The sequence below is a fragment of the Haemaphysalis longicornis genome, unplaced genomic scaffold (assembly GCF_048455015.1).
Source record: "Haemaphysalis longicornis isolate Haplotype H1 unplaced genomic scaffold, Haemaphysalis longicornis Haplotype H1 scaffold_4, whole genome shotgun sequence".
Classification (NCBI taxonomy): domain Eukaryota; kingdom Metazoa; phylum Arthropoda; class Arachnida; order Ixodida; family Ixodidae; genus Haemaphysalis; species Haemaphysalis longicornis.
The window spans coordinates 138,132,886-138,204,974 of record NW_027526361.1 but is presented as its reverse complement, the minus strand read 5'-3'; the positions used below and the strand labels follow the sequence as shown (position 1 = coordinate 138,204,974).

Below are 72,089 nucleotides of genomic sequence, written 5' to 3'. Positions count from 1 at the left end.
AATGCTTGAACAAAAGTTACATATTACGAACTACTGAAACTGCTTGCGGGTCTCTGTACATGACAATACCATTCAGGGAAAAAAACCCGCACGAATATATCGGTCAAAATTTACATAGGTAACCGAACGGGCCAGATCTTTTCTGTTGAGACTACGGACAAACATTTTATTTCAAGAACCAATAGGTAACCGAACGGGCCAGATCTTTTCTGTTGAGACTACGGACAAACATTTTATTTCAAGAACCAATAAAACATTGAAGATTGTTTTCTTGTGCTCATATTCATCAGTGTTAGCCGTAATTTTAGACCACCAAAACTGTTGGTTCTACAATAGGATGAATAAAGAACAGGACCAAACTTCAGTTCAACCATGTCTTGATTACGAAAGCGGAAGTTACAATCCAATATGCGCGCCTCTAATGCAACTTTAAAGCTCGAAATTGTTTTGTGGACAAATACCTTCATGGGGATGAGAAACGGTGATTCCACATTCTACTGAGACAAAACAACGCTTGAAATTTGCTAAACCATGCGCAATGCATTTCGCGTTAAAACAGAGTTTTAGCACAGCGGCTGGCGTTCGCTAACGCTACGGTGTCGCGTACCGTGACCCGATTCGGAAGGGGCGCGTTGGTTCCGTGAGGGCGGGGCCATGCCTTGTTGAGCCCACGGATACGTCCCGGTGAAGGGCCATCTGCTCACCGTCTCCGCGCGCTCATGCGGTGTAGATTCCAGTCAACCCGCGCAAGTTGCGGGAATGTAAGCTAGGCGCTATTGTAAAACTCTCTGCTACAAGAGAGATTTAGCATAGGGGCTAGCTTTTGATATGCTCCAGTCGGGCTAATAATGAAAAGATGCAGCCTCCTTTTTGAAATGTTAGCAAGCATTTTGCAATCAACCTTACACACACACAGATTGGAAGGTACCCGTGCCTCCATAAACCGGCAACAAGTTATGTGTGCAAGCTTAAAAGTCGGCAGCACCGCAAAAAATTGCCGCTCCCAACGTCGTTCAGTGGCTCACGTCGAATAATATGAAATAATGGCTCACGTCGAAGTAGTTGATTATCGGGGAGAGATTCCCAGCTACTCACGACGTGGAACTTAGGGCGGCCACGGCGGCGGCAGCGGTTTTTTGTTGTTTTCGCACCCATTTGCGCTTCCGCTCGGTCAGTTGCTTCTTCGATTCCCGCTTTTGTTCCTAGAAGCAAACGACACGCGTCTGTCACATAGAAAGCTATACTTGGGAGGGCTCGAGCTTTATTCTAGTGGATAAACATGTGGCTGTCAATTTCCCTGCCATGTTGTAGGCATCTCGCAGTCTGTATAACACACCAACCTAAACCCCAACCGCTTGACCATTAACGACAACGAACAGGTTACATTAAGCCGCAAGATTTCAACGTTTAAGTTTCCCGCATGCACAACACGCATGATATCGGTGGCGGCCTTGCTTTGCATGCAAGCCCCCTTTCTTCCACCCCCAACCAGTGCCCGCATAAACCATAAAGTTTCTTACGGTATACGTATACTTACTAAGAAACTCTGTGCATAAATCGTCAACCGGTGAGGGGTGCGTACTTAGGCGTTAAATGCACGGGCGATAATTATGCGCGAAAATACTTTCGATGAAGAATAATGGCATGTCTTCGTTGAAAGCCAACAAGTTGCTCTGATAACGCTTGATAAGGAAGCTACAGCCATCATCAGCTGGTTGCGATACTTCTGAAACAGGCATTGTTGGCGGAGGGACATAAACAGCAGTTGTTAAGGTAAGGCCGGCGGTGGTAGTGTTGTTGGTTCTTGCGATGAATAAAATGAACCCTGCAACACTTTCTTAATCTTTCTTTAGATGCGAAGCATCCCATGGTCGCGGCTATATCCCTCCCTTGTTGTTGGTGGTGCGCCGTCCACACCCCCACTGCGCATGCTCGGCTTGCTGAAGGCCCGATGGTATCTTACCCTTTAAAGGCTCCTAGAGCGACAGTGTTGCCGGTGTCTTCCTGGGCCGGCACGAGACGAGCACGCTTCACGCGCCTTCAACGTTTCATCATCTTCGGCAGCGGCGTGCGTCGGCGAGTCTCTGCGGGCCGTGATTACAAGTAGCCCACAACCATCCGGGGAACGTGCATCGACCTCATCTTCAGCAAGTTTAGGGTTCATCCACTACAATAGCCCTTGACTTTACATTTCACAGACCATAAGGCGGTCATAATCAAAGCGAAACGCCAACCACAGCTCGACGTCACCTACGTTGAATATGATGATGATAATTCCCAAATAAAGACAACCTCATACAACGTACAACGTCTCTCTCTCTCTCTCTATCTCTCTTTATGCCTCTCCACTCTAACACCCCCCCCCCTCAAATAAAATTACGCCATCTTCCCGTAGGGGAACCCTGAGTAGCATGCGAAGCAGCAATGGGGTCAACGCAGTTTCTCATTTCTTAGTTCCGGGAAGTGCAAAGTGTGGTAGTTACCATAGAAACCAAACGGTAAATATAACGGTAGCTACGTATCTCAACCTAACGGAAACGACAAACTGAAAACTAGTGGGCACTTGAATTGACCCCATGGCTGCTTAGCATACTACTTAGGGTTCCCCTACGGGAAGATGGTGTAATTTTTGAAATCTTAAATGCTTGCATAACGTCGTCACCCAACACACCCGGTACTTAAATGAGGGGGTTGCAAAGATCCTCAGCCAAAAATGGCTGCTCTATGGCCATCAGATAACTTAGAAACTCGCTCAAAAGATTTATTTCTCTTTCTTGGTCTTGACGTTATTGAACTGCTCGAACTACGTCACTAAGGCCATGTAGCGGCTGGTGTCCGGTTTTCCTCCAGTTACAGCAATAAACGCTTTTATGGCAACAAAAAGAAAGCCACAAAAAAGCCGAAATGGAAGGCATATTTATTGCGACGAGCAAATCACGCAGTGCCGCACAATGCTGGATAACTTTAGCTTTGGCAGTGGTTCCAGACGCGAAGGAAAGGGTAAAAGCGCTTATCGAAAGTGTTGAAGGTTCTTTTGAAGCGGTCATGGGCTTCTATTTGTGTGGCGCCAGTTCCAGCTAGCCTGTTCCCTGCGATGTCTTTCCGATCAAGCTGCCATGCCCCCACTGCGGGATCAAGACGTCCAGTATGCGATTAAGCAAGACTCGTGTGCAGTATAACGGTTATGAGTGTATTAGCTGGTGTCATTAAACGATAGCTATAAATGAAGCATTCGTTTCGTTACTTTCGTGAGCTACGTAGAGATATTGCCGAGCGACAAAGTCATTACACTGCCGCTGGGATTCTCCGTCGCTTTCGTTCGCGACTGGGGCTTCTGACGAGGCATAAGTCAGTGACAGTAAAAGGAACACCATAACTAGTTTAATAACCAATGAATTATGTTCGTAGCGTTGCTCTAAATTGTGGATTTATATGGTTGTGCATTTAAATTACAACGAATTGAAAGGTCACAGGGCTCGTCCTCCAGCTTTAGGCTGGCAAAGGTGTCTGCCGAAAAAAACATGAAAGTTCGTTCATTACTAAACCAATGTGTATAGGGAGGTTGCAGTACTTTTCCTAATAACGTTGTCTGTAGTGCACGCTAGGGCATCGCTAAAGGACTGGCGATTCCTCCACCCAATGTCACCCACTGCCTGAAGCATGCCATGCCAACGATCTATCGGGCTGACACTGAGACACGGTGTAATGAAAGACGGCCATGATGAATGCATCGGTTCCTACTTGCCATTTCTATTATGTGCGATCTTACTGGTCGGCTAAAGTATCAGCAGCTAACGTATTTTCGTCTGCACCACTTAAACTGTTCGTTCTTCTGGGCCTTGTTATCATGAAATTACCTTAAATGCCTTCTTTGAATGGGTGCCCGTGCGTGTCTCGGGGTAATGTCGGCTGTTGTTGTCTAGGACAGCGCGCCGACACTTACGTAATATGAATGCAACGAACCGAGCCTGTAATAGACGTGGCATCTTTCCTACAAGAAATGACCCCCAGAACCACCAGGATATAGAAAACGGCTCTGCGGCTTGCGAGGCAAACATCAGCGCATAGCCAATTAATTTTTGTTGTGTGACTACAGTAGGCATAACTAAATTACACGGAATCGTTGGTACGATGCTTTGTCTGTTGTACTTTTTTAATTAGCCTTTGTGACTTTCATGCTGTGAAGCACAGTTTCGGTGATATTCCGGGATATTTTCTCAAGAACGAGCGAAGTAGCTGCAATCGTATAGCCCCCTTACATTGTTGTTGTTGTTGAAAACGTTTATTAAGAAACGAGGGGAAAGGAGTTGGGTTAAAAAGTGGAGCACTGAGTGGCCATCCTATTCCGGTTGGCCGCGGGGTGTGGCTGCAGTCTTCGCCCGGAGAATCAGGGCTTCCTGTTCTTCCAGCTGGCTGCAGCGCAGTGGGCGCTCCCAATCCTCAGGAGAGGGGGAGAGGGGAGTAAGGAGGGAGGGATTGGACGGACATGTCCAAACTAGGTGGCTGGTGATGTTGGGAGAGTTGCGATATGCCGTTGAATGGGTAGAGGGGGGGGGAGACATAGTGAAGGCGAGTGTGATTGTGGTATGTCTGTGTTTGTAAGGGGCGCCATATGCGGGCGCCGGTGATTGTGAGGGAGGGGGGAGGGCGTGTGCGGGGGGATAGAGTCGTCGGGAGTTCCAGTAGTGGGCTAAGATGTCGGAGTACGTTGGGGGCAGGGGGTGGAGGGTTATGTCTTCGTGGGACGGTACGTCATTGGTCTCTACTGGGAATGCTCGCTAACTGAGTTAGCGGGCGGTGGCGTGTGCCACCTCGTTCCCAGGAAGACATGTGTGGCCAGGAATCCACATTATACGGGTCGTTGGGAGCGATGGTCGGCGTGCTAGGATGTTGGAGCTGATGCGAGTGATGCGTCCCTTGGCGTAGCGGCGGCAAGCTATAGCCGCCTTATTGAAAAATAAATAGCAGGAAGTGCAGAACGTTTCACGTTTGAGAGCGAGTGTTAAGAAGCTAATATTTTAGCATGAATATTTTCACAGGTGCTTGCGTTAGGGAGGGTGCTATGTACTGTATTTAGTAATCAGCGTGCATTTACAGTTGTAGTGAACGATGTTTGTACGTATTGCACGCGCTACAACGTAAATTTGTTTCCAGTGGACAAGTGGCAGATGCAGCAGAGAGAACAAGTGTCCCAAGCTCTACTATTCTACTAAATTCCTGTTGAACTACATAGTCTTATCTTCGCAGATCGACGAATTATCGAAGAAAAGAGTCTTGTTTCCATTTACCTGAACAGGTTTGTTTTGTAGGCATTTCAAGCAGCTAAACGAAGCAAGAATCATTTCGCCCTTCATGGAATTTCCATTTTTTGTCTACAGTTGTGTTTGTTATTTGCTTTAGACTTTAAGTATGGAACAATCTTATTTCGTATTCTTGCCACTGTTACGTCAGGTTTCTCGTTTTAAATATGACGTGGATAATTACAAAGTAAGCAAAACAAATCTGCTGTGTTATCGTGCTCATTTGTTTTTGAGAAGTCATGTAATAGCTTCGCAAAGTTGATCAAGTCACTTATTGTGCCTTATTTCTTTTTTATACATGTCATTGTACAGAAAACTATTTAATGCGAGCTCATTAAATTTTTTTTCTATAATGGCATGTGTAACACAAAAATAGATCCGCAAGGACGGGCCAGAAAGACACAAACGTGTATGAAAATTGCCTTGAAATATGCTTTAAAATAGCATGAAATGCGCTTTGTCAAGCATTGTCCAATTTCCCAAACATCAGACAATCGTGGCGGCCTAGGATAGGCCAAGCTTGGACACATTGGCCACTGGTGATTGGCCATGTTTAAACGTGGCACTTTCTGCTGCTTGGGATATTGATGGTGCCGTCAATATCCCAAGCAGCAGAATCTGGGCTATATTGCCCAATATAACCCAGATCAAACCTACTCAAAACCAACGTAACCCCTCTCTTTAGGATGGTTACAAGTAGTTATACACATTACGCACATCTTAGCTATCTAAATAAATTTTCAGCCTTACTGTACTGATGAATACGGTTATCTCTATACAGTGTATGTATACGTAAAGCATTTGATGAACTTCATCGTCAACTAACGGTTATTCCGTATTTCAAAAATGGAATGCTTAAAAATTCTATTGAGACCCCCTGATTCATTTCTCACAGAAATGATGGGAGGCCACACCAAAGAAGGGGCTCCGGAACAAAGACTGGTGTGAAATAAACACGGGCGCGTGCAAGGGAGGAGCCACAGAAGAAGAAGACGAAGGCCAGCTCTATTCCAGCCTGACGCCTGTCCTGCCAGAAAAACTCTATCAGTGCAGCGAAAAAAGCAGACTGAGCCCCAGCAGAAGCATGTCCATGTTGCTGAGAGACGCAGGAATGTTGCGGGCGCCGGCGTTATGGCTCCATGGTCTTGCTGCCTGGTGCAACCTGGCTATGGTACTGTCACCCTCCGTGGCAGTCTCGTCAGCGCAGGCCTCTCGTTGCATCTGCTTCATCAAGCTCTCCAGGTAATGAATGTTTTCTTGTCACCTTGTGGATAGAATTACGCCTGAGTTTTCTTTTTGTATTTTTCAGCGTAACTGCTGCATTACATGCTAGAGCATAGTAACGTTCTAGTGTTCAAAAAAATATTGTTTGTGCGTCTTCATATCTCGCCGGGAGCGCGATTAAATGTTCATGCAACTGGAGCTCGTCGACAGATAAGGTGCACCAGGTCAGAGAACACCGCGATACAAATTAGGAACCGGGTTCACGGTAGAATACGGATGCTATTATTGTCTCAGCAATAATTCGAAAACGGAAAACAATCCTCGCTGAAATCCAGATGCTTAAAGCAACCTATACTCTATTATCTCCTACACACTTGGTACCATATAGAAAAAAAGACATGCCCATCGCAAATCTGCGCCGGCACTGTAGGACTTCTGTATGCTGTATTCTTTTATGAACCCTTGTGGGAATTTGTACATAATGTGCGAGATTTATGTTGCAAATTGAGGGCGGTGGGAGAAAGCGTGGGCGGCTGCAGCACGACTGGTAAGCTTTCGTGCTGCTCGGTTGGCCGCTTCGTTGCCTGTCAGGCTTGTGTGAGCCGGGGTTACAATGATGTCGGATAGTTGGTAACGGGGATTTTAGATGTGAATTATGATTACCGTTGCCCAAATGCTACGGTGATTGGAGTTGTGCACAGCCGTCTTCGCATCAGTAAATATATTTAGGTTTGTAAGTATATGGGCTTTGTACCTGCCGCGGTGGCTCAGTGGCTAAGGCGTTGCGCTACTGAGCACGAGGTCGCGGGTTCGATTACCGGTCGCGGCGGCCGCTTTTCTGATGGAGGCGAAAAGCAAAAACGCCAGTGTATACGAAATTTCGGTGCACGGTAAACATCCTCAGGTAGTCAGAATTAATCTGGAGCCCTCTATTACGGCGCGCATCATCGCCTGCGTTGCGTCGACGCGTGAAACTCATGAATCAATCAATTCGGGCTGTATATTTTCCTGTATCTAAGGGTAAAAACGGGGACTTTTTTTAGAACTTATAATAGCGAAGAAGTCGGGTTTTCTTGCAAGCCATTCCGAAATTTGGGTTTTAGGGCTAAATCTACAGGTGTTTTAATTATTACAGACAGTATATTTTAGTTGGTATCGCGATCTTCATAACTCTAACGCGTTAAAATTGGTGTTATTTCATGCTGGTAATCAGAGGTACATCAAGGTTTTCTAAAAAAAGGCTCTCAGAAATTTGGAACTTGTTTAGAATCGAAACAGTAAGGATGACAATAAATAAAAATCTTAACTTCTTCAAATGAAACATTTTATCCGAAAAAGCTGCTCATGCATGATTCTTCAGTCACCCTTGTTAACAAGCTTTATCATGTACTTCCGCAACATGTCGGCCTTCATTTGAGACCAGTCTGACCGCTGAACCTATCTCAACCACGAGGAAGTTCCCTAGACAACACAGCTTCCATTAGCTAGGAACAGCAATGTCAGCGCAGTATTTGCCAGCTTGAGGTAGCGAGCGGTAAAGTCATGCTGAAACACAATGACGTCGGAAGCTGTATATTTTGGGGTTTGCTTCCAGCAAGTACTGGTGGAGAGCGGCGGACCATCAGCGGCGGGTGCAGAAATCGATGATATGAGAGTGTGCATTCGGGGAGATATAGATTTCAACTTGAACTTCCAGGAACAATTTCGGGGAGTAAGAATGGGGTAAAATCGGGTGTTACTCGAAAACCAACAACTCGAAGTATAATGTGTAGTTGTCGCCTGATGATAAGGCCTGGGCTATTGCCGCTGCCTCTGCCGTTGGGTAAGATGTACGTAAAGTGAGGGACATTACTGGAGGAGCGAGTGGGTGAGTAAGTACGGCAATAGCGAAGTCAACTTCATGTCGATACGGCGCGGCGTCTACGTACAAGGTGAAGAAGAGTTTTGAGCCATTTCTCTAAGGGTACGCACGAGGTGACACCTACGCTCCACGTGGTGTACTGGCGCAAGCTTCGCGGAAGGGGACCTTTCTGGAGGCAGTCTCGGGTATCCCAAGGCAAGGATCCTTCGCTTTTTTACCTTTGCTGATGCCGAATAGAAAGCGGCGAACAATGTAACCAGATATGTAAGTGATAAGGAGGTGGTGGCGCTGAATAATACAATGGCCCTCTATTGAATTAGCTCGTGCCCTGTGTTATATACTGCCAGGTGAGGTGGGTCTTACAGTTTACGTGTGGACGGTGATTTTTCATGCAGCCTTGTAGGCCTCTGGTTGCGCAATCAAATTTTTCAATGTCGTAGAAGGTAAGCTTAAGGTAGGGGAACAGTACTCTTTTCCACTAATAAAGTAGCCCTCGACCAGACGGATTCTTTTTAACCTGGTATTCTGAGTCCTTCCCCTACTCAACCCTCCAACGGAGCAGATCATTGAAATCGATTGGCCTATGCTTTAGCATTGCGGAATCCTTCCTTCAGCATAGTGGAACGAGCAAATGGAGCAGTGGAGGGAATCAGAATACGGCCCTTTCTCTCCTTAAGACCCTGGTGCCAGTTACTGATTCGAAAAATTTGGCCAATTGTATTTGACTTGTGAGCTAAGTAGGGAGAATCGACCTTTATTTAGAAGGCGTAGTATAACGAGCTCTAAGTCGTTTAGTCTTCGCAACTCTGGGATGATCCGCTTTTCGAGTGGAACATGGACGTTCCGTGAATTGCGGCAAGACCGGGCAGAGACAACGAGTGCGGCTGATATTTTCGGAGAAATAATAGCAAGCTGACCTGGACTTTAGCATGGAAATGTTCAAGGCAGCGCAAGTTTATGTATCGCCTTATAGACTATTCATAGACTCTATTAAATAGCTCCGCGTTTTCCGAATTCTCGCCGCCGTGCTAATGTAACAAGAAGGAGTAGTTCCCCAATTTTTGACCACATAAAACTGATTGGACTTCGACACTTTATCATACAAGAGATTTCACCGCATGCTTTAGAAATGTCCGCCTGTGAAAACGGCCGTCGATATCTAAAGATAGCATCGGCTAAACTCTTTTAATGCATTTTAAAACATTTATTTTATTCCCTAATTAAAGCTTCCGAAATCAAAGCGGTTCCTGCCTTATTCTGTCGCAGTGCGCACAGCAACGTGTCAAGGCTTTACCCGCAGCTGGGACTCAACTGCAACGCTGTCGAACCCGACCTTCTCCGATGTCAGGCACGGAGAGATCCCTGCACCCAAGGCTGGTCGAGATATAGTCGCTACAAGCCCCAATGCTTTGGAAGAGGCACGTGGAGAGATAGCATCCCAATATAGGCGCAGGGAGAAAACAGCTGTCGCCAATCCGTAGAGAAAGATAGGTTTTAAAGCAGTGTGTTATAATACTTTTTACATAAACTATTCCTTCAGCCATGAAGTTACGTCCAAACAGGGGCTAAGTGTTCCTCATAAAATGATGCAGCAAGCTCTCTAATGAACCATGATAAGAGCTAGTAATAACGAAAACGCAACAACGCCTTCTCTGTGAACCGGTGAGCGTCTAAAACCACATGAGAGTGGGTAAGTCTAGTCTTTTACCAAAGGCAGTGAAAGAGGACGTAGGTGTGTGATAGACCAGGAAAATCACGTGACCGAGTCAAATTTGAGGAGTGATGTTTCGATAGCTTTAAAGGTTGTCTGATTGTCCTTTCGCGACGACATTGCGGGAGGACCTCGGCATGAGTAAAGCTGGAAAGGTATATGCCAGGGGTGGGTACGGTCGTCGAAATTGCGACATCCTGCAGGATTTGTTGAGCCAGTAAACGTCGCAGTTTACGAAGATTGCCAGTTCGTTCTCTTTTTACCTATTCTTGGACTCGCACCACTTTTTTGTGCAGCCATCACGGGAGTGTTGTCGTAGCACCGGGACAGACATTCCTGTAGGTCCATTTTGCCCGCTTCTAGCTTCCGTATCTTCACCTCAACAAACAATATATCTTCCTTACCTAGATAAAATTGAGGAAGTACTCGTCAAGAATAACTGATTTTTTATCGTCTTATCGAAATCATCTTCCACGTATTGCACAACCTTTTGTCATTTGTTCACGGTGTGCCTGGTAGGGAATCGTGTCGAGCATGATGCCATAATAATTGATTGTTTGCAGCAACGACTTTCGAACGGCGGCTGCCTTCATGTGGGTGAATTCATTTTCGACATGACATGATAGGTACGATGTTGACTCGGGATGACATTCAACGTATGCGAAGTGACGCTTCATAACGGGGTTAAAAACACTAACTTACTTCAAAAGACCAAGAAAATTACTGGCGTTACTCCGCGGCTGTTTGAAGACTATCGCTACCCTCGCAATGCAAAGTGGTGTGTAGCAAAAAATTCTATCCAGTGGAGGACGCTTGTCAAAATTTTGTCACTGGTGTTTTTCGTTCTCCGTCTGTGATTGAAGGTCACCGCAAGTTATTTCTGCCGTCCATTTGTTATATTCCCCTTCTTTCTCCAAAGATGATAGTTTATCTTAGTGGGGGAAAACGAGGAAACAAATGCAAAATGCTGCCTGTTTGGAAGAAGATAAGCAAGCCACGAGCGGGTCAGTTCTTCACCACGCGTCCATCGCCTACCTTCGTAAATTGGTCGTTGGTCATTGAAGGGTTGTTTGTTTGGTGTGTCAGTGTTTCACCTCCAACAGAAAAAAAAACCGCTGCGGCTAGAAATTCAATGCAAGTGCAAGCACAGGAGAACAAACATGTCCACTGAGCATTCGCGGATGGTAGTTTTTGATGGAACATGAGCCTGATGCTTTGGTGTGAAGACAAAATAGTATTCCTACAATCCACTGCACGTGGTTCACTTCATCTTGTAAGAATAGCTGGAAAGGGTTAATAGAAATGTAGGGGCAAATTTTAAGAGTGCCCCCACCCCTCCGCCCCCTTCTGGAATACAAACGAAAAAGGATAAAAGCACATGCATGGATGCAGCACGCACGCACACAAGATATTGTTTGGGGTTGCCTCCAGGACCCCGTACCCACGTATTCACACACCGGTGGCGCCTCTTCGCGACACGGAGAGCAGAATAACGGCTTGAACAGCGACATTGTAACAAAGGAAGGGCGCCGAAGAAGCCAAGGACGAAGAGATGGGGACGTACACGGGGCGCTATGCCGGAAGATGCGCGAGGCGCTGGCGCCTCGTGCATGCCCCCTGGCATTGCGCCCCATGTGTGACCTACTCTCGTCGTTCCTGTCTTCCTTAGCGCTCTTCCTTTATTACAATGTCCTGCCAACAAGAAAAACGAGTGCTCTCTTCTACAGCGACGGTTGCGACTATGCCGCTCCACTACGGTGACAACGTAACCCGCTGCCACTCGCTTTTTTTCCTCGGGCACATGTGGGGAGGACTCGGCTCGGCGCCCCCTTCCAAGTGGCACCCGGGGCATTTGTACCCCCCTGCTTCCCTGCTTACGCCACTGCGTGCGCCGCATCATAGGTCGAATTCGGCAGGGACGTTAGGCAACACACAACTACTGACGCAGGGAAAACATACGTACTGCGCGGATGATCATTCTCATGCCAAAAGATAATGTACTGTGATCAAAGGGAGGGTCGTTGAGATGCCTAATGAAGTGGTTATGCAGCGCGTGATGAGGCCAACTGCTTTTGGGGTCTCTACTGTTTGAAAAAGGACGTTTCACTCTCATTACGCGACGACTATTCGGAGTTGGATGATCGCACCATGGCATATAGTCTATTTTCCTCGCATTGACTATGCTTTGAAGCCACGTGAAACTTAGTTTTTGGACATGGGCCTGTGAGTTTTATTTTACCATGAAAGTTTAATTTACCACGAAGTTTAATTTTACCACGAAAGTGTTTTTATGCCCGGGTACAGCAAGATCTCACCGCCGTCATATCCGTCATGCAAATGAGATTGCCAGAAAAAGTAACTCGGCTGCGCCCGGATTCAAGCCACGGACTCTTTCGGCACACATCGCTGTGCCCACTGCGCTCTGAATTCCAGCAGAAGTACGTCTGCGAACGCGCCTTATACCTTTCCCACAACCTTTTAAATGCAGAGCATTTCTTTAACTCACGATGTCACCCGGCGTTGTCGGCGTGCCTCGGCGTCCGCAACACCCGTTCCAGGTGCGCCCTCTCCACCACTCCTTCTTTCCCGCATCACGCTACCCTCCTCGCTCTCAACAACAGGTCCGCAGCCCACCCCCTACACTATATAAAAATTAATACTTACCGGCGCCTGATTTCGATCCCACGACCCTGCGGGCGGAACGCAAGGAACATGGTGCTCTACCCACTCCGCCACAAAGCCGACACAGAATGGAAGGCAACGAACGCGTCTTAATCCTTGACTCATTCAAACTACGTCAAGAAGCTGCTGATACAACGCATTCACTACCCGTGGGCGGAACGCGAGGTACATGGTGCTCTTCCCACTGCACCACAAAACAGACACAGAATGAAAGGCTACGAACGCGCATTATATCCTTGACTCATTCAAACTACGTCAAGAAGCTGCTGATATAACGCATTCACTACTACCAACTCCCCAAACACTAAACGTTAACGCAATACACCCACCCCCTATGCGTCGCATTTACTCGAGTCCGCCTCGCGGGGAGATGGGCCCTTTTATTTATTCGGACGGTGCTGCCGTGTGGGAGAGGTGAAGCGAAGTAGTTCATCATGGCGCTAACGAGCGCCGACAGTTGGCGCCCCGATGCCAGCGGTGGTCAAATGAAGGCACCCTGAGCGTCTTCGTTTATGCGGGACGCGGGTGAATTGAGGCACCCTCCGCCACCTACTGCTTTCGGTTTCGGATTCGGTTCTGTTTCGTTCGCGTGGTTTCAAGCGTATGTGGTTTCAGTCAGATTTACGCCATGTTCCGGCGCGTGCAATCCAGTCTCTCACATTGATGCGTCTAACGGTGGCCATACCAACGTAACATAAACAGCGACGTGCAGTTTCATAAGAACGCACAATAAACATTTGCATGCTCTTGTGAAGGCACATTTCACATAGTGTTTTACCGATTCCTGTGAAAGAGGCATCAAACACATTTTTTTTCCAAAAAGGCCCAGGCCCATTTTGAGTTTCGGCGACCGCTATTCTGTTTGTAACCCAGCTAAATTACAGGTAATCAAAATCATAGATAGCGGTGATAGGGTCGTCCGTTCTATTTCGGAACGGCCAAAAATAATTCTGTAAGGAGAGGTTATACCGGCCGTGGTCGCTCACGGGATAATGCGTATTACTGCTGAGCCCAATGACGCTTGTTCAACCGGGTCGCGCTGGCTGCCCTACTGATGGAGGTGAAAAGAGCAAATGGCCGTGTTTGAAATGTCTGCACACATTAAAAATCCCAGGCTGTCGAGCTCAATTCCGAGCCCTCCCCTACAGCACTCTTAATAGGCCAGGTATAGCTCGGGTGCGTTAAACCCAGCAAATAATGAGCGAACAATTCCAGCTACTTGGTCTATTTTGAGGACACTGCAACTGATATTCTTCAGACCGCTTTTTAAAGCAAAAGATTCAGAAATTTGAAGCAGGCTGCATACCTTCGTTTAAATACGTTTTCTAATACTGTTTCGTCACTTGAGCTTGATTTGATTCCTTGCTAACGTGCCTTATTGTCTTCAAGGTCGCAAACAACGAGCGGAACCGTCCCACCTCGACGAACCGTTGGAGCGTTACCTTGCCTGCGTATTCGGCCCGTGCGGGCCGGCATGCGCTTTCTGCACCCGGGCTCAAAACAGCTCCGTTGAAGGTACGTGGCTAAGCAACCAGTGACCGGAAAGTGCATTTCACATAAAATTGTACAAAAACTTCAGTATACCACGGCAGTCGACACACAGGGAGTATTTACGCTTGAGATTGTGCACTGACCCCATCAGGAGTTTGTTTTGGCGTACATTTTCCCTTTGTTGGAAACGTAGCGTGGAAGGGTCGTCATTGTGTAATTCATGTCGAACGTCAAGTTGAAAATTTACGACGGCGCCGAACTGACCCTCATGCACCAGGCGATTTTACTTCATGAGTTGTTCCAATTGTCGCTTCTTCGCCTAGTTTTCACAATGCTCCTTCTATTCTATGGCCACCACGCGCTTTATTCCTCCCTTAAGTAGTCTAGCCAGCCTTAGCTCGTGGTTTTAATAGTAAAGATGCACCACCAGCTCCAGAATTGGAGACCGTGATACACGTAATAACTGTCGCTTTTGCGCCGCGGGCGCGTAGAATCGCACCGTGGTACAATACGTGTAGGGCAGCGTTTACGGGTGTACCTTCCAAGAAAACCCTGCCACCACCCACACCACGGCCCCGCGGGTGCGTAACAGGAGAGGATTGTATGGTGCAAGATACCAGAAGCGTGCGTAGAGAGGGTGCAATAAGTGCAGCCCAGGAAAACCGGGAGGAGGGGCGAAAGAAGTTTCTCTCCACTAACCCTAATATGTCACAGCCGGAACGTCACACCATAATTGTTTAAACTGGTGGGCAAGATTTTTGTTGGCTGGAAATGCAAAATTCTTCGAAGATTTTGATTGTCCCAAACTAGTGTTCTTTATCTGCTTTGCAGGAGGGGGAAAATTCCAACGTTTCAAGGCACAACTCGTTTCTTCTTAGGAGCGGGTTGTCTTTCATGCAAATAATGCCTGTGGTGATAATAAAATACAGGTAAATTATTTAAACAAGCGTAAGAGAATTTAGAAATGTCGTTGCAAAATATCTCTTGACATTTCGACACAAGTTCATGCGCCGCTTCGGGATCCAGCCCCGCGCTTTCCATCTAGCCTCGCCCGCTTACTGTATTCGCGCCGAGATCGACACAGTCGGCAACTGGCGGTGGCCGGACGAACCGCTCCTAGTGTGGATAACGCTCTCGCGTCGTGTGCTCCTTCACGTAGCGCGTGGCGCAAGGCTCGTGCTGTACACATTCAATCAAGCAATAGGTGTTCTTGTCTTGCAGTAAGCAATGACACAGTTTCCTCCGCTTGCGCATTTCCTCTAGAGACGCAATACTCAGCGGCCGTTGCGGGTTAATGCGCTGGTTTAATTCCACGAAACATCTTCGCCTTGGTGAAACTTGTTGTTCGTGTGAAGCGTTTGTACTTTTCTTATTGAAGAGAGCAGTCGTCTGCCGTTTCCGGAACGTCAAAGGGTACATCTTGAAGGTGGCGTGGTGGTTATTTTAAAGATAAACGTTTAATACACTAAACGAGTAAGAAGCGACAAGACTTGTGCGTATCCGTGCATTCTCCCCAGACTTGTGATATTATAGAACGAAGAAGCAAACAGAAACAATTACACTGCACACGACCCGTGCGTTATCGCTCATACATTAGCGGGGACGTATTTTACGCCCCTAATCGTCTGTGTTATCGAATTCTTCCTTTATCTTTTCGAAAATAAATACCATTTATGAAAATTCGTTATTTACACCATGTTGCTTATTTTACGCATTTTAAAATTCGTTTCTCTGGATGCGGAAGAGTACTTCGGGGGCATTTCTCGGTAAGATTAAGCAGTTGTGATTTGCGCCTGTCCTGTGGCATTTCATGTGTCATTTTCTTATAACCCATTTTTCAATCCCGCCATCAATCTCCTTGTCCACAAATGTGTTTCCCCCAGCGTAACAAAATGGCTAATATGGTCACGTGCTAGCCTCGTAAGGTGGCCCCAAGTTTACACTTCGAGGAAAAATTCGAGCACTTCGAGCACGTTGTCGCCCACATATGTGGAGTGTGTGTCCCATGACTCGCTGGACTTCTTTTTTATTTTTCGCACAATGCTCAGTTTTGAAAATACTGGCGTCTATCGTTTAACTAGCTGCTTTTTCACCGCTATAGAACACGATGCCTAGAGTACTTTCAATAGCAAATAATACTGATAACCAATGGTTGGCTTTTCGCATTGCATGCGTTCTCTTCTCGCCGCGCTAGGAACGTTGGCAGAACCCCTCCTCCCCCGAAGAAAAACAGAATGCGCAGAAAACTTTTATCCGTGCCTTTTAGCCAATCCCGAAGAAATAAATGCCAAGTCAGAAGCGAGGTTTAGTTTACAGCAAAAAGTAGTTACCGGTAAGCCGTTGCGCTGTTTCGTAACGAGAAATAAAAAGGGAACGTTTTACTACATCTCCAACAGGTCAACTTCATTGCCATCTTTATGGTTCGTAAGCGTCATTACACAAAAATGCAAGCACATCTCGCTGTCCTATCCACCTGTTAGATTTTGAAAGGAACGCAAATTGTCAACAGTGTACCTGTAACAGAATATCTGTGCTCACTGTGAGGTCCCAGAAGCTCGGTTTACACACTATAAATTTGCTTGTCACTTGGCAAGTCTAGCTAAGCATGAGTTGTTGCTTGTACCGCGGTTGTTACCAATTTAACTCCCAAGCTCCCTTGCGCCGAGAGCCTTAAATATGTAAACCGACACCGTTATTCATCACACCTGGCTTCAGAGTCACTAAACTTTCATTTAACTAAAGCTACGTGCAAAATACCTGTTACAACGGTTGCATTTGCGGTGGTTAAAATTCAGTAATTATAGGTTGCCTTTCGAACACACTAAAATATTGTAAGCTCTTAGAAGAAATGCCGGGGCAGTTAAGTGGTGTTACCATTTGAGGGCATCCCACAAATGCAGGAATGCGTCGTGCTACCAGTGCAAGCGATTAAAACTGCTGTTCTTAACTGAGTACCGGAGGTCGATGCTTCCTGATTTGTTTTTATTTATGGTTTATTGAAGGCTCAAAGCCATAGTCTGGAAAGATCGACCTTGCTACGAGCCATGGCGTACACGTTCATTGTCATTACTGCAGCCGTTCTGAGATTCCCGATCGGTCGCCCCTTTTTTGGCGTCATAATGAAAACTTATTCCCGCTTCCATGCTATACATTCAACGTTGTGGAACAGAACTACATCATACCACTCTTGTCTGCGCCTTTCGTGCGCACATACGGCGCGAGAAAGGCACGAAGCGTGCCACAGTGTGCAATTTCCCGGGCCGCTCAGCGGAGCATCCACACTAGCAGCGCGACGCGGTCGCCACCTACATGACAATCTCGCGGCGAATACCGCGCTGCGGGGCATCAGAAGAAGCTTTCCTTTCAGCAGAAAATTATCTTTAACCGCTAATATATAAAATAGCGAGCTGCTCATAAAGTTACCACAGCTTGCAGATAAAAAGAAAGCAACCAAGCGCAGCCTTCGCAACTGTGAAGAGCAGAAGCTTGGGCGATTTAATAGGTCCTCGCGCTGGAGGGAAGCGCGAGCTACCGACAGGGACAAGAGAAGAAAACGAAAACGAAAACAACAGGAAGCGGTACTATCATCTCAAGTTTTATTTCAAAACAAAACCGCTCATATACACTATAATTGGTCAGTGTAACACAAAAATAATATCAGGGGGCTAAAATACACCTTGTTCCTTGTAACACTATGTAATATCCACGATCAAATCGATAGTGTAATTCTTTCGTGTACAGGGATACAGCAGGAACGCTGCTACACTGATGACCTAATCTATGAATTTCTTGCGCCTCTAAACATTTTCAGGTGGCCTGGTATCTGTGTCGGCCTATAACCGTGCATTTTGCTAAATGCGGCCTGCAGCCTCAGCAGACGCGATGTCAGCCCAAATCGCCACTAGCAACACTTCAAATTATTGTTTCGTTTCCGTAGTCTTTCATTTAGTCGAGTGGAAAGGCAACGTATGCACAACTCCTTTTACACAAGGTACCAACTTTGTTCTGTGCGGCTTATCGCATCTGTGGCCCTGTGAAGGCTCAGTGTTACCCTTTCTGGAACGCCGTGACAACTTGTCGGGGCAAGAAAAGACCACCGTGTCTCCAGAGTCTTCCGCAATTTTCGTTAGTCAGTTCGAGAGTCATTGCATGTAACAAATGACGGTTAGAGTATCTTTTTTTGATTTCTGGATTCTCTCCGTTGGGATTCAAGTGAACCGAGTTTTCCTAGTCCCTTGAAGAGCTTGAGTAAAACAGAGGAGAAAAGCGTTCTCGGGCAATCCGCTTCCTCGAGGCGTTGTGTTTGGCTGCAGAACCTCGCGTGCACTGAATGTCGACATGATTTCCGAAGAGCCTTCTTACAGAATGACTTAATGACCGCGCTTTTTACCAGTTTAGAGTTAGTCGAACCAAATGGTATCAAAGGATTTCCCCTTGGGACACAATACGAAGGAGCAGAATCCAAAAATAAAAAAAAGATCAGGTAACCATCATTTCATGCATGCGTTTTATCTCCAGTAGACTAATCCAAATCGCGCAAGATTGAGGAGTCACAGTGGACTTTTCTACCCCCGACTAATTATCGCGAGGATCCAGAGGAGGAGGAGGAGGAATAAACTTTATTTATGCGAGCCTTAGGTGCTGCTGTCTGGGCACCCGCCTGGTGGGGGGTTTCCTCTAGTCAGGGATACCCTGGCCTGCACTGGCCACCCGGGCCCTCTCTACCAGGCTACGCTGGGAGGAGAGGTCGGAGCTGGTCAGTTGTGCCACCCACTGCTCGTAAGTAGGTTGGAGATTGGGAGTAAGGGACGGGGTTTGTTGAACAAGCGTCACGTCGGCCAAACGGCCCGCTGACTAAATGAAAGCATACGCAAACACAGCAACTACGTTTGAAAGGATTCTAGGGTGCTTTGGGTTCACATTGCCTGTGCTGCGGCCTCAGGCTGCATTTTGCACACTGCGCGCTTATAGGCCGACACGAATATCAGACCACCCGAGAAATTATAGACTACGGGGGTATTCATAGATTGGTTGACCAGTGTATGAACGTTGCTTCTCTAAGCCTTTCTGGAAAAGAACTGCGCTATCTTCTCGTGGCTATTAGATGTGCATGCCTTAGTATTACACGTGACAATATATATTTTAAGACTATCTTTCAGACTGATATTCCTTTCTTATTCGAAGCTCGCGCCTAGGTATTTCCCGAAAAAAATATAGCGTCCAAATACGCACGCGCGTTACAATTAGGCATGACTGAAAACTGCGGGGCTGTCCTTTTCGAAAGGCCGCATGACTAAAGTGACTTCGTAGCCACATGCGGATCCAGCGCTGCGACTGCGTCTGCGCATGTTCGTCTTTGTTGTCTGCGTAGTCTGTTTTTTGCGTTCCTCTATTTTTACAGCGATGGAATAACGCACTTGTAAGGCACGGCGTGTTCACAACGACGCTGAACTGAAAGAGAAAGTAATATTGCTCCAGGAACGGGATGGAAATAGGCAGCGTCTCGTTCGCTGAATGTTCGCAAGAGTACACGCAGCAGCGGCGAGAGGCTCAGACACCCCAAAGGTCAGAGCTGCTGAAGATTTGGGCGATGCAGCTAGCCTTCGAGCAAGGATTAACGCGACGGGACTTCACCGCCAGCAGTTGCTATATACCAAATTTCATTAAGAGTAAAGGCTTGTCACTTTGTCGACGGACAGGCATATGTCGGAAGTCGCCGGCGAAACTTGTGGAAGAACTGGACGCATTTTAGCGGTACGTCTTCAATTTGTGCCGCAAGAACAACTACGACCTAGGGTAAATCGAAAACCCGGATCCAACACCAGTATACTTTGATATTTCCGCCACCGCAAACATGAAGAAGAAGCGCGGCAAACAAGTTTGCGTGTGCTCGTGTGGCCACAAAAAAGTGATAGTGACGGTAATGCTTTGCTGCATTGCGGAAGGGGAGAATCTTCTTCACTACCTCGTATGCAAACGCAAGACGCCGCCAAAACGAATCGTGTTCCCCAGTGGTGCGATTGTGAGCGCAAACGGGAAGGTGTAAATGGTGACAGAAATTATGGTCCGATTGGATACACTATGTGTGGCTGAAGTGACGTGGCGCAAGCTTGGGCCTGCATGCGAAGCTCCTTCTGGACGCGTTCAGGGTGCCACCTCGAATTGCGTATCAAGAAAAAGCTCGCCGCCTGGCAAAACGACCTTGTTGTAATGCTGGTGGCATGTCCACTTAACTGCACCCACTCGACATTTCTCGAAACGAGCCGGTGAAAGACAGGATTCGGGCATTGTACACCGAATCGCTTATTGGTGACGGCCATGCGCTGATGCCTAGCTATACAATCACGCGCGCCTCTCTGGAAGACTGCGCCGTGTGACCGAGGAATGAATAGTGCATGATCCCGCCTACCATGGTGAGTAAGGCCTTGAAGAAATGCCTCATTTTAAATATTATGGACAACACCGAAGATGACATGCTTTGGGCCGTCCAGAGCGACAAAAAGTCGTCCTACAGCGACCTACGGGCGCTGTCCTAGACCAGCATCGTGGTGACTGTCGCGCCGTCGATAACCGCCACAATCCATTTCTCCCGAAATTTGAACAAACCTTTCTTGTGTTAAGTAATAGCAAGTCAAGTTATTGTATTTGAGCATCAAATAATGAAAATCTTGCGCGCGTTACAATCCAGGACTGCGTTTTTTTCGGACCGCAAAAAACAGGTACGGGCTACTAGTAGAGGGCGCGTTAGATTAACGTAAATACGGCTTTTTTCTTGTTTACAGCGACCAATGACAGCGTATACAAGAAGTGGCCTTTCGAAATAATAATTAAATCGATAATAGCGCTTTATGTTGTTTTCGTTCTCGTATTCTTCTTTTGACGCCGTCACCACTTTCTCAAGGGCACACAAATTCAAGGCAGATATTTTCACGGCCAGTCAACACAAACTGATCACTTGTCAATAGATTTTGAGGAATGAATGCAGCTTAGGTGAGGAGCCGCGGCAAGACCTTTCTGATGGTTTCCATCGTAAAAAAGAACTGCTGTTGAGCTCTTGATATTATTCGCCGCGAAATAACCATTTCCGACATACGCATTAAAATTCCGGTGCCAAAACAAACTAGGCAATTCCCCTGCATTTTACGGAATAATTTAGTATTTGGACGACGAGCTGACTGAGTTTCCATTCCCGAATAAAACCTTTTCTGGCAGCATCGTGCGAAAACAAATCTAAGCAGATAAGGGTTGGCGCCAGGTAACGAGCTTACAGGATGTCTGCATGTCCAAGTTTTAAAATTAACCTTCCCTGTTTAAAATGTGCAGGTAACAGAGAGTCGGCTAACTGAAATTTATTCATCGTAAAACTATCTTACGCAAGGAAAACACGCAAAAATTTGCGGTTGTTACCGCACTTTAGCGCAAGGCTGCAGATTCACGTGTATCCACTGTTCTGGTTGCGACAGGTGCCTATCACACACGAAAAAAGCGGAACAATTTTTACCACCCAGGCAATTCCGTTTTTTCGATAGTTGGGAATCCCCCCAGACATGGATATTGTGAGGCGAGTTAAAAGAACTTAAAATAATAAGTGCCTCAGCCTGCGCAACTAAATCCCCCCAGACAGACAAGTTACAGGGGTACTTGGTAAAGGTAGAGCCATTTCTCGAGCAGTGAATTTATTTTGAACAGTCCACACTCTAGGGGTGACGCCTGAAACACATAAAGACACCGGTTGGTGCACGGGTATACGGGGATTCCTACTTAGTAACTGTGAAATACAGAAGGAGTGCTGAACCTCTTTACCATGTCTGTGCTCGCATATAGGTATCGTTCTCTCTTCCACTCTGTCTCACAATAAATATAAATAAGTTAAGTAGTTGTGGTGCGAAGAATTGGACTTTGTCTAGAAACCGCACACTCCAGTCAATTTGTATTCCCATTAAAACCGACGAAAATTTAAATCAAGCTCTAAATGAATCAGTTCTCTGTACAGCTCGTACACGTATTTCGGTTTCTATAATAAATTTTGATTCGAAAGAACTGTTTGAAAATATTTCGGTTGAATTAGAACTCCAGTGTTTCACATCGCACATGTTGCGCAGACGTGACCTTCCGCGCCGTGGAGTACTCGCCCTTCCTGGTGGGCTTCGAATGGAAAAGGGAACGAACCAGAGCTTCATCCGGGTCCTCTTTCATAAGCGGAACAGCCCACAACCTTACACTGAGAGTCACGACTTGTTGGACCAAAGTAAGTGGCTTTGATGGCACAAACGCACCACCATGAAAATTTACTCAATACACCAAAGATACAAAAAACAAACGGGGAGAGAGCAAAGAAAGCGCACAGCAATAAAATATTCGATTTATTGCTGGGGATGAGTGTTTCTCGTAGTGATGAGGGAGTAACCAAATATTATCATTCTACACTCGTTAAACGCAGGCGACATACTACTGTGTAATAAAACTAATAACGCGGAAAAGGACGCCAGCCGCAGAACTTACGAAAGAAAAAGCATGACAAGGCATTATTGCGGGCTGCGTAATGACATACGTTCTTCCCCGTATATTTACGACAAATTTATGCGGAGACTTAGGCACTATTATTAACTTGTTTGGGTAATTGACAAAAATAAACTCGACAGAATTCCACCTGCGTAGTAAACGGTGTGACTCCTATGCATGCGCTGCTTTTTGTACTCAGGAGAAGCAATTTATTTATGTTTTATATCACTTTGAACAACGCTGTGAACTTGCAGTAACAAGTAACAAAAAAATGCGAGCACTGCTGTAGAGTGAACTTAGCGCAACTGGTCTGGCGCTATTTAAATTTATGCCGCAAGATTTCTGTTCGCATTCCAAGTAGTGTAGGCGTAGTTTCGATACACTATGCACAAATTTGAATGGTTAATCTACTTTTTACCCGTCACCGAAACACATATATGAAGTTTTCCAGCGTTATGTTTTAACCTGTAACGTTCAGGAACGCAAACCCAATATATCATTGTTGCGTTTGTTTTGGATGCAAACATCAACAACGTTCGTTATTGGGAAGAAACGGACAATGGACTTCCAGATATTTAGCTTTCTGCTCAACGAGCCTAAATCATGAGGTGTCCGGTAAGGAGTGCAAGGATCATTTCAAAGTGAGTGACGGCCGTACCTTTCAAACAAAAGAAAATGCAGATGGAATGTAAAGCATGTGTCATGTAGGGTCGGTGTGCTAATCTATTCGCGCAGATTCTGGGTCTCCGATGTTGCGCTGTCAGAATCGGACCTCAGCGTTCGAAAAACGTCTTGATGCCCCGCAGTTAAGGCGATTCCATCCGTCACCATGCAGCGCCACGAGCACTGCACTCTGCACTGCGGACCAGAGGAAGTCCTGACGCCATCCGCGTCGGCGGGATCCTTTAGCGTCCCCGCTGATCTCTTCAGCTCGAGCGTGGTCCTGCGCGTGCGACAGCCCAGCCGGGTTCCCGATGTCATCTTCAGGACTTCATTCCACAAGAAACAAGCCGGTGCGTCTAATGATAAATTTAAATCTGAAAATGAGCTATTAGGGTTCGTTTCAAGCAAGAACGCCGCCTCGTAAAATTAACGGACCAATAAGGTGGCCTTCCTGACATTTTGGGTCTACCGCACCCTAAAACAATGCGGGGTATCCCGTTCAAACTGCCTGATTGCTCGTCGCCTTGACGGGCAGTGATGATGCCGGTATTGGTAATCTGGTTTATTTTATTATTATCATATCTTCGTCATCAGCCTGGTTGTCTTCGCTGCAGATCGAAGCCTTTTCGGAAAGATCCCCATCTGGTTGATTTAGGAGGGAATATTCAGGTATTTTTATTGGAAGAATTCTTATTTATGATTTTCACCGTTTAGGGTCGACATCAGACTATATATGTACTCTTGTGCTGTTGCCGGGTGACTACAAATTTATTAGCTTGATTGAATTCGAAACACTAAAAATCCCATGCTGTGTTTCTTTAGGTGATATACCTGCGTTGCTAACCATGCAGAACTTAAAGGCCAATTGCGTACATTGACTAAAAACGCAGTTTTACAACTACACTTCGCCGCTTAATTCGGAGGTTTTAGAAGTAGGTTCCCACAGATTTGACTTTCATTGCGTGATCAAATACATGGCAGGTTCCTCAGAATCATGCATTGTATACACAGTCTTTGGTGTAATAAAAATTTCGGTAACTATTTATTGCTCATGATATTTAAATAACACGAACAGCAATGAAAACTTGCTCTGTACAGACAGAGTCCACCAGGAGACAGATTCCTCAACCATAGCGCCACAAGCCGTTCACCGTGTTTTCAGGTGGAAGTGGTGAAGACTCGCTCACTAGGCGCTCCATTGGCTGCTGCAGTATCTGGCCGTATCTACCCTGAAGTTATCCTTGCAACAATAAAAAGTGAGCGTACAGGAAAATATGGAAGTCAGTGCAACAACAATACACAGAACTACAAATGGAGTACAACAAAATACTAATGTCACTTCCCCAGCAGAATGCAGTTTATGTGACACCAATTTTGTTACACTTTTCCAATCATCACAACAGTATCGGATGGTCAAACCTATACTTCTTGTTGAGAATTCTAAGAGCAAAGTTCATCAGTCATTTGAAGTAAACCAGCCATCCTTGTCTTCAATATATCTAAAAAACGCATCAGATATTTAGTGAATAGAAAAAAATTGTAAAGATATTCCTGAAACTCCGAAAAAACGCCGCACGTTTCGTTTTAAGAACCTTCCGCACTACTCTGCCATATTGCGTCCGAAAGGCTTCAAAACCAGTTTGCAAGGGAGTTTACGGTCCTTTAATTTGGTCTCCCGAAGTTTACGAGCAAAATTTTCCTGCTCTACGCGCAGCCCATACCACAAATACTGCCCAGGGGAGGTTTTGTTGCGTTTGCCGTTCTTCGTCGCCTGGGATTTTTTGGGTGTTCCACTGAAGTAATATCCTTCATCTCGCACCATGGGCCACCTTCTTCCAGTTTGGAGGCTAAGTGTGTGGTGCTGTGCAAGAACAAATGGCTTTGCCCCGCAAACGATGTTATTGGGAAACTGCAAATGAGGCAGTTAACAGCCCACTGATAACAACAATGCTTTTTTTTTTACATCCTCTTCTGCCAGTTCCAATGCGCTGTATGAAGAATGGGCGCCATTGTAAACGATGTTTATCTCGAATATCTTCCCCTTGTATATTCCTAACTGTGAACAGAACCCTTCCCTCCGTGCCACGTGACCGTGCGTGCGTTGAGCTCGACGGTGGTCAAAATCACCTGGACGGCACGGCTCCATCGGGTCGATGGCTTTCAGGTAACTCTTGGGATTCTACTTCAGTAAGAGAGAACATTACTGGTTTCGATTATCTGTGGTCGTGATAACCCCGGCTCTTACACAGGGGCAATAGAAAAATAAACCTGACGCTCTTTGTTCAGACATGGTATTTTTATGCTGAGAGTGTGTATTGCAATAGCGGTCGGAGCACTTCATGTCTACATTTCAGAAACGCACTCACCAGAATTGTAGGTGAGGAGGCATTGCAAATCCCTTTACGCGTAAATGCTTCCCGCGTGAAAAAGAGTCCAATAACAATGTTAGGGTTTTGGTATACTCCTACTACAAGACCGTCCTCAAGATTCCTGGTGTACGTTCGTTGATACAATTACCCCATACGTCTTTAGGTGATTGTTTTCAACGTCACATCTTGTTCTTCTTTCCATTGTTTATTGCGATAATATTTTTGTTTCATGGAGACAAATCCAGGGACGGCAGTATATTTATGCAGGTAGTAATTATATACAAATACGAAACGCTAATTTGCTTTAAATGCTGATTTTAAACCGTACAAGAGCACATTTACTACAGCAACTCAACGAGTGGAATATTCGTTTTCTAGGCAGAAGAAAAAAATCTAAGATAGCGTCGGTTGTATAATAAAGCATCTCAACTATAAGTAGATCAACTAGTGGTTTTTCAGAGAATAATGGAGTATAATTGAACCGGACTGTTTACGAATATAAAAGAACCTTAGCATTTCCGCTTGTTAATTGTTTTGTCATAAAAGTAAACGCTCAAATGGCGGAGACACGCGTGGGCAGTTTGGACTGGGCGAGCAGCGAAGCATTTGTAACTACGGTGGCCAACTTTGTTTATTACAGTGGCCTAGAAGGTATTCATTGATCAGAAAGCGCGTCTTAGACAAAATCGCTGAAAGAAACTGGTTGCAGGTTTTCCTCTCACTGACAAACATATGACAAGATAGTACTGCGGTTAATGTGAAGCCCCATTTTCGTTCTCGTGACGGGATTGAGTAAACACATCGTGCCCAAGTATGAGACTGAGTGCTCGCTGTGTGATATTGTTTTTTTACAGCGCCATTTCGCCATGGCATAAGTAACAGGGAAACAATAGAAAAATCGCATATTTGGACGCCGTGAACGAGGCCGAGGCTGCCAAGCACTGGGATGCAATGTGTGTATTGCCTGTGTCATCGTAACCTTTATCAATCGTGCGTGCTGATGCGCTCGGAGTATTAAAATATTTTGAGGTGCAGTAAATGTACGGTAAATGACAAGCTCCACACGAAAGACAATTCGCGTTTCAGTACTTCGCACCCTCGGAATCGCTCACGGCGTGGCAATGTGTGATTTGTTTGCATTTTGTACCGTTTTAGGTGGCGTGACTCACATGTTAACTCACAATGCTGTGTGCCGGAACGCCAACGGACGCCAACGGACATTTCGGGGTCGCAGTGCGATTCGTTGCCTTTTTTATATTCTAATTTTCGATCGGCGGCGTTGTATAGTGCTATTTTAAGGAACTTGTTGACTGTTTTCGTTTTCTAATTGCGCTTTTTTTGTCGGATTACTTCAGTCCAGTATCTAGGAAAAAACTGCATGGTGTTCTTTGGAACACTGTCTTTCCAGTTCCCCAGTATAGGATTGTTTACTCTGCAGACCCGGGTCGAGATGTGTTGAAACGTGTTAATAGAATGCCAGCTGCACCGAAGGTTAAAACGTTTTTCTTTAGGCTACATACAAACACTCTCCTTGTTAAGACATGGATGCAAGAAAGGGTTCCTTTATGCCTTGGGGGAACAATGTTGGATTTTGCAAAAAACTGGAAACGATTGAACATGTTTTCATTGATTGTTGTGACGGGGTTTTCTTGTGGGATGTGCTGCAACGAACGCTGAAAAAAGAACTTCCAATCGACGGGCACGGTATTTGGTATTTGTCTGTTCAAAACGAAGATGGTATTCCGTTGAATTTATTCATCCTACTGGGCCTGCACCGTATATGTAGGTGCCGGGTGGCAGTCCGGTACTTCGACATTGATGCGCGTCCTGTCAGGGACTACTTCCTAGAGGCCGTAATCACCTTCATTGAAGTTATAAAAGCACAAGTTGATGAAGCAGACTGGTTGTCACAGGTGGAAAAGGTAACACAGACGAAAATATTTTAGTCACTAGCGCGATACATCAAAGCAGGTATTGGGGTTTTGAAATTTAGTTCAACTTTATTTTGTTTGTACCACTGGTTCTGTGTTACCATAGGACATGTTTAGAAATAAAAAAAGGCGTGGTCTGGAGGTAGCGGGTTAGTTTCCTGGCATGTTGTTGCGGGAGTCGGTGGTTCGAATCTTGCCGGTGCCGGTGCTGGTTTCCTTTTTTTCTGCGACTCAGCCGTTCGTCCTTAATGCTGTGGCACGGACGCCAACAGACGGACATTGCGATGTGCTAAGGTGCATTAGCATCCGAAAACCCGAACGGGGTACGACACAGAAGAAAAGAAAAAAAAAACAATTCAGCGGGTGCACTTCAGGAAACTAGTGTCCAGTTTCAAACCTATGAATAATGTGAGGGTGGCCTGGGTGAAGTCCTCTTGCCCCCATGTGTTGAGCTTAGCCTCTTTATAACCACGGCCCGACGACGAGAACAATATTTTTATTTATTTCGGATAAGTACTTTTTTAAATTATAGCAAAAATCTTCAAAAAACAACTTTTCACACACAAAAAAAAACGTTTTCTTTAGGCGTTTGCACATGTTGAAGGCAACCACAAAAACACCAGTGATTCCAAACACAACGATACCCTAATCATCGTAATCCGTCCATAAATATCATTTCACACACCTTTTTTGTCAAAAGCTTGCCTATGCAGCAAAAATAAAATGAACTTTAAGCTTTAATGTCCAAAAAAAAACTAACGCAGAAGAAAAGGAAGAACATCACTGCAATTTTCACGGCAATGGGCGCTTTACTACAGCATGCGCGCCTTCTTAAATACCTTTTTTTCAGTGCAATAATGGAGTTCAAATTTCCAAAAAACAAGCGACTTTCACACGTCGTCGACTAAAATCCAACCCTCAAGACCTAGCTCCACAAAACCTTGAGAAACGCATTCCTCGTCATTTATTATTAGCATAGACATCTCAAACATAAAAATCGGCCCTTTAAGAGCGTTGATATTAATTTCTGACCGGATTTTGAAGTTTGGGAGTCCGTATCCAGAGCGTTGCGGACCCATCTTGGGGCGCTAACGCTGCCCACAGGAACCCACCTCGGGTGGATGAGGCATCTGTCAGGCCACTTTCGCCTTTAGTCTCAGCCTCCCCTTGGTTTTTGCCAAGAAATAAAAATCAAATCAAATACAAAAAACACGGAACGCCTACTAACTGCAACAACACGTAAACACAGACACCGTAACCGCCAAAGTCGCACTAAAAATACGCAAATTATAGATTTTTCCCAGTAATTTCAACTGTTGGACGACAATTCCTGCCCGCACTACACCTTGATATTTTCTTGGCCTGACGTTCTGTGGTAGGACCTCACCTACTACGCTCTAACTCGACACGAACATCATTTCCTGACTTCCTGACACCCCAGTCATCACGTAGGCGCCCCATCCCGTCCCGAGGTCTCGGTACCCCAACCATCTCGGTATCCGAAGGGGTTCTTGGTACCTCAATCATCAAGCCAGCACTTTGGCAAGCAGGGTTTTCAGCCCTCTCCACACGGCATGAGCGAACCAAATGCAACGAAAAAACCCAGTGGGAACAAAAAACGCCCCAAAAACTTCCGCCTCACAACCTTTTCTCCAGCCCCTTGTCTGCTGAACCTGCTTCTTCAACCATGACAACCAACAAACATGAGCCAAGGCATCGCTTGAAGCGCACAAAACCAGCGTTGACCACTCAACTAACGCTGAGAGCATAATCAAGGTCCTCCACCCGAGGCCAGTGCATGGTTGAGAGCTCAAGTACGGTATGTGAGACCTCCGCCGAGGATGTCGACCATGACCACACTTGTTTTAATAACAACTCGTCAGCACGCTCAACTCAGCCTGACCCAGAAGCAACAATGTCGAAAACTGTAGCATCCTCTTCATCACATTCCCCCTCCTGTTGACCAATCCCACACACCCTTTTAAACACCATTCCTCCTCCCCCCCGCATTAAACCACAAAAAGACTAAAAACCCTCGTTCCAGGTCAAGACCCAATTCACGGTCACCCCTTTAATCGCCCCTAAGCCAACAAAGCCAAACATCCCCTTTCCCACTTTTGATTCAGGTACAAACAACCCTTTCCCCATACACCCTCGCACACCATTTCCGCAACCATCTACAAGCGCACAAACACCCGTGATTCTGTTGTAGACACCACCATCCGCTACAACATAGAATTCGGGTCATTCCACGCGAAACGTCCCAGCCCAAAAATCGACCATCTCCAATTTCATTGAAAAAAATTGTGCTAGGTGCCGATGAAGTGTAGGAGGTCGGCACGGAGTATTTCCCTTGAAAAAAATTTTTCAGTCGTGGGAGCGCTCCGTGAAATTTCTGCAAACACGCAAAATGTGGTTGGAGATAATAAATTTTAAATAAATAGTGAAACTATATGTAATAACAAATATTAGTTTGGATCATTCCCCTTGCATTGTTCTTTGATGTGGGACTGTGTCTGAAGCTGTGTAAGCATTTTTGGCGTTGTATTGGCTAAGTAAAAACACAAAAAATGGCACGTTTTTAGGAATTTTTCGCAAAGGCACCGTGAAAGTGTCACCCAAAATATTTCTATCGTGCATTGATGTGGCCTTTGAGTGTCGAGTAAAAATAATTTAGGCCGATTACAGAGCGTACTTTTCAAGCAAATTGCTTACAAAGATACAAGAAAATGAGTTTTTGCCGACCTTCCCACCTAAAAAAAGCCCCAAGGCCCTCGAGGTAAAATTACATGAGATGGCTCATTATACGCACCAGCATCTTGCCTTTTAATTTAGAAAATTTGATTCGGGTAAATTTTGTTTGAGGCGAGAAATAAATTTTTAAAGTTCACAATCAGCCGCACTTGTGTCCACTATGGAACTGCGCCCCCAACTCGGAACGCGTTCGTGCCGCCACCCCTTTTTGTGGCAGGCATGTGCACACGTGGCTCGATACTGAATGAACATTGGTTGTGTCGCTTGACAACACAAAAATACACCGTAAACGGCGAAAAAGTCCTAAAAACGTGCCATTTTTTGTGTTTTTACTTAGCCAATACAACGCCAAAAATACTTGCACAGCTTCAGACACAGTCCCACATCAAAGAACAATGCAAGGGAAATGATCCAAAATAATATTTGTCATTACACATAGTTTCACTATTTATTTAAAATTTATTATCTCCAACCACATTTTGCGTGTTTGCAGAAATTTCACGGATAGCTCCCACGACCGCAAAATTTTTTTCAAGGGAAATACTCCGTGCCGACCTCCTACACTTCATAGGCACCTAGCACAATTTTTTTCAATGAAATTGGCGATGGTCGATTTTAGGGCTGGGACGTTTTGCGTGGAATGACCCATTCATGAGTGCACTTATTGCTACTCAGCAGCATGGCCTCACGGAACAGAGTAGTAAACGCGTGTTGGATGCGTTGCGAAAGATAAAAACATCCTGTTGGGTATCTCTCTACGAACCGCTGACGATGAAGAATTTGCACCGCTTAGTGGAGACGACCTACTACTCGTTCCTCCGCAACACCTGCTGAAAAACTCTGTTCCCATCCACATAAGACCCCAAACCCATCTAACGCACCCGCCAAATCACATCCATTTCAAACTCTTGCACCAATTTCTATACCAGGCTACCACCTTCTTCAACGCTACCCTCAGACACTCCGAAAAAATGCCTACTTCCCGCTCCTTCCACGCAAACGCGAAATCCCCTGAACCACCTCACCCACTCCAACCATCCCGCTCTTCGACTCACCTTCATGCCTCCCAATGAACGTCCTCCCAACCTCCTAACGTTTGAGCCACCACCACATGCCCAAACATTTCCTGCTTCCCAACCCTCAATGTTTTCAGCCCACACCAATCCAACACCCCACAACCCAACCCATTCTTGCGAACACCTACCCAAAAAACTCAAACATCATCCACAACCCGTAAAGCAACCAAAGATGTGTAAACACAAACACGATAGCGAACTTTCTGACCTCAAACTTCAACCCAGAACAGCTGACGCTAGTATACGCAGGCCTTAAGGATGCGAACACCGTGGTGGTGGCTTCCTCCTCAAGCATGGATGGAATTACTCGCCTAAAACAACCCATCGAGCAACACCCGCGGGCACAACGCTACAACATGCACATCCTGGCCCCCAAAAACCCCGATGTTTCGAATGGCCGTTCCGGTTGGGCTTTACGCAGTCGACGACACCAGCTCCTTTCTACCACAACACACTCGCCTTCATGGGACAAGGCAAGCCATTACCATTACCTCAGACTACATAAACACGAACGGAAAAAGAAGCATCACAATAACCACCCCTATACCCCTTTGCAGGCAACTCAAGCAGCTGACATACCTAAACATTGGCTAGTTTTCGTGCACACTTTTCTAACACAACATCCCCACATGCAAATTGTGCGCTACCATTGGCCATGTTAGAAAGCACTGCCGCAAGTGGTTCAGGCGTTACGGGTACTGCGCTGAGCCACACAGAGTAGACGAGTGCCTCTAACATGGGACCACTGAGCCCCCTATGTTCCCGTGTTCCTGTCCTGCTGGTCAGCTGGTATGGAAGTCCCACACGATGTGCTCGCACCAGAGTGTACCATTTGGCAGCAATGGATCTCACCAAAGGAGGAACGCTGAAAATGAATAGCCCAACGAAGTCACAACATCAGTACACATAACACAAGCGAAGCTCGCACGCAGCAGCATACCTCCAATCCCAAAATGAGCCGGCCCTCTAACCCTCAACACCAGTGGCAGTTGAAATGACATGATTTGTGAAATAACAGAGTCAACCTGCAAGCACACATTGCAGCCATTTCCAATCCCCTAACCTTCCTCGCACTACAGGAAATATAACATCAACTAAAGCTAAAAGACAATGCACCTCACTCCCAACCAGATTTCCCCCACATAGCCAATCTCATACACTGCAATATTGCTATCAAGCATCAAACTTTCACCTCACCAATCGCACACCTGCTCACTACTCTTTACCTACCATAATCCTCTCTCACACGCCTGCACCTTCTCAACATCTATAGCCCCTTAAACCCAAACAGATCGCTTTCAAATACTTCTCTCACCAAGCCATTTTCTCGCTAAACGTAACCCTCTAATATTTGTAGGCGACATCAACGCCCCCAATGTGGAGTGGATATACTCTCACACTACTCGCAAAGGTAGTTTACTAACTGAACGTATACACTCTCTTCAACTCACACTCCGCACAGACCCCTCCTCCTCCACACGCATTGGCAACAGTGCCCAGCGCGACACCACTCAAGACCTCACCTTTAGCACTGAGAAACTTAACCATCACAACTCGAGGACACCAAATACACTCGACAGATGTCACTACATTTTAAAGCACATCGCTTACTTTTAAGGGAATCATCACAACGCCCAAACTCCCACCACGAACTTGCACAGATTGGGATCACTTTTGTATCCAATGCCTCCTGTCGCCAACGACCACGTGCGAGTCCGAGTTAGAACAACGGATGAACCACCCTCTCTGAGGTAAACAGTTTGCTACGAAAACCACCGATCCCGCTCCTCCAGTGCAATATGTAGACACACAGCTCTGTAACCTTTGGGAGGCTTACTCCAGAATAGGGGAGCACTGGCGGAAACATAAAGAGTGACGGCACCTTCTTCTCAACTTACAAACCCTCCATAAGAAGATCAAGGCATACGCACTCACCTTAGCCAGGAAGCAATGAAACATCACTTGCGACGAAATGCGAGGCAAGCTCTCCAATAGCAACATTTGGCACATTGTCCGTGCCTGACTCGACCCACGCACCACAAACACCCATTCTTACCACCAAACCACTCAACTGATCGCGTAAGCTCAACTCTTACCCACCGCCCTATGCGGCCGCCTCACTCCATTTTCATCGCACCACCCTCACCACACCCTCTTTGTTCTCCACAATACAGTGCAACGCACACCCACAGCTCAATGCCCCTATCACATTTGCAGAACTACACGCGGCGACCCAAGCCCTGAAATGCAGCACAGCGCTAGGACATGATATCACAAATGCCACCTTACGACACCTAGATGAGGAGGCCCTAGAACACGTTGTGGAACTTTTCAACCAACATGGGCTTAACCCCACCCTCCCCTCCACCTGGTAACACTCCAACATCATCCTTATCCCCAAAACTGGAACCCCCGTCCATACACAACCTTCGCCCTATCTCTCTCACCTCCTGCCGTGGCAAACTTCTCGAACATGTCCCGCATAATCGTGTCAATGCACACCTTGAACACACACAAACCTACTCCCTCAACATGATCGGCTTTCGACTCAACCGATGCACTCATGACGCTCTTATAGAGTACTATCATGATTTCCACCAAAACACCCCACCATAAGACCACACCTCTACACTCTCGCTAGACCTCCAAAAAGCCTTTCACAATGTCTCACATCATAGCATCTTTCAGACAGTTTCATCCCGAAACATAGCGCTACACTTCTATCACTGGATCTCTAACTTTCTTACCCAACGTACTGCTACCATCCATTTGGGCGATGTCCAGTCTGATCTTTTCCACATGCCAGACCGAGGAATGCCACAAGAAACAGTCGTCTCGCCAACGGTATTTAGCCTCTCCCTAATCCCTGTTGCCCGCTCACTCCTCAGCATACCCGCACTACGCAGCAAACTGTACGCATATGACATTGCCCTGTGGGTTCACTCTGGCTCCGACCAACAGAATAAAACAACACTGCAACATGGCCTCAACCAGGTATTAGACCACATCGAACCTTTGGCGCTCTTCTGCTCTCCACAAAAATGCGCTCTCCTAACTTTTACGCCCCCTTGCAGCACACCCCCTCTGAACCCCCCATTCAACTTGTTCTACACTGTGTTCCAATACCCGACACACAGCAACTTAGAGTCTTAGGCCTCATCCTCACACACAACAGATCACACGCACCGACCCTCCATCATGTAAAAAAATACCTTACCCAAACCACGCATCTCATTAGAGGCACCTCGTACACGGTGTTCTACTCAGCAGTATCTTGTACCACCAACCGGATGGTAGTACTATTACCTCCACCCAGCTCGAATCCCTTGATGCCCTTTTCCTTAAGACGTATAGGCATGTACTACTGCTTCCCCCATAAGCACCAACGCATCACTTACTGAGCCTCGGCATACACGACACCATACGCGAATGACAAGATGCCCACCACATCTCCCAACTCCCGCGCCTCGCGTCCTCCCCTATAGGGCACATTTTCAACTCTATATACGTACTACCACCCACCATCCTATTTCCCGCTTCCCCATTCCACCTCCGAATCCGCCCAACAGCATCCGAATCTCCCTGATTCCTTGCCGCATGCACCCAACTTTCCATGCAGCGCGGCGAATAGCACGAGCCAACGCCCACGCCAAACCCGCCGTCATCATGCACTCTATCCACTGATGCCATCCCATACCCTCACAAACGGCACACTGTGTAGCTGTTGTTGGCCAACACACACTATCAAACATCACAGTGGCTACCATCCAAACTATTAACACAACCACGGCGGAAGAGGCAGCCATTACACTGGTGCTCACCCAGCGTGCCACCCCGGATTCTTCCTATAAGACTCTCAATTTTATTCGCAGTAACATCTCTCCTATAGCCTTGCAAATTCTCTCCAAAAATCCTCCATCCGACATCGTGACCCTGCTGTGGACACCAGCCCACACAGTCGCCGGCGCCAACGAAGTGGTGCACGTACATGCTAGCGAGCTAAATTTACATGGTCGCTATTTTCACTACGCCTACACGCGAAGCCCGTGTAGGCAAGCCAACTTGTCGCCTGCAATACTAGGATATTTCCCTGCACTACTGCCTTCTCCGCCGCCGATACCCGCTCGCGCAACCATTCCTCTCCCGGGAGGCAGGCCACATGCTGATCATCCTACAAACACATACCTTCCCACACAGAACACAATTGATACACAGTCATCAACCCCTCTTTACTGGCCCTACCTGTGAAGCCTGCGGAGCACTGGACACTCACTATCATTCATTTTGCGACCCGGGGGAGTCAGGCCATGTATAGACCACCCCCCGGGCTCGGCGATCGCGGCGGCACTGTGGGCTTTCTCCACCTCCAATACCTGATCCCAGCGAACGAAAAATGTATTCCTTCCTTCCTTTCTTTCCGCGGGCTGGTTTGAGCCGTGGATACATCCTTAGAAAGTCTTATAATGGCGCCTCATCAATAAGGGCAGGGTGTAGGGGCAGGTTAGGAGGGGATTTGCAAAACTAAAAGTCCACGTTGTTAGCACAGCAGCCGCGATTGCTACGCGCAGGCGCATTCTCTGAAGCAAGAACTATTTGCGGCTGGTTAGGCCACCACGAAGGTCTGACCCACGCAGAGGGAGAAGGGCATCCATGGAGGGCCGAAAAGTATCTTTTTTATTATGAGTACGGTGCCCTCCAGTGACTGCTGCAGAAACAGGAGCGGGTAGACCCGTTCCTGCGAATGACCGGAAGAGTCGGCAAGAGCATGCGTTGTCGAGCTTCGGCAGGTCTAGAGGGCGAACGAGAATGAGTGGAATATCTAGTGCGCATCGCGTGTAATGCCTAGTGTACTGTTTACGCGCCGGAGTTCTTGAGTAGCCTTGGTGGTGTCGGTGTATACTAACAAGCACGGTGGTTGGGCAGTGCAAAGCTCATAAGTTAAAGCCCTGAGAGGCCATCACTAATAGCAACCAGCTACGCCAACACAATAATAAGCAGCGCCTGCGTAAAATAAGTTCATGTCTGGTTGATAGATGGCATATTGGGGCAAACAAGGCTTGTGTGGAGGATGCCATTGACTTCCCCTGCCTCAACATGCGCTTGAAGGCCCTCTGGCGATTCAAAAGAGAGCGTTGCGTTGGCCTGGTTTCCTTGACGGTGAATGCTTTTGGTGCACCTTAGAGGCGGTTGCCCGCAGTGTGAGGTCGCTGCCATGGAGGTTGCTCCGCTGACCGAGGTAGCAGAGGCGAATAACGATCATTGTAGTTTGCAAGTACTGCTGTGGCGGGAATGGGTTGAATGCTGAACGACGAGCCGATCGGCACTGGTCGACACAATTTCATCCGACCGACACAATTTCACCTTATGTGTTCAGTTGCCCCTCGCCTTGAAGTTTCGGTGTCAAGGTCATTTTTTGGAGTCCAGTGATAACTCAAAATCGCTTCTCTATTTTCAGTTTCTAATCGATTATTTGGGGCGATTCCGGCAGTGCGCAGGATCATAGAATGCGATAAAAAAGTTAAACATGAACTAGAAAAAGGACGAAAGCCCCCTTGCGAGTTACAATAAATTACCCTAGACTCGGGTACAAGGTAAGAAGAGCAACGAAAGTTCCCACTAGGCCTCATCATCGCAACGGAATATCATTCCGCGCGGCGCAAACAGTGCATTATTCGGAAGATGTTGAACATGGGATGAGCCGTTTCCGTGATTTCTTGGAAATAGTATGCTTAAAAACAACTGCAGAGACAACAAACTGAGAAAAGACAAATAACATCACGCTTTCGTAGCGATGTGTTTTCAAAACACGCGAGCCCGTTCACATCCGGGTCCATAAATTAGGCGTCGTGATGCCGCGCATGAGCTGTTGCCATTCTTAACTCTTTCCCGTGTATAGTAAGCTATAGTGTTCACATCGATGGGTTGTCTTTATGCCGCGAATTTAAACGAAACGCTTCATGATTGGAGGACATGCCGAACAACCGCAAAACACTGACGACGCACGTGACGAAGACAGAGCTGATGCTTCGTTTGGGAAGATGGTGAGTAAAAACAGGCCTAATAAATAATGTGGCCTTAGGCTTAGAGGAACAGTAGGAGGGGAGTTTTATTTTTAATAAAATAGCTGGTGTAAGTAGGACCATTTTATAAGTCTGCGGTTGCAAGTGAGCCACGCACGCGCAAGTGCAGGCTTCGAGGCACGCTATGGGTCTCGCATGTAGGTTCCGCGATAAGCCGCCATCAAGGGCATGCCACAGGCCGCTGATCACAAAGGGCACACCTCAGTAAAACCCTTCCCCAGGTCCATCGTAAGAGGGTGGAGGGGTCTCGCAACAGCGGGTTTCGCTTTTTCCTGCTAGGTGAGGGAGAGACATGCGAATTACAACTCCACTGTTTCAGGAGATTTCACACTGGGTGGAACTGGGTTTAAAGTTATACGAGTCAACTTGCCATTTTTCTATTCAGGTCCAGTGGTGCCGTGGGGAACGCGCCCTATCACCGCACCCCTGCTCCACACTCTACGTGCCACGCAACGTCACTTCCGTGATTCTCCGGGGACTGTCACGATTTCTCAGGTTAACACCATTCCAATTTTTATTGTTGCTTCTCTAGCTTGCAAGGTCTCCAAAGCCAACGACTGCATATAAAACACACTTTTAATATATAGCCATCGTGCAGAAATGTTCATTTTCATTTCTGCTATAAGGAAACATATTGACTTCGCATTGTCTACAAACTATGCGGAAAGTCATTCACTTTTCCTTGTCATGGCAGGCGCTGTATTCCCCGGGGCGGTTGCTGCGGTTCACTGCAGAATACTAGCACATGTACACGTTTCCTTATTATCCAGTTTATATATTGACCTTGCAGTTGCCTTGACACTGTGCATAGATTCGTATCATTTGTACCTTCCTTTCACAATCCCAATATGTTCCTGAAACCTTGTACCAATACCGTCTGCTTAGCGCGCTCTCGAACCCCATCTCCGCTTTGGCCGCCACTCAACCAGTAGAGACAGGATTGAAAAGAAAATGTTTTAGAAGCATGGTTAGGATTGTGAACCTCGGCGCAGCGCATGCATTCTGAAATCACCAGCCCCTTTTAATCAGACCATAATGTTATATGTAATATCAGCATGCTTACCACAGTAGCTCCCCTTCTCCCTGAAGAGAAAACGGATTGCTTAACCGGTTAGCAACTATGATGCCTTGCACTCGAGTCGTATATTTGCTTGACAAGCATGCTGCGTCGAAGCCTGGTAGAGGACAGCATCACCCCGAAGAACTTTTCGTTCAGTTCTAATTTGAAATCTGGAGCCCCACAGAAGCTTGAACTGAGATGGTACGCTGCCGACCATGCTAATTTTTCTTGGCGTCAGGCACCGACGCAGCTTCTTTCTGCGTGAACCAGCTATGCTTCAGCATAAAAAATCGAGCCATTAAATCTATTCCAAGAAGCCATGTACGAGATGCATTCACTCTACTTCCCGCATAAAGACCTCTTTACGCGAGATATTTTTCGTTTTAAAAAGGAGTTTTTCGTTTATATTACGTTGCGGACACGTATCGTAAGTGAAAGAGGGTGATGACGACCTTCTTACGTAAACAAGGTCAGTAATCCTCCAGAATGTTCAGCTCGAGCGAACTTATGGAAATACGTCGAATGGCGTTGCCGCGCACTAAGTTTGAGTGAAAAAGGGCTACTGCGCAGGAACATTGCGGATTTCCAAACGCAATTTACGCCTTGCGTGCTGTGCCTGCGCAGTGCACATTTTTATGCCAAATTATAGGTTGTGCTTCGTCATTCCCGGATTTGCATATTTGGCCACTTCAATTGGCCATTGAGGAGAGCTGTTGGAAACACGATGTACGGGGACTTTTAGATGTTAGGAGGGAAACTAAAGGCCTTTAAAGTCGCCGCCAGGCACAAGCCAAGCAAGCACCCATCGAGCTACTGATAGAAGCCGGTCTTTCACCGCAGTTGCGAGACGGTTATGGGTAATGCCGGTTCCAAAGGGTTCTATACCACGTGCGTCCAATGTAAAAACACGAAAATGAAGCAATCGCATTATATGAGAGCGTCGTTCTTCGCCAGCGTGGTGTGTTTTGGCTGCCACACATCATGTGCTCCGAACTCAACTACAAAAACAGGATCGCACCATCCCACTGGACATCCGAAGTAGTGCGGACGCGCCGGCTTGACATCCAGTGAAGCGTGAGCTGCGAGGCCGAACATGTGCCAGAAAGACAACCACAGCTTATCGCGGAATGAGGTTTGCTTTGCTGAGCATCTCGTCGGGCTTTACATTACGGATACGAAACGCGAGGCTTGCAGGTAAGCCTGACCTACCAGGAGCCATTGGTCAGGGCTCTTATCCGTACTAACGTTGAGAAAGAAAATAATGGTGACGTGTAAATTGTGTGGTCAGAGTCGAGGTGCTGGTATGACAGGACTTGCACGGTGGGAAACAGCTTTAGTCCGGGATGCCTTCGGCTGTGCTGGCCTTCCGATCCCTCTCCCCCAGCCATTGCTGGTCGGAGAGGTGGCATGATCAGGGTGTCGAACCGGAACCGGAACCGAACCGAAAACCGGAACCGAACCCGAATTTTTGCCCGGAACCGGAACTGAACCGGAACCGTATTTTTTCCGCCATTTTGGAACTGAACCCGAACCGGAACGAATCAAAGGAACCGTTCCGAACCGGTTCCGATGCTTCAAAAATGTGATTTCTAGTTTTCCACTTCGGTACCCTACCTTGCGTCTGAAGATATTTTGCCACTTCCCGGACAGAACCATGAAATATTTTGCGTAGTCTGCAGTTCCCAAGGCCCATCATGTTCTCTTCTAATTATTTCCCTCAATTTAATGTAAAGTTGTCGGTATATACTATCACTTTGCGTTAGGCACTGCCCATCTCTCCCAATTATCTTTTACGTTTAGAATACCTTAAGTTATAACGCCTATTACGAGGCAACATATCATGGAATATTCTTCATGGTTTCTCTACATGGTGTTTAAAATCGCCTAAAGTTTTTAATGTCTTGTTAATTCGCATGCATCCCTGTCTGCTTGTGAAGGCCTTCAGGGACACCATCAACAATACATCCATATCTTCCACTTATAGTTTGAATGGAAAGTTATATACAAACAGCACTGAGACACAAACACTCGCAGTTCTCAAAATTAACGTAACTTTTTCTTGCATACAGTGCCGTTGTGTCTTTTGAGTCCTGCTCTAAGAGAACATGAGATTTAAAAAAAAATGGGGAATCCTAATTTCCACTTTTAAAGTATATTTGATAGCATTTTTATGTTATCTCGAATCTGTTTAACGTTAAACTTAAGAGGAGAATGGATTGAAGTCGATTAGTGCGGGTTAGCGGATAGACTCGCCACACCCCCTCGCCACATCGCCTCTCCACACCCCCTGTTTCCTGGACCACGTGTGGCTTTCGTCACGAAGTGGATCCTTTAAAAGAACGCTCCGTCCACCTCAGCATCACTTGGCAGCGGAGGCAGCGAACAGAACGGTCGCCTGATAGTCGCCTTCCTATTTCACAGGTTTGAATATTCTGTAGTAATCTTGTTCGCTTACTCAGTGACTTTTTCTGTTGCCTCTCGTGCCAACCACCCAGTGTCATTGCTATTGTGTGCCCTTGTGTATAATCCCGCATTGCTTTGGTCATGAAAACTGACATTGCTGACCTAAGACGCGAGATCGCTGATCTTAAGCGTGAATTTCGAGAAGTAAGGGAAATGCAAAAAAGCTACGAGGAAATTAAAAAAGAATATGAAACCACTAAGAAAGAAAATGTGGAAATGCAAAAAAGCTGGGAATTCTTCAACAAAAGCTACCAGGAAATGAAAGAAGAATGTGAAACTACAAGAAAAGAAAACGCAGCTTCGAAAGTTTCAAGTTCGACGTTGTCATGATAACGGAAACCTCGTATACGAGTGACACAGAAGTGCTGCGCCTTTCGGGCTTCAACACGTTCTTTCTAAATAGGTCCTACCGCGATGTGGGGGTGTGTTACAGCTCGTGTCTACACAGCTTTCTTGTAGTACCATGAACGAATTTTCGACAGTTACGACAGATTATGAAGCTTTAACGGTGCAATGTAAAAATGCAATTTTTGTTGTTGTGTACCGCCCCCCTGATGGAAAACTCGAAAATTGTTTCGCATTTTTAGAAGACCTTCTCAATTTTGTTTCGTCTTATGGTTTACAAATAACTATTGGTGGGGACTTTAACATTAACATATTACAGGCAAGCGCACATTCGCGTGATCTAGAGCTCCTTTTCGGTTATTTCGGCTGCATGAACGTGATCAAAGAACCGACTCGTATGGGCCGTCTTTCCCAAAGTCTTATTGATGTATTTACAACCAGTGATACAAGTAGCAGTACCATCTCCGGTGTGATTGGTGTACATATAGGTGACCATTTACCTATATATATGTTCTCAATGCACACAGAAATACTAAGATGTAAGCAATTCCCCGAATCTTTCGCTTTTCACGATATTAATCAGAATACTTTGACTACTTTTCGTCAGAAAATTCCCTCTATTTGGTGGAACCCTTTACTTCTGTGCACCACTGCAGATGATGCCTACGATACTTTTCTTGAATCATATAAAGATGCATATAAAAAGTATTTTTCTCTTAAGATCGTCATGAAAAATAAGAATATAAGGAAACCATGGATTACAGACGAATGTCTGAAGATGATCCGTAAAAAAGATTTATTGTACCATAAGTTCGTAAAAACAAAGAACAGGGACGATTTTGTAGCCTTTAAAAAGTACCGAAACTTTGTGACAAAGTTCTTACGCTATACTAAAAAAATGTACTTCGAACATGTGTTTTCTGAGGCTTCCTCCCGGCGTGATGTCATGTGGCGGGAATTGAATAAACTTTTGCACCCACTTACCCCCCGTAACGACGACTTTGAATTGAGAGTAGATAATAAACCACTCAAGAGTCAAGAACTGGCAACCAAGTTTATTCACTATTTAACGAATGTTATGCAATGCTCCCACAATGAAAGCGCTATGAGGTTCCTAAAGGATTTTAATCCCACAGAGCCTTTTTTTCTCCGGTAACGCCCCAGGAAATATGGTCGATTTTCTTGTCAATAAAAATAGCAAGGCCATAGACATCGATAGGCTTCAGATTCGGCATATTAAGTTTGTACTGGACCTTCTTGTATCGCCGCTTAGCTATAATATAACTTATGTCTTACTACTGGTGTTTTTCCAAAAAAGATGCAGCAAGCTAAGGTCACGCTACTGTTTAAATCCGGGGACAAAATCAATTTTTCCAATTATAGACCGGTTTCTGTACTTCCAGTTATTTTAAAAGGCTAGAAAAAGTAATCGCGAAACACCTTGTGTCCTTTTGTGACAAACACTCTATTATATCATCAAAACAGCTCGGTTTTCGTAAACATATGTCAACGAATTAGCTTTATTAACGCAAAAAGAATTAATAATCCAGGGATTTGAAGAAAAAAAGGTAACTTTAGTTATATTTATAGACTTTTTCAAATGATTTGATAAAATTAGTAATTTAACATTGCTTTAAAAATTACAACATTATGGATTCCGGGGGCTTTACTGTTTTGCAATCTTATTTAGGTAACCGGCAACAGGTCGTAGCAATAAAGGAACACAACTCTTCTTCACAAGAAGTAAGGGCTGAAGTTCCGCAAGGCAGTCTTCTAGGGCAAATCTTGATTAATATTTATATGAATGATATCGTAGAAATTACTAACATTGCACATTTTATTATTTACGCAGACGATACCAGCATTTCCTTTCAATCGTGTGATACTACTCAGCTTTTGCATTTTGCAAACATAACCCTCTAAAAGCTTCCCAAATGGATAAAGCAAACTCGTTAAAAATATATACTGAGAAAACTAAAGCGGTGTTATTTTCACCAGCTCAAAGATCTGTTGACAGAATCCTCAGTTTTTACATCGTATCTGAAAAGATTTGTATAGTTCGTGAAATAAAATCATTAGGCATTGTTTTTAATGAACATATAAAATGGGAGGCCCATGTCGATCACGTCTGCACTAATTTATCTCGAGCGTGTGGGGTGCTTTGCAGGCTACGGCCTGTGGTTACATCAAATATTAAACTTATTCTTTATCATGCCATATTCACAGCTCACATCAATTACTGCAGCCTAGTATGGTTAACCAGTTCCGCAAAAAATATTAATAAGCTGCATTTATTTCAGAAAAAGCCCATTCGACATAACGTCAACTGTACCATATGACTCTCACACCAACTAACTATTTCTGCAGTATAATTTGCTTCTTGTCCAATGTATCTACAACTTTAATCTTCTAACAAAGTATAAAAATAGCTTGCAACACAACGGTGTAGCATGTCTAAGTCGATGTAGTTTAAGATTTCTGTTGGACGTACCGTACGAAATTAGGGGAAGGAGTACATGGTTCGTGCCGTTTTCAAGAACGAATTATGGCAATGATAGATTGCAATCCCGAACTGCCCGCCTTTTAAATAACCTAGCCGAGAGTGGCATAGCTATAAATACAATTTCTAAGTGAGACTTAAGGAAAAGTTTACTGCTGAACATAGAACATTTTTAACTGACAATCTATTAAGCGTTGTCTCTCGTGGCAACCTTGGTTTAGCCAAAATTACTTGTAATATTTTTCAAGCGTTTTATTGGCATTGTCTTCATTCCCTGAAAACTTTAGCATCTAAAAAGTACCGTACACTCATTTTTGCCAATATTGTGTGTATTTATTTATGTGGATACTTCTGTAGTGCAGATTTTGATGAGTGTATGCATCCCTGTATATAACATGACTTTTTCTTCAAGTTTTGTCTTTTGCTTTTTTGTGTCTACACAGGTTCCGTACATATCCAATATTTCTCTTTTTATATACCTTTGTACCCTGTTTTGTTTTTTAACATTTATATGTATGTATGTACCTATGAGTTCCAATATGCGTGTATGTATATCATTTAATAAGTATATTTTACAAACTGTGAGCTATAGTGCGTTTTAATGCTTTTTTTATGTTTGTATGTAATATCAACATGTTAAGGCCAGATTTCTTTTTCTTAGGATTATTTCCTGTGCGTATGCTTTAAACTCCTGTTTCTGCTCTGCCACGCCAACCGTAAGGTGCAAACACCTCGTCAAGCTGCAGTTTTGCAGCTTTTTGTGTTTTTCCTCGCATTTCTATGTACAAATGCTCAATAAAGTTGAAGTTGAAATTAGTTAGGTGAGTGAATGAGCTAATGTGAATTGTTGGGACTGGTGTGTTGAGTAATTGTGATTAAAAGAATTAGCGTGTGAGTTAAGGCGGATTCGACGGTCGGACCAAACATGATATCTTTGGGGTCCTTGGCATTTGAAATTTTGCAGCGTTCTCCTTCCCGACCAATCAGGAAATTTTGTCACGCACAAAGCAACCGCAAAGTTATGTGAAGACCGCCTGAATGCTATAAAAGGTGTTTCTTTATGCCCGTATTGCGCTTTTGTGTTGTTGCTATATTAAAATTGACATCTCGGACTAAAGTTAATAACTAATTGCCTAATGCATATTTTATATTCATCAAAGGGTTTTCAAAACGTGTGTATATATACGAGGGGAGACAGTTGGAAAGAAACTAAACTCCAAGAAAAAAAGGGAGGAACGATCAACTGGTTTGATGCAAGAGACGCCCGATAGCATTCTTCAATACCTTCTCTTTATTTGTGTTACTGTTCTGCAGGCTCCCACAGGTGTAGCATCTGAACCGCCGAACACAACTCCCTCTAAGCTGAGGAAGCGGCGACAGCACGTGCGCTTAGCCAAAGCGGCGTCAAAACTCTCATAACAGACCCTTAGCAGGCGTGGCCCAACTTTGCCAACGGTCGATTGCATGTTACAACACTTCCGATGATCAATCAGAGACCACCAACGAGACCAGTCACGATTGTATGGGCGCCAGCTTATACTGGCATCCACGCAAACAAGATCATCAACCTCGTGGTTCGAGATTTGACTCGCTTAGCCGGCGCTGATGAAGCCCGGCCCGAGTGCATGCATCCTGCAGTCACAGACCAAGAAGTTACTCAGCACTCTGGCCTCTTCCATAGAACGTACTCCTCCCCGCACAAATCGCTACCGATTAACCAGGAAACATTACTCCGCACCCTGTGGGCATACACCTTCTCACACAATGCCAGACTTCACCTCTTTGACGGGACACAACTCTCTCCATTGCGTTGCTTCTGTGGAGAGCCTGGGAACCTCATACACATAGTAGGTGGTTGCGACTAGTGTGCCGTAGATCCATCCAACCTTCACGTTTCAATACAGAATTGGGAGACAGCCATGGCCAGCTGCGGCCTGGAAGATCAGTTCTTCTTGATGGAAACGGCTGTTGATTCGGCCCCCTCGAATGAGGACGCCTCTCTTAAACATTGCCTCGATTGAATGAAACTTCATTTTCTCTCTCTCTCTCTCTCTCTACAAGTGATCATTACTGCTGCTTGTGACTTCACTTGGCTATCATCTTTCCTAGAGCCCAATCGCTGTCACCAGTCGCTGAAGGGCCATTAGCAAGTTCCTATCTCCAGTGGTTCCCTATCCAATGTCGTCCTATACCCGCCGTCAAATGAGTCTTTACAGCCATTCTTTCTTTCTAACAGATCTGTTAGCAGATAAAAGATGAGCAGTAGGAAATTTTCCTAAATGCCACCTGCCACGCTTGGCAGTCGGAGCTACATGCTCGTCACACTACCATAGAAAACATTTTGCGGGTACAGTTAAAGGGCACACAGACGCGGTTTATATTCCCGGTCGCGGCGGCCGCTTTTCTGATGGAAGCGAAAAGCGAAAACGTCCGTGTGTCCGAAATTTCGTCGCACGTAAAGATCCCCAGGTGGTCAAAATTAATCCGGAGCCCTCCACTATTGCGCGCCTTGTCGTCGGCGTTGCGACGGTGCGTTAAACCCAACCGTAAATAAATAAATAAATAAATAAATAAATAAATAAATAAAACTAGGTAAATAAATAAATAAATAAATAAATAAATAAATAAATAAATAAATAAAAGCAGCAAATAAATAAATAAACACTTCCGAAAACGCTTTGAATCTTCGTCGCATCTGGAAGGAAGGAAGGAAGGAAGGAAGGAAGGAAGAATGTAGAAGAAAGGCAGGAAAGTTAACCTGGCTAGAGCCTAGTTTGCTATCCTGCACGTGGGAAAGGGGAAATGGGCCAAAAAGAGAGAGGGAAAAAAGAGGAAAAGTTGGACCAGACACGTATGCCCAGCACTGAGGCACTGACAGTGATTGACACTGGAGGCTCTCAGTCTATAGCCTAGTGTTCAAGTTCGTCGCCCGTAGAAAACGTAATAGTTCCTTAGTCGCCTTCTGAGCGGATGACTGAGAAGGCCAGTGGCACAGAATCTTTCCCTCCGAAAATGGCCTTCGAGAGTCCAGGTTCCTCAGCGCTGACGACAGCTTTTTTCTTTCAGCCGAGTAGCGTGGGCACTCGCATAAAACGTGGCGTATCGTCTCCGATGTGCCGCACGTTTCGCACTCCGCCCTTGCTGCCATTCCTATTAAGTACGTGTAAGCATTTGTGAATGCCACCCCCAGCCAGAGACGGCAAAGAAGAGTTGCGTCAGACCGTGGGAGGCCTAGTGGAAGGGGACGTTGCAGGTACGGGTCAAAGGCACCAATGAGTGCGAATGTGAAATCTTCTGGAGACCATTGGGAGATAGCTGTTTCCCGGGCAAGAATGCGGAGGACCCTAGCTGCGTCCGTCCTGGACAATGGGATGAGTACAGTTGTCGCTGTTTGATGCGCCAGCCGGGCGGCAGCGTCCGCACTTTCGTTGCCGACAATGCCGCAGTGGCTAGGAAGCCACTGTAGGGTGACATCATGACCCGCCTGGGCAGCACGGTCGTATACCATTCTTATTTCTGTCAGGAGCTGTTCGTGAGGTCCCCGGCACAGCGCTGACTGGAGTGACTGAAGTGCAGGCTTCGAATCACAGAAGATAGCCCATCTGCGGCACGAACTTTGCTCGATGGTGTGAAGAGCGCTACGGATGGCCGTAAGTTCTGTAGCCGTGGATGTCGTAAGATTGGCTATCTTGAATTTGCTGCACAGTGACAGTCGTGGTACAACAACAGCTCCGGCAGAACCCGACGATGTTACCGAGCCATCAGTGTATACATGGGTTCGGTCACTGTATGTCTCGTGCATGTACGTCAAAGCGAGCTGTTGCAGGGCCGGAATTGGAAGTTGACGTTTTTTTGTCACTCCTGGGATATCTAGGCGCACTCGGGACTGCATCACACACCACAGCGGAACGAGCGGTCTCATCGCGGGCGTGTGGTTCGATGGAACGCTGGTGTTGTGGGCAGCTACCACCCTTGCGAACGACGCCCGGGGACGGGTCGCTGGTATTCCCGCGAGGTGATGATCAGGTAGACGGGCGAAGTGCCTGATATGTGTCCTGAGTATTTCGACGTCCACAAAGGTTGCCAAAGGGTGATTTCGAGCCAGGGCAATGGTCGCTGCTGTGGACGTACATCGTGGTAGGCCAAGACAGGTTCGCAGGGCCTGAGCTTGAATACCCTGAAGTGACCGAATAGTTGTGCGGCACGCTCCAGAAAGGACAGGGGCACTGTATCGCAGATAGCCCAAGAACAGCACGTTGTAGAGCTGTAACATCGACTTCAGTGGTGTTCCCCGCGTCTTGCCGCCGATGAGTTTGAGCACATGCACCACTGCAGAGAGTCTCTTCTTTAGAACGTTAACATGAGCGCTCCAAGAAAGGCCTCTGTCGACAACTATGCCGAGAAACTTGTGATTTCTCACATAAGACACCCTTTCACCATTAATATACACGCAACTATACACGATACACACGAAAACTATAGCTATTGCCAGCACAGAGCAACAGTGCGTGATTTGCTCATCGCTGCGGATACACTTATGTTTCTGCTTCGCTTTTGTGGCTTTTTTTAGATGGCTATCAAATGCGTTCTATTCAGCCGGCAAACAGCCGCTACACCGCTGTAATGACGTCATTCAGCGGTCGAAGAACGCGAAGACTGGGAAGGAGAGAAAAATATTTTGAGCAAGTTTCTATGTTATCTGACGAGGAGAGAACAGTAATTTTTGGCTGAGGCACATTGCGACCCCATAGTATAATGCGTTGGTTGACTACTTTCTGCAAGCAGTCAAGATTTATACAAAAGTTGAAAAACGTGTTGCAGGGTCGCTTTAGTTTGGCGAAGACAAAATATTTGGACAAAGAAACCTGCATTATGAATTTGTTGTTATGCCGATTTGATAAGGAAACGAAAAACAAGCACAAAAAATTAACAGAAAAACACGCCTGCTTTTTTTTTCTTCGAACCCGTTTGAACCCGTTTGAACCGGTTCGAATGGGTTCGAACCGGTTCGAACCGGAACGGAATGGGGCTCTGGAACTGAACCCGAACCGAACCCGAAAGGCTTGAACCCGAACCCGAACCGAACCCGAAAAAATTCCGGTTCGACACCCTGGGCATGATAAGGAGCTGCACGCAATGAGCATCGGTAGGCTTGGGGTAAGGTAAGTTTTTATATTGCTGGCACTGTAATTCCTAGTGGTAGAGGGTGCCTCGTGGATGGCACAATTTGCAAATTGCGGGAATTAGGGTGAGGTACATGGAACGTATAATGGTGTATGTGCGGAGGAGCTAGTTTGTGGTCACGGGAAAGTGGTAGCTTCGTCTAGGGTAGGTGTGTTTGTAGAAATGAGTATTTGCGGAGCCGGTTTCTACATGGGGCGCGTATTTGGGCGTACAGAAAAAAATCTTTCCAGTTCTGGGAGCTGTTATTCTGGTAGTATGGTGAGGGAGGGTTAGATGTACGTCAATTTATGTAGTTTTTGCGGGCGGGTTGCAAGTCAGTAATAATTGAGAAAAATTCTTTGCCTGTTCTGGCACCGAGGGCGACGTGAACCTATTCAGCAGTTTTGAGGAAGCTAGTAAAAACAGTCCCTGCAGGGACCTTTCTTCCCTGGGTATTGAAGAATGTGGTGGCGTGCGCAGAGTTGTGGAGCTATGGTGATGCGTTCGTATTTCGGGTAGTAGGAGGACTAAAGGGACACTAATGTGAATTTGTCAACCTTCAGTTTTTGCTTGCAGTGCTTAGACTGGCTATAATAAACATAGATTCCAGCGTTTATCGGGTCGCAATCACGATATTAATTTATAAACCCTGAAAAAAGAAAAACGGCGTTGTTCGGTCTGCGGCGGCCGCACCAACAAAAGGAGTGACGTCAATACAGGATGTGATGTGATTGATCTATGTCCAAGATTACAATTGAAAACAGTTTGATTTCGGTTCTGTGAAACAGCATGAGTTGCATCCGACGTTCTCGTTGGCTAGGCATTCTTGATTCCTCAGTAATCGGCACACCTCACTTCTCCCAAGTTGCCAGCTGTAAAGTGAGTCAGATAAGCATGCCAGCAGGACTTCGAATCGTAAGTCACTAGCTGAGGCGTACGCAGTGTGTGAACGCCCTTTGCGTCAATGCAGACACTTAAATGCGAGGCGCTCCACCCCCCCTCCCCCTTTTGGAGTTTGCCTAGCTCGTTCCTGTATCGTAAGAGGTGTGTTCGCACCAGGAAAATGGTCGCTCCATACCGGACTATACCGGAAAGCTCTGACGGCTTATGGCAAGACCACGCCACCGAGAACTCGCCAGCGCTTCAGTGTCCATCTGCACACGTTCTGCGAATTCGCTCGTGCAGAAATGAACGTTACAGCGCGAAAATGGGGAATTCAGTATAAGAAACTTTGAGCGAGAACAAGTAAATCAACTTTAAAAAAAAGTAAATATGCGCTGTCGGAGATTTGAGCTTTCGATTTAAAAACAACGGACCCAATAAAGTCAATAGGCAATTTGACTTATTATTTAGTTTTACGATTCCATGCAGCTTAGTTTAATATTTATTGAACAATAATTATATTGGTTGATTCATTGATTCTAGGGTTTAATGCGCAGGAGCAACGCAGGCGATGAGGCACGGCATAGTGGAGGGCTCCGGATTAATTTTCACCACCTGGGGATCTTAAACGTGCAACAAGATCTCGTACACCAGGCATGTTTGCTTTTCGCCTCCATCAGAAAGGCGGCCGCCCCGGCAGGAAAACCAGCCCGCGTCCTCGAGGACTATTTATTGAATAACGCTCATGCAGTAACTGTCCCCCAAATTCCCACAAATATCTCATCTCTAGCGACTCCGTTCTTTGTGCAGTAAAGCAATTCGCAAATGTGTGGTCGAGCTGAGGTTCCCTGTGGTACTTCCCGCAGCGCAAAAAGGGCTTTCTGCCCATTTGATATGCACAAAATATATGCTTGATTTTAATTCTTTCGCACCTATATTAACTTCGCTGACTCTGCCGCCACTTTCGATTGGACTTAGATTTTGCCACTAGCTTATCACTCAGGGAAGCGTTGCATGTTGGCTTGTGTGAAGCGACTGGGACGTAGAGCTTAATACAGTCGACAAACAAAGGCACATTCTTTCTGTCAAGGCGTGTCCTGGCGTCGTTTCAATGGGCGAAGGAATGGTGACGATTCGTCGGCGGCCGACCGACTAAACGCTGACCGGTCAGATTCTGTCGGAGGGTCGGTGAGCCGTGCAGTAGCGCAGTCAAGACAAATCATCTTATTGTGACGTCATACTAAACATAACTGGAAATGAGCAAAGAGGACGCAGAGAGGAGGATGGCATTTTCTAATTGGTTTTTCTACTGAACAAAGCCACGTAAACGCGGCAATGGTAGTTGTAACATGGCCCAAGCACACCAGACTGGAATTTGCGCTAGTAATCTTGCAATGTTTACAAATCACTATATTGTTTTTTACGGTGGTGTTTATGAATGTTGGAGCTCTTGCTGCTGTGCGTGCCTTGTTGTAGGTGCCGAACATATTTCCTAGGTGGTAGCGACTCCAATGATTGTCTTAAAGCTAGAAGGAGGCGGAACCTCTGGTATTGATTGCTTGGTATTGAGTATTGTAGCCTCAGGAGCGTAGCTCTACCTGTGGGAGGCAGTTTCAGCCATTCAATGACAGGGGTGGTGTGCTTCGGTTTTTTCTCGTGCATTGTAAAAGCCGAGCCAACAGTTTCATGGTTGCTGCGATCGGGAAGAAGCACTCGGCTGTTGTGTATGCTTGTTGGTTCGTGAAATTAGGTCTAGGGTATCTCGGCAGGTTTTATGGCTATAGGTATGGAGCACCATAGGCTGTTTGGCTGATGAAGGCGGGTTCTTGACGCGAGTGTGTTTAGTTCTTTGAGGTCGGAGCCGTGATGAGACGCGATGCGTGAGGTGCATGAGTTGTGCGAGTGTGCACTGTAGGAGGAGAATCGTTTGGGGACCTGAGTCATTATTTGTAGTGTAACTACTCACAATGGAGTGTGACAGTATGCGGATGTAGGAGACGTTGGGAACTGGATGGTTGTAAACGTTGAATTCCGGGTAGGTTTTGTCTTGTGAACTGGGACAAGGATGATCACGATGACGACGATGACGTTCGGAGTCTTGTTGACCTTGATGCTATACCGACTAAAGAAGATAAAATTCGACAAATGATCACTAAGAATATGATTATAACAATGGCGAATGTTTAAAGATGACGATGATAAGCGGAAACCTTTTCAATACCGCCGCTGATTCTCTAAGTTGCACAGCAGCGCCTAGCAACAAGCAGGTTCAGTGCATCGCGGTGTGGCTCCCACAATAACAGCATTTCTGTTAGGCAATGTTTCCTTACTGCTTTCGCATTCACAACTCACAAGTGTGTAGGATATTTTTGCGAATCTTTTAATAATTTAAAAGAAGAAAAATTTGTCGTTTTGGAATGATTTCACTCGGCTGGTCAAAACAGCACAAAAAGGATAAAGACAGAGAGACACTCGACAAGGTATGAAGTAAAGTACCAACTGGTTTTATTTCGAAAGGTACACAATATACATAGCCATCCAACGTAAGGTTTCTGTGCGCTTGCTTAGAAACTTTAGTTATTTCAAAGAAAAATAATTGATGCTATGCTGATGCATGCCTCACCAGAGTTAAAATTCGTTCTAATACTAGGAGTTCACTTGAGAGCCGTGATTTGTAATTTTTAATGCTGGAAGTGCGTCGTAATTCTGGAGCCCAGTTCTTGCAATTGAAAAAATTGACTTCCCTGGAAACCTTCCATTGACTTCCGCATCGTTCCCCTCCAGGTAATTTTTACATGGTTCGCACGTGCCCTCGACCCATCGCTGACGCATTTCCCCGTTTGGCCAACGTACCCTTTTCCTAACGTTAAGAGAATTTGGTAAACTATGCCTGATCCGCATTCAACAAAAGCTTACCGATGTTTCGTGCCGCAGCCAATTTGCTCGGCTAACCACGGGTCCGTCATTATGTAGAGCTAAGAAAGCTTGTCAGGGAGAGAGAAGACCACATCCACGTCATACCTCTGGGCCACTTTTTTCAGAATATGTGTTATCGTGTGGAGGAGGTTATCACCTCCACCGTATGTCTACGCGCAGAGCGTAGGCAGAGTGTGGAAGAGCGTAGCGGCTATAAAGCATTACAACGGAATACTATTTCTTCATAGAGCATTTCCACAGAAGGCCATTCCGTTTTTAGTATGAACGGTTAACCCAGTGGGGAGAATGTGCAAGCATGAACGTTTAATCTTGAGACAGCATCAGTTAGCCTACAGGAAGTAATTGGAAATAATGACTGATTCCTTGAAGAGCAACGGATGGCGATCAGTGGAGAAACAGGGGAGACTACCAGATGATCTGCAATTGAACAAGAATTAGTCTTCCTAGTACACCAACAATTGAACCATGAACGGACTTCGTGTGGAGGGACGAACACAGTACTTGTCGTTAGTTCAGAAAAGAACGAATGCTAATGGCAACACATTTAGCCCCGAAAAGGACTGATGCCGATGCGGTGTTAGTCTATTTGAGATAAGAGTGACTCTCGAAAAAAAACACGAAAACAAGAGCAAATAACCACCAAAAGCACGGGAGTGGGCGCATTTACACAGTCATTGTCAGTAAAGGAACCAAGGACTCATAGCTCGCACTATAAAAAAAAAAGCTCGAGCGCCTCATCCGCAAGGGTGACGCCCTCATTTGGGGCTTCACCATTGACGACCTCCAAGCTGTCGTTCATTTCACCATCTTTAGACCCCTCCACTCCCAGACTGGTTCTTGTCAATTTGGCTTCAGGCAAGGACTGTCTACTGACATTGCCATCGCTTGCTTCACTGATATGGTAAAGTCTGTGGTCGATCGCGGGGACATAGCTGGGGCTGTTTTCATCGACTTTAGCAAAGCCTTCGACACCATTGATCATAACATTTTGTTCTTGAAAGTAGAATCTTATGGTATTTCGGGACCCCCTTTATCTCTCCTAAAGAGTTTCTTGAGTAATAGATCCCAAGTCGTATATGTCAATGACTCGAATTCTGACCCTTTTATTGTTAATAAAGGTGTACCCCAAGGCTCCATCTTAGGCCCCTTGTTATTCTTAGTTTTTATTAATGATCTCCCTTCTTGCCTTCATCACTCCAGTTGCTTTCTCTATGCAGATGATACCACTATTGTGTCATCCCATCGTAATCAACATACTTCGATGTGCAATTTGCAGAATGACCTGTTAGCCATCCAACAATGGTGCTTTTGTAACCGGCTCGTTATTAATGTTAAGAAAACTGTTTTTGTTCCGTTTCACTCCCCTCAAAAACACCTATTTCCCGTCCCTGATTTATACATCAACGCAGATTGTATTCCGTCTACTGATCGCGTGTGTTTTCTTGGTGTTATTGTGGATAGCCATCTCAAATTTCATTACCATATAAATTCAATTTGTACAAAGGTTTCATATGGAATACGTGCCCTGCTCAGGGCTCGATCCTACTTTGATATAAAAACATTAGTAACTTTGTATTATGCCTTTATACATAGCCATTTGAATTATTGCATATCGTCTTGGGGCAGCGCATATTGTAATCATCTCTGGCCTCTTCAAAAACTCCAAAAACAAGCTTTAAGAATCATTACTTTTTCTTCCCGTCTATCTTCTTCTACTCCTCTGTTCATTGAACTTGCGATTTTGCCCCTTCCATGTCTTTACCAGCTAAATATTGGCACTTTGTTCTTCAAAGTATTGCGTTGTGGACTCCTGATATCTATTTTCCCTCCTAGCACTATCTCTAACCCAAACTCTACTCGGTTCTCCTCTCGCAACAACTTTCTACTTCCGAAAGTAAGAACTAACTTCGGCAAACAAACTATTCTGTTCTCTTGCTTGCACTTGTGGAATACCTTAAACCAGGACATTAAATCTTCTCATTCTGTCATACCCTTCAAAAAAAAACTGAAACTCTACCTATTGTCTTCATTACAGTGATGTGACGCGTCTTATTGTAGTTTTCTTCCTATTGTCAAAGCTGATTTTTTGAATATTTTTTCAGTACTCTTTTCTATTATGTTTACTAGTGTTGTCATTGTAATTTTATAGTCATTTTGTTAATTTGTATAGGAGGTCCCGCTTGCGGTTTTTATAACCATGGGACCTCCTCCTGTATATACTGTGTACCCATATCATGTTTGTTTAATAAAACTTATTTTTTTATTTCAATTAGTGCACCGCTACAACTCGGTTCTTGGTGTAACCTTGAAGGTGTAACTAATGTCGATGGGGTGCGCGTTGTTTCACAGTAACATTCCGAAGAAATGGTTTAACAAACCAAGGAGGATTCTTTAAACTTGCGGGTTCGCTCAAACTTTTACGGCATACCCCCCGGCAGCTGGAGAAGGTTTTAGAACATACACTTTTATTGGTTTCAACTGCCTCTCACGTCCCCCCGCAGGTACAAGTACACGGTGCGTTCGTACTACGGAGACCCAAACAGCACGAGTGTGGTGTTCAGTGCGATTTCCGTGGCCAGGCACAAGGCGCGGCAAGGATTCGGTAAGCAATATCTGAGGTCGAGACATTTTCTGAAATCAGACGGGTTTTACGCTCTACTGGGCCAAATGTGGTTTAGGACGCACTGTAGTGGAGGAAAAGGAATTATTTTATACTACTTTGGGGTTTTACCGAGTACCAATATTTTCTGTTCCACCAAAAGAACATCCGCCGGGACTGGGATCGGATCAGTATTGTAGCGCTGAGATGGTAAGCGTCTTAGTCACTTAGATGACTAAGTGACTAAGGCGTTTACTCGCCTAAACGCAAACGCCAGGAGTATCGGGAACAAAACAGGTTACGCATATGTGTAATTACATATTCTTCAAGCCATATGCAAGACATAAATATATGTGCCTATTTGTGGTCTTGGCACCGTAACAGGTTAGGCATAAGTGTATTTATATATTCTTGAAGCACTGTGGAAGACATGCCTTATACGCTGTGTAAAGCAATGCGCGAGCGCTCTGAGTTAGCGACTAAGGCGTTGTGCGGCTGAACCCAAGGGCGGTGGTTCCAAAATAGCCTCCGCGTCTGCTTTTAGGGTCTGAAAGCTAAAAGCCAAAATACCCATGGATGGAAATTTTAGGGCAGCTGAAGGACCCCAAGGTGGCCAACAATAATCCCGAGCCCACCTCTGCGTCGCCCTTCATAGCCCAGTGCAGATTCGTCGCATACAACCTGCAAAGTGTGAGCCAAGGCACAGCGCGCTGCGTTTTTCCTACCCCGAAGAGTATATCAAACATTTCTGAAGTTGCCTCGACTCAGCAGCTACTACCACGCGACGGCAGGGCTGCAAGATACGAACTGCTCGAACGCGCTGCGCGTAAAGACATAGACCCCTCGACAACCGCAAACCCTGAAAACGAATTGAGGGACCCTACAAAAGACCACACTTTCACTCCTCCAAGAAAAAGGCCAGACAAACATGCTACCACGGTCATAATGACGTCGAAGTTTCACCAGGCCACTAAACCAATTCGGAATTCGAAGAAACATGGAGGACGTTGTAATACATTGTTGAAGAAACCTGGAGGACATTGCGTTAGGCGCGAACGCACGACGTCACTGAAACTACATCGGAAATCAGTGCCCATTCTTGACAACACGAACTGTTATGCCTCTGACCAATTCGTGGACGTAGCCATTATAGAAAAAAACAGATCGAAGGTTCGAAGAAAGGCAAAGAGTAGAAGAAAGCGAAGACCGAAGATCAAGAAAAAAGACGAAATCAGGCATCGGCTGGATACAAACGAGATACTGACTAAATATCTTCGCCCCAAGACTAGGTTACGGAACATTATATTTGTTGACAGTAGCTTCAAGACTCTGCTTCATTTCGCTTACACGAACTCATGCGGGGAGGAAAATGTTGGAAATTTCAATGACGATGAAGACGATGCAAATACCGCGCGCAACAGACGCATAGGAAGAAGATAAAGACGACCAGGCGCGGCTACAAGATGGACGCTTTTTAGACGGTTTCCTGTACATAATGTAAATATATGTGCTTTTTATTGACGACGGCCTCCTTCCTTGCCTCCCTGGACGTTCTTCCACAATTTCTGCTTATTGACCACGGGTTTGGATTTCCGAAGGCGGGCATTCATTGAATGTGGCCGGAGGAGTCTTGCTGTAATATTATCTAGTTCGTATGAAGGAAAATAGCCGCGTGGTACTGTCCGTGTGCAGCGTACACAACGGATACACAAAAAATTGGGTAGATTACGCAAAAAAAAGCTGTGGAGACCTGTTAAAATTAACGATGGCTAGTTCCCAACAGGCTCGAGAAAACGCATATTCAAGTTTCGTGCTTGCCGTGAGCTTTAGAAGGTCGCATTGAGGCATATGCTGTTTTGGGCACTGTGCCAAGAGTCTTGTCTTGCAGACATTGAACTACTCAAATACAGTTGCTAGGTCAGTCCACCAAATGGTGGCCCGCAGCGTCCTGCATAGATGACAACCGCAGTCAACCTACAAGCTAAAGGGCCGCTCTGTTCATACGGCGGTCAATATGGAGTGGAGAAATTGCGAACCAGACTGAAAGTACGCAGGCTAGATAGCTCCTTCCCACCTCTCCCGCACCTGATAGCAGCTGCTTTAGTGAACTGTCGCTTTGTATTTGATGGCAGAACTAAGGCAATGGAAACTCCTCTGCAGCTGCAGCTCCCTTGCTAGCTTGCTCCATTGCACACTCGCTTGCTTGCTTGCTTGGTTGCTCGCTTGCTTGCTTGCTGGCTTGCTGGCTTGCTTGCTCGCCTGCTGGGTTGCTAGCTTGCTCGCTAGCTTGCTTGCTTGCTCGCTTGCTCGCTCGCTTGCTTGCTTTCTGCTACACCGCACCACGCTTTATTGGTCGTGACCAGTTCACCCGGAAGAGACAACCCCATTAATAAATTTTCTCGACAAAAGCGAATAGTGACCGTCATCGGCTTCAACACGGATACCAAACTTGCCGCCACTTTGAACTTAAAAACACCCAAACAGAACATTTTGATTCTTCTGGGATTTCAACCCGGGATGCCATAGCTGACGCCAGTGAGTTACACTGCGCCACTCGGAGCGGGACCTGCGGGCGAACAGAAGCTAGCCTGGTGCGACCCACATGCACGTGATTCCCCGAGCCCGGAAGAGCTAATAGCAATCCACGGTGAGCTCCCGCTCTGCAGGGGCTGTCGCACGAACTGCGGCCACTTTACAGCTCGGTAAAGAAACTGGCGCCAAAACACGAAGAAAAGTGAAGGGACGCTAAAATGATATAGTAGCAAAGAAGCCTTTCATAACCACCCGGATTACCGCTTCGAAAGCAGTAAGAAAAGGTATTAAGTTCCCGCAAAATCTTATCTTCCCTCACACTCTCTATGGTGTATCGATTGTGAGGGAAGGGCCCCTGGATGCGAGAATTGGCAGTAATAAAACTATAGTAATTAAAATACATGAATTAAATCACTTTTTGCAGTTATGAGCATTATAATAGATTAGTTTTGAGGGTTGGTAATTTAAAAATGTAATAAATTGTTTCAGGATAGTTTTTCGTGAAAATTACTCATTACTGCCATAATTACTTTTGGCTACGATATAGCCTGCCCGCCTCTTCAAGGGCACAAAAAGTTGGCCAAGAAAAGTCGACTAAGTAGTGAGTCTCTAGGCATGGGAGGACTAGAACGGGGAAGAAAACAATGCTTCGATGAAAGCTTTGCCTCTTTGCCGGTCCCTCATCCTTCGCTTTTCATGCGTTCAGGGAGTTACGTGGCCATGGTGTAACTTATGCTATTGGGTGAGGACACAGCTTCCAAAACAAACGTGTACTCGTCGTTTTAATAAAGTCCCCAAACTGTCGCCGCTGAGACCGTTGACTGCAGTGCGCTCCAGCGGCATAGAAAAAGCAGCTGCCCGAGCGGCGGCCACTCGGAGATGTTCGACCTTTCCGGCTCCTTGTCGGGTCATCTCGGCATCTTCTGCAGTCGCTCGTCTGCTCGGTGTCTGCTTGCCGCTGTCGGCCTATTCCGCCGGCCGGTGGAGCAGACAATAATTTGAACAAAGCCATGTGAAACCCTTTGACCTCGCTCCATTATTTCAACGTGTTCTGGGCATGTGTTTTTAGTTGGTAACAATCAAAACAAGGTATAAACACTACACCGACAGGAATGTGGCCGTGGTAGACGTTGAGTACTCACACAAGTGAGATTACATGCTTGCACAACGAGAAACATGGGATACAAATGAGGTATTAAGTACGTACTGTAACGGCTGAAAAGAAAACGTCACATTAATTAGGGTTTCCTGCAATCCTAACGAAATAAAACGTGCTCTGCAGCCATCCCCAGCAAAAAATGATGTTACTTGCAGTCGGAATTTCTCTAAGAGAGTGGTTGCGTGAAAGGGTACTTTTCGGAGCACGGAGAGGACGTACTACTAAATGTCGAGGAGATGCGCGCTCGGAAGCGATGCAGTGCCGTCAACTTTACCGTTGGCTACAGCCTGCCAGCTACCCAGTCCAAGCAGCGGCAAAAAGAAAGCGTCCGCTGCCCGAACAATGCCCCGACGTACAAGGAAAGTAGCACATTTTCTGAAATCAAATAAACTATTGGTGAATACGCTGATGTTTCTTCGTCCTAAATGACGTTGCACAACTTGGGTAAGTTTACGCACTAAGCTGCGGAGGCGAAGCGATAATGTCAAACTCACTGCCGGTGTCCAATGTTCAGAGGATATCCGCACGCGTCTAAATGAATTAGGACGCCCGAACTCTGCCAGCTGTTTTAACAATGAAATAAATTATGCGTTCAGCTCACACGCTAAGCTCACATAAACAATCTTCGTTTACCCGCATGCCGCCAGTGCCTGCGAGCCACCTTGCTAGGAAAAATCTTGGGTAAATTAGGCCAGTTGAAGCCTTGGAAGCTGCCAATCGTAGGAGTTTTTCCACCAGATGTCCTTTCAATCAAAGGTATCCGCGCATGGAGCAACCAACTTAACAGATTTTTGAGCCACTATTTCCACATCTAAAAGAATATCTTACACCGTGGCCATGGCGACACTAGTTGTGTAAACAAAAACGTGCAGATTGTGCTCAAGGTTTCGTTGCACGGGTCACTGACGTGAGCCCGCTGCTAGAAAGGCGCCTTTTGTCATCCCACGGAGATAAGCACGGAAGTGCGCGAACGATTTGTAAAGTAATTTCAAAGTAATTTCATCACTTTTGAAAAGTAATAATAATGTAATGTCAATACTTTCGGCCACCTGTAATTTTTCAATAAATTTCATTACATTTTAGGAAATTGTAGGAAAGTAGTAATTTAATTTATTTAATTTTTAGAAGTAATGTTGCCGTCTGTGCTGCGCGCTCCCTGTACACTTTCGTGCTGTTTTCTGTTGTGACCAGAGCTATTCCTGTACACGGAAATGGTCGTGGTGTTCGTGATGGCGAGTGTACTCTCGGTCATGGCACTCTTCACGATTGCATACATTGTGGTGAGTATTCTGGTGCCCTTTCTACATAAGACATGCCATATATTTGCCGTTACTGATTGAATACTTTATGCTCTCTGCTGGTATTGGAAAATGGCTGTTTTACATGGTTTTTACATGTTTTTACATTAATCCGGGATTGCAATTCTTAAGCGGTCTTGCTTTCGCTCCCCTAACCCCTTCCGCCCTGTCTGGTTGTTATGCTTCAACACACTCCATGCATCCTCTGTTTCCCATGATTTGTTTCAGGAATCCTATACTCAACGTATAGAATTTGGCAAGATAAAATTGAAGCGTGTACTCTTTTATCATACAGGGTATTTAACGAATCCGTTAGAATGCAACACTGTAATTTCTAACCAGATTATCCAGTAACCGTGTTTTGTACACGGAACTGCAGGCTGTCAAAAGACACACGTCATGCAGAAAAGTGAGGGATATTTACATGGGTCTACTTATCTCGCCAAGGCTGAATAATCAACGCGGGAAAGTTAAACGCCTTGCTGAACCACCTCATTATAAAATCACGGTTCAGTTTAGCACGCTCTGACATTCGCCATTGTAGGAGTTGGGGTCATGGCCACCGTGACCATTGCTCTCGCATTACCGCCGCCTTTATCATTGTTTAATATTGTGCGCGAAGGAATGAAATTATAGACAGCGTCTTCTGCATTTCTCGCATTTCCAGAACGGCATGCTCCACGCGTAGAAACATAGCAGGGGGAACCATGACCTGCTTCACTGTCCTTTTTATTGCAAAAATTACTATCTTTAAGCGGAAGTATGAACTCTTGTTCTTAATGCCTAGGACCGTTATGGAGCAGTATGCCTTGGAGCGTTTGTCTTTATGGACGGTAGGCTTTACTTTCTGTGTTCGTTTATAGAACCCTTTACTACCACTTGTGAATCCATTATGCCATTAGGGCATGGGTGTGTGTGATCGTGCTTGCCTGCCTGCTTGCTTGCCTGCTTGCTTGCGGGGGCGGAGCTTCTGGCCGTGCTCCGAGGGGTGCGGCCGCTCGAGGAACTGCTTTGGCCCCCAGGAAATGCCAGGGAGCGGGACAAAGTGCTCGAGGCCCTGGGAGCATACCTGGGGGCCTCGGGGCTCCACAATGCACTAAGCTACAACTCTACGTAACTGGCCGGGTCGCAGTGGAGTGTAGCTGTTAGGGTAGAATTCCTGTGTGTGTGTGTGTGTGTGTGTAAGTGTGCAGGTGTCCTACTCCTTCGTGTTCTGTATTTTGATATTTATTTATTTGTCTAATGTTTCGTTTTTTGGTGTGTTTTTTTCCTTTCACCTAACGTTGTATATAGGTTATTCTTGCCCATGTTTTATATATTTATGTTAGCCCTCTACCCTATCCCCCTATTCCTATGTACTCTTTCCTCCCCATCCCACCTCCCCTACACCAGCAGGCGTTCCGGTGTCCACCCCTAGGCGAGACAATTTACGCCTGTTGGTGGACCTTCCTTTCTTGTTTCTGTGCAATAAATACATACATACATACATACCTGCTTGCGGGAGCGCGCGCGTGCGCGCGTTTTGGTGCGTGTGTGTGCGTGTGAGCATGCGCGGATTCGTGCATGCGTTTGCATACCCTTGCACCCTTCATTATTTTTATCAGATAGTCCCATGTTTTCTTACAGAAGATTCTTTAATTACCTTGCCGATGTTGACTTATAACATACTCCCCATGATCTCACTTGTCCTCATGTTCCGCCACAAAACAATGGCGGTATTGTGGGGTTTTTAACAACTTGCATACCAATATTTCTTACTTTTAATTATGGCCCTATACACCAACTTCCATAGTTTCATTTTATTGTAGTGGATTTTTTAGATTCCATTTGATTATCGCCTCATAGCATCCCACCATTGGCATGGCGCTCTTTGCCCTCGTCGGCCTTGCGCCATAAAGCCCTAAATCACCATCATCGTGCATGCGTGTATGCGCGTGCATGTGCCTGAGCCCGTGCACAAGCGCGCGTGCGTGTGCGTGTGGGTGTGCGCGTGTGCACGTGTGGGCGTGTGTGTGTGTGTGTGTGTGTGCGTGCGTGCGTGCTTGTGTGTGTGTACGCGTGTGCTTGCGTGCGTGTGTGTGCGCGTGTGTGCGGGTGTGTGTGCGCGTGTGCGCGTGTGCGCGTGCGTGTGTGCGTGTGTGCGTATGTGGAGGGGGCGCCGCCCGCCGCAGGACTTTTTCACATATATTCTGTCAGTCAGGGAGGCTTTGTGTTTTCGAAAGGCTCGAAATTGAAGTAATGCATTAATAATGGTGGCGACATGGCGACCTGGGTCGCATAAGGTTCCAAGATTTGTGGTTTTAAGGGTGTTCTAATTTACAAAGGTCTCATCTGAACAACTGCGAAACCATACTGCGGATGAAATAATCACGAAGTCATACAGCGCTCATGAGTACGTGAAGTAGTGCTTGAGAAAAATTGGAACACGTGTGCCGGTGGTGTTTCTTGGACGGCACAGGAGACTATTCAGAGAACTGAACTGTTATGAAAAACGAGAGATTGGGGTGTTTAAAACCTTCAATGATAAAATTCTGGTAGAGTTAAATACCACTTTCCTATTTTGCTTTAAAAACATTCAATAAGCGTCGGTTAATAGCTGGTGGTTGGTCAAGTGTAGTTATGTCGCGGGAGTGAACGAGTAATAAACTATGCCTCTAGGTGATTGCACTAAGGGTAAACAGGCGAACATAAAAATCAGTGTGAGTATTTTGTTAAAATTGTGCTATGATTTGAAACCGCACTCGGCTACATACTGTGGAGAAGAATTGGTGTGTAAAAAAGTGAAATTTTTTTGAAATAGGGAGGTCATTGTGCAATAAGGTTCTCAACACCTAGTATTAAAGTCCGTGAAGCACCGGTAAGGACTATCTCAGTTCCTGTTAGGTGCCCAAAATCTCAGGCGAAATATGCTGATTTTTGTGTTGGTGCAGGTCCACGCTTTGGGCTTATCGGCCATCCCTGGCCTACCTTTCGGCGAATTGGTTGTTAACGGCGGTCCGGAAGCGTGGCAAGAGAATCAGGCTCAGGGTGACCACCGGCGCCCCCAGATAATCGGAGCGCCCAGGCGCCAACTTGCCGAGCGGTCCGAGGTGTCCGCTCGTGGGGACAACTGAGGAATGCTGAATACGCTACTGAAGTTCCCTTGTTTTCCGTTTGTTTTTGTTACTAATTGTACAAACAAAACAACTGCCAGCCAATTCGCATATCCCCGTTGCAGCGTAGCCTGCTGTTCAGCCAAAGAGTAATAAACAAATATTCGTGTTAAGTAATAAAAAGAACTGCGGCCTTTGTCGAGTGTTGGCCTCTATATTCCGTCTGACGAATTTTGATGTACATACGCAGCAGCATCACGATTACGGTCACAATATGCGCGCAAGTGCTATCTCGCGTGGCAGAGGTTAACGACCTTGGTGCCAATTTTGACAACAAACTTCTCGTATACATATCTTGCTCATTACTCGTAGGGCTCTTCGATCCTTTGGGGTTGTGTGTCGTATATGCAAGGAGTTCAAAGAACTGAATTCTGTTCACAAGCTCTACACTACTATTTGTCGCTGGCAGCTTGAGTATACTAGTATTGTTTGGAATAGCACATGTGAAAAAAACTGTATGCTCATTGACAGGGTTCAAATAATGTTTATGTCTATCTTTAACCATCGCTTCCACCGGTAATAATAACTTTGGATCATCTTCTGCATTGACGCTACCACGATTAATATCTATGCTGAATAAGGCGGATCTACTTTATCTATCCAAAATTATATACTGCTCAGTGTGCTGTGTAGTGCTGCTTGAGCAACCACTCTATGTGCCGCAGAAGTTGACCAGGCAACATGACGCTTTTCGAAATATAAATGTCTGCGTGGCATGCGCCCTCTGTCCCGAATGCACTGTTTGTACAACCAGTACTCTGAATACTTAGATATATTTAATAATTACCCGACTCTATTTCGCAAGCATGGGCGTGAACTTGCTAGGCCATAACTTTACGGTGTTTCATTTTTGTCTTCCTGATGTACAACTGGCTCTTATGCTGTCATTTCGGCGTGAAGCGCGAGCAACACAAGACTTTTTCCTTCTTTGTTCTTTGTTAATAGTTTTTTTTATTTTATCGTATCTTTCCATGTATACACACAAAGCGAATAATTTCTTCTCTTTTTCTTCTGGTAGTGGGAGGTTCACGTCGAAGGGCTGCGGAAGCTTGAAGGCATCTTCCGATGCGGGTACAAAGTCGTCAACCGCTATGACGTCACTTGCTTCTTGCGCTTCATTGAGGATCGCAATTGCAGCGCCCGTGTGCGGTTTCTGAGCTTCAGTTCTAAGAAAAGAAATAACGGATAGTCATGGCGTAATGATCACATATAAATTTTATTCCATTTTAAACATAAAACAACCTTATTATACTGCACAAAATCGGCCCATATGGAAATTAAAACAAAATGTTTGTGGGGACTACATGTAATATGATTTTCTTGTGCGCCGAAAAACTAAGTTTACTGATTCACGATGCCGAATAACGAAAGCGCAGCGAGCCCACCACTCTGAACCCCAGCTGTCCCGGTGTACGTCTTATCACGCAGAAATGGGTTTCTGCAGAAATTCACCCAGGATTCAGGCCTGCAATTTCATGGTTGCACTGTTTAGGAAAGTGTCGCAACAGATAGTAACAACAAATAGCAGAAAACGTGTGGCAGCAGCGCTGCACAGAACATCACAATACAGTACTGCTATGGGAAGATTGCTTCAGCTCGCAAGCACGGGAAAGAACGATCACTGAAAGCGTTGTAATGCAATAGAGAAGAACGCGAGATAGACAACGTGAAGCGTTTAAATGTGACTGGTGCACAATACTTGTGCTAATGGATTACGCTTAGAATTCCGGGAGTATTTGACACCACTTGATCCCAGGCAAACCTGAGGTGAAATCTAACGATACCTGTCAAATAAGATTAGACCATTTTTTTTCAAAGCACGGGGATGCCTTCTTAACAACTCCAAGTGCACGTATTAACCGTACGATAGAATCGCCTTACCTTGTGGAAATGAGAGGAAAATGGTGCAGTGAAATGAAACGCGTACGATAATAGCTGTTGCAACCGTTTACAGCACATCGTTTTTGTGGGTATTTTGCAATATATATTTTGCAATAGCTCTCGTTCTATGCAATGTACCGCAGCATTCATAAAAAACCATCATATTATCAGATTCGATGGCAGTTATATCGGCATTACCTTCCTCTTCCGACTCTGCATTGTACAGCACACTATTATTTTTTGTTCCTGTACACGTAAAGGAGGTACGCTTGTCTTGGGTCCCTGGCCATACGGACATCAGGGACAACGAGCTAGCGGACCATTCAGATAATGTCCCTCTCACAGCTCCCATTCAATTCGGAATTCCTAATCTGGCTCTATTTGCATCTTCGACATTAAGACGATATTGGCATTTAGACGCTACTCGTTCAGACTCACTTTTATCATTTGAAGAGTACCAACATTTAAAGTTCGGGTGGAATGTTCATTTTTTGCGTTCTCGGCAATGCGAGGTGACCCTCACCGAGCTGCGCTGCTGGACCCCAAGGCTTAATTTCTATCTATTCAGATCAGGACTCTCACCTACGGTACTACGTGTGCGGTGCCAGGTCCCTGAAACAATCGAACATTTTTTTGTCGACTGCCGCCGTTTCTCAACAGCTAGACAACTGCTTTTGATGGGCCCAATTGAGCATTCCGGGTTGACTTTTTCGATTCCACTTATATTATCTATTGGCGCATCAAATTTGGGGTTTGCAAAAAGAGATATATTTATAATTGCATTCAAAATTTTCTTTCTGCTTCAGCTCGTTTGAATTGCTGAAGCGTGCTAATTAATTGGTAATTTGGGTTTTATCCATAACTGAGTTCCCTTTTACAGCCTGTTTAGGGAAATAATTTAATATTTTGAAGTGCCTACGTATTTAACAACCGATTTAATCCTGACAATGCCTTTTGGTACGTCCCAAATCTTTGAGGACATCATCATCATCACCATCCTCATCAACAACTGTTGAGAGTAACAGCGGCTTGACCAAGAACTACGGCCGCTCATTGATTTCTTGGAGGGATACACTTCGATTGCACCTAAGCTATTCTCCAGAGGGCTTTCCTCCGATTGAATGTTCGATTGAATAATAATGTATAATACAACATAAACTTCACCCGGAACAGCAGAAGCATCATGCTTGTACTTCGAAATGTTCTACGAGAAGACGTTTTGCATGCTTGCCACGATGAACCCTCGGCCGGTCACTTGGCCTAAACTCGAACATTTGCATGCGCCTAACAAAGCTCATACTGTCCTAGACTCTCCAGTGTAGTTAGTACATCCTTACCTGCAGGAATTGCCAGTGACGCAAAATGTTATTGAACCGACCTGACGGCTTGCTTCAGCCCATTCAAATACCTGCGAGGCCATTCGAACAAGTTGGAATAGATCTTATTGACCCCGTCCCAACATCTTCGCAATGTAACAAATGGATTATCGTGGCTACCGATTACCTGACCCGGTATGCCGAAACAAAGGCTGTCTCGCGGGGCATCGCAGAAGAAGTAGCCCACTTTTGTTGAAAACATCGTGCTTCGACCCGGTGCTCACACTTTCGTTATCACGGACAGGGGCACAGCCTTAACAGCCAAGCTGGTGAGCACCATCATCACGCTGAGTGGTACATCCCAGCGACGAACGACAGCCTACCACCCTCAAACCAACGGGCTTACGGAGCGCACGAATAAAACAATTGCCGACATGATACACGTGTGTGTCGATGCCGAAAACAGGACCTGGGACGCGGTTCTACCTTACGTCACGTTCTCCTACAATACGCAACAGGAAACGACGCGGATGACACCTTTCCGTCTTCGATACGGTCGAGAGTTTCTAGTATAGAATCTTCTGAAGTTTTGCTACACAGCTCCATCACCATCGACAGCCATTGGCCTGCGGCTGCGAACCATCTTAACAAACCGAGGCCAGTCTCCTTTGACTGGCATCATCATCTTCAATAGATCGCGCTTGACGAGCACACGAATTGATTTTTTTTCTTCATTTTACCACTAGACGTTCCATGAAATGCCACCGTCACGGTCGCTTCTCTCCTACCTTGACGCTCGAGTCTCGTCCTTGGGGGTAGACGGATCCCACATCTACCATGCTGCACGCCGTGCTACCTCACAATTTAAGGGACGACACTTCACCTCCCTTCAACTTGACCCAGTGCGCCGCAGAGGCGCGGCAGCTTGCGCGTCAGAGGATGTGGCCACAACGGCACTTTGACGCTGCGCGTTACAATCTCAGGAATAGACACGTGGAGTTTGTAGAAGGCGACAAAGTCTGAATATGGACGCCGGATCGTCGACGGGGACTATCGGAAAAGCTGCTCTGACGATTTTAGGGCATTACAGTGCAAAAAAGTAAGCGACGTGAATTACAAAGTTTTTTCGTCGTGCTCTTCTTCTAGAGAACGCCGCCTGCCCCAACCCGAAGTAGTTCAGGTGGTACGCATGAAGCCGTATTTCTCCGGATTACGACTTTTGGAACCTCAGCGCTACGTGACCCCGCCATCTATGCTGAACACTATACGGTGACTGTAAACATCGGGAGGATGCTCTCTTAGGAGGGGCAAATGGCACGTGCACAAGACGTTTGAAGGGGGCGAAGATGAAGGGAACGCCAGTCAGGCGTGTGGTGTGAGGAAGCAAGGGACGGCTTCGCTGAGTTTCCAGGAGGCACAAGTTCGCCTTATTAAATTACCTTCACTCACCCGGACCTTTTCGTCCTTATTCTGGCTACGTGACGCTATACTAGAGGAAAATCTGGCGCCACTGTGTAGGGGAGCCTTGCTTCGGCGAGTGTTCGATAAAGCACTGGGCAGGCACGTTACACTTGTCCTCGGCATATCGCGCATGAATAGGCTGAACAGTTGGCTCCTGCTGCAAAAAAAAACAACAATATTACCGTACAAGGATCATCAAGTTTGATTTGTCATTATAAAATTGAACCTCCAGAAAGATTAATTTCTCAGTAATCAGGTAGACGCTTCATGCACGATGCAGAAGAAAGGAATGTTACATTTTGTTGATTTTTGCTTCGACACAAAAAAGAAGCCATATGGCCAGCTTAGGCAAGTAAGTCAGAACGCCAATAGCGGCAATGGCGCCGCGCACGGCGGCCTACGACTACAGCGACCAATTTCTCTCTAGTATATACTAGTATGAAACTCTATGCTCCAATCGCGCATCCCATTACTCCCGGTGTTGATGTGGCTAGAATTAGGTTCTGAACCTCTTTTCGACCGAGGCTTCGCTACCAGTTACATTTAACTTGGACTGCCCGGATAGTGCGAGCATCCCTATTACGACAAAGTGACGAACACGGCAAGCTTCAAAACTGAGGGCGAAGCTCCTCCAAGTTGAGCGTCTCGGATGTCGTGAAGGGCTTAGCCCCTGTGTACGCCTCAGATAGCGGAAGGTACGATTCTGAGCGAAGCTGGAAGGCTTATCTGACCCTTTCTACGGCTGACTACATAATGGTAAATGCGGGGCACGGATATCTCTGAGGTATCGAAAGTGGGAAACCAAAGATTTCTTCGGATGCCAAAGGTACTGGTGCATGAAAAGGAAAGCGAAATTGCTCTGAGCTACTCGAATCTTGGATATTGCCCAATCATAATGCAAGAGAAATACTAGTTACTGATGTAGTTGCTCAGGCCACCAAATTTGTCGCATGGTGTTTCTCTTTTTGCTCCCTTTGTAAAACTAAATGCTGCGTTATCCACCGGATAAGCCACTTCCAGTGCATTTTTTAGCGAGTCCAGGGAATGCAGAAAAGAAATGACAGTATATCAACTCCGTGGGTGATGGCGAGGATGCGGAGTACGGCGACTCGAAATGACATCCAAGTTGCGCACCGAGTGACACCCGATTTGCGCCCCGACCGTGATTCGATTTTAGCCGTGAGTTGCACTGGATTATACCCCAACTAAAACTGCAAGTCACAGCTCAAGTCGAATTTCGCTTGATTTTTGCGTGATGGTGGTGTGCGCACTCACAGACGCGGGCGGACATTGGGAGGTACTAAGGTACTCCGCACCGCTACAGACGAGTGGGTAAGCCGTTTGACCCTCGTGTACTAACTCAAGGTCGCAGCCCAGGTAATAAAAAAAATGCGGTTGTAGCCCAATGGGTAAGACAACTTACACTAGGTATGTCTGGTCTACCAGGCACAGGCTCGAATCCTGCCGGTGCCTGCGTGATTTTTTCCGATTGTAATTGCTATGCGCACGAACGTGGACGGACATTGTGTGTTTCTAAGGTGCTCCGCACCTAAAAGAGGTTGGAGAAAATTCCTTCAATGTCCTTTGAAACCAAGTACAGTAGAACCACGCTCTTGCCTTCCTCTCTGCTGTGTTTTCGCGGCTGCTACGTTGTTTTTTTTTCTAGTCCGGGTGCAGCTCACATAGGGTCCCTTGAATTCAAATCCTCAATCTTATTTCGCGGATCAGAGTACGTTCTCGGATCCCTCGTCGCAATCTGACACTCCTAAGTCGCCAGGGCAACTTGCGCGTACAGCTATTTTGACGTTTTCGTGCCTTGGCCCGACTTCGCTACAGAGCTGATGGCATGAAACCACACAGGAGTGCGATTCATCCCCAGTAAATGGCCCTGTGTTACTCTATGCTGCCACCATCATCACCGCGCTCACAACGGGAGTTTCACTTGGAATGCCGGAAGTGCGTGTTTGCCACGAAACACCACCGCAAGAATCACATGCGCTCTCGTCGTCATCACACGTTTCAAGCTTCCGAGCCCCATTCAACTTGCAACCGAAAACTCAGTCGTGCCTTGATGAAGTCGCGAGAGGCGTTTTCCCTTCAGCTTGACGCACTATACAGTAGACAAGCAGCTAGCCCTGAAGAGAGTCAACATCGTTAGGCACATAGCATTGCCAGGCGTGGTGTTTTCCAGCGTGGGGTTCCTGACAGTTTGCACAGGTTAAGTTCTCGGATTCGCAATTGTCAGTTAGATGACCTTGTGCTGCACGTTTTGCGCACGTCCATTTACCACGACAAGACGTTGTTCCGTGACCAAACCGCTGACACTTGAAGCAGCGACGTGGGTTTGGCCTGAAGGGCCGGACCGGGCATCTCATGAAGCCCGCGTTGACCAACTCAGGAAGTGTTGAGCAGTGAAACGTCAAGATTAAGTGTTTGGGTGGTATTATCGAGTCGTTTCGGCGTATGGTTATGCGCCTCACTGCCCTCACGCGCTGATCATGAAGGCCCTCGACCAGATCAGCTTCAGTTTCGCTTTTAAGATCCCAATCAGAGATCCCACCCTGGCAGTTATTGAGGCAGTGATGGGGCGTGATCTTGATGTCAACATCCACCATGCGCGTCTGTTGGAGGTTAGCGGGCTGCTGGTGGTTGGCTACCTCGATCAGGAGTTCTGCTGTTTTCAGTTTCGTAGCCTTCTACGACTCGCCGACAAGGCTTTCAAGATACTTGTAGATTAGAAACACGAACTGGAAAGTGATTGGCTTTGTCTTATCAAGAGATTCTATCATTAGAAAGCGCGCGAAATTATCAGGCTTTGGGAGCGAAACTGATTGCAAAGGAGGAAAAGGAACTTCAGTGGGGCCCTTTTGCAGGGACCGATAACGTATTTGCGGAGGTTTAGAAAACGCTATATATCATAGTATAGAAGCAGGAGACGGGGGTACTTTCTTCGCTCGGGTTACCCTGATACCTAGAGAGGTCCGGAGCTCCCTGCCTGCTAAACGGACAGGGAGCCAACCCGCCAGAACTTGACCTGGGCTCCAACGGCCACCGTTTGAGGTTTCTGCCCTTCAACAACTCATTACCACAGTCAGGTACAGCGTGAGTATGGGGGCTCGGGGTGCATGGTGCCACCAATACCTTCACCAAGATTACTCAAGGTGCCCCGTGCAGGGACGTACTTAAAATGCCTTACTTATCATTGTGTATTGTGTGCTAAAAATGGTATGTGGAAGCCTATGTTATGCCTTTTGTGAAGTTGTACTCTGAAACTTTGCGATTTTTATAAGTATGAGTGATAGCGTGTTTTATAGGTTGTACTGTTTGTTGTGTAAATTTTTATTGTTTGGTATTGAGTTTAAAGCTGCATTTATTATCTTTGAACATGGTAACAAATGCACTGTTTGTCAATTATAGTTAGGTGAACATGCCCTTGTCAGGGTATAAAAGCTATAGCCTCTGATCCTGTTCCTGTAAAGACTCAGGACAATATAATCCTTCCTTCTTCTGCTGCTTCTTCTTCTACGAGTTTTCCTTGGGTCGCACACATCACAACAAAAAAGTTCCTAATCAGAGGTGCTCCAGCACTACGCCCACGGTTTTAAATTTAGCATTGCGTGGAGTCACCAGAAAACAACAAAATTGCTCCCATACAGCACTCTTTATACGCGGACGACATGAGTGTGGGTAACTAAGT

At 46.0% G+C, this 72,089-nt stretch overlaps 1 protein-coding gene across 1 annotated transcript; it reads left to right on the top strand.

Annotated features, from left to right (window-relative positions):
• Positions 1 to 23,600: 23,600 nt before the first annotated feature.
• LOC144180028 (uncharacterized) lies at positions 23,601 to 63,829 on the top strand. Its single transcript, XM_077708435.1, has 5 exons — positions 23,601 to 23,784; positions 24,597 to 24,654; positions 55,496 to 55,596; positions 60,476 to 60,564; positions 63,513 to 63,829. Exons 1-5 carry the CDS (start codon positions 23,601 to 23,603, stop codon positions 63,693 to 63,695), a joined length of 615 nt encoding a protein of 204 aa, XP_077564561.1. The 3' UTR covers positions 63,696 to 63,829.
• The last annotated feature ends 8,260 nt before the right edge of the window (positions 63,830 to 72,089 follow it).

Coding starts and splice junctions, on each gene's coding strand:
- LOC144180028 (XM_077708435.1), top strand. CDS start 23,601: ATGCAGCGCCACGAGCACTGCACTCTGCACTGCGGACCAGAGGAAGTC. Junction 23,785..24,596: donor ATTCCACAAGAAACAAGCCG/GTGCGTCTAATG, acceptor CCGTGTTTTCAG/GTGGAAGTGGTGAAGACTCG. Junction 55,597..60,475: donor CAAGGCGCGGCAAGGATTCG/GTAAGCAATATC, acceptor TGTTGTGACCAG/AGCTATTCCTGTACACGGAA.